This window comes from Simochromis diagramma, unplaced genomic scaffold (genome assembly GCF_900408965.1).
Source record: "Simochromis diagramma unplaced genomic scaffold, fSimDia1.1 OVJJ01000079.1, whole genome shotgun sequence".
Taxonomy (NCBI): domain Eukaryota; kingdom Metazoa; phylum Chordata; class Actinopteri; order Cichliformes; family Cichlidae; genus Simochromis; species Simochromis diagramma.
Window position 1 is genome coordinate 107,008 of NW_024387075.1, and position 72,089 is coordinate 179,096.

General features: G+C 42.2%; 1 protein-coding gene and 1 long non-coding RNA gene across 3 annotated transcripts; one reads left to right on the plus strand and one right to left on the minus strand.

Moving 5' to 3' along the window:
- Nucleotides 1-626: 626 nt before the first annotated feature.
- On the minus strand, nucleotides 627-5,610 carry LOC120742308 (immunoglobulin superfamily containing leucine-rich repeat protein 2-like). Of its 2 annotated transcripts, none has more exons than XM_040045570.1 (2): nucleotides 5,347-5,610; nucleotides 627-3,386 (listed from the first exon to the last, which is right to left on the minus strand). In XM_040045570.1, the coding sequence occupies exon 2, from the start codon at nucleotides 3,374-3,376 to the stop codon at nucleotides 1,268-1,270; it is 2,109 nt and encodes a 702-aa protein (XP_039901504.1). In that variant the 5' UTR covers nucleotides 3,377-3,386; nucleotides 5,347-5,610; the 3' UTR covers nucleotides 627-1,267. The 2 variants fall into 2 exon arrangements, with proteins under 2 accessions (XP_039901504.1, XP_039901505.1); XM_040045571.1 differs by lacking the exon at nucleotides 5,347-5,610 and adding an exon at nucleotides 4,739-5,326.
- Nucleotides 5,412-13,445, plus strand: LOC120742310. Its single transcript, XR_005697841.1, has 2 exons — nucleotides 5,412-5,518; nucleotides 12,073-13,445. It is a non-coding gene; the product is annotated as an uncharacterized LOC120742310 (long non-coding RNA).
- The last annotated feature ends 58,644 nt before the right edge of the window (nucleotides 13,446-72,089 follow it).

The window sequence follows — 72,089 nt, forward strand, 5'->3', positions numbered from 1 at the left end:
TCGATACGAGTATCGTTGCACCCCTAGTATCTAGGTGCACATTTAAAAATTTAAAAGATTTTTTTTATTCAAAGAAGAAAATCAGGAATTCTGCAGATGTGGTCACAGTGCATACTTCCTCTATGCTTTTCAGTTTGCTTTCTTTCTCCAACTTTCTCCAACTTTTTATTACAGTTTTCGTAAATTCACTGTAACCTCGAACTTCACCAGGCAGAACAGATCTCTGCATTAAATACACTTCACCCTACAAGCGTGATATTAGAAAGTCTACACACTGCGTGGTTTGCCCACGTGTGAACAGAGCAGGTGATAGTGTGCCCGGTGATGAACATCACATCCTGCCTCCTGCACGCTCCTCACAATGTGCAGGAGGAGTGTTTTTAGTAGTAAATACACATCTGTACAGACAATCCCCTATTTTCTCTTACATGTGTGAAAATAACCAAATGAACTCTTTTTACCTTTAGTTGTTTAGTGCTAAGATCAATCAATGGTCACCATGGCGATAATCATGTTCTCACCAAGAAGAGAAACTTCTTTCCAAATTTTAAAATAATAATTTTCAAGTCATCTCTTAACAAGGTAGAAGTGTACAGACAATTCCTGCTTTGATGGAGGGGATTTTATCAGCGCATTGTTATCCTATTTGCTGCACTGGAGTGTCTGGAAAATTTCCACAAGTGATCAATAGACAGGCAACCAGTTGCCCATCCAATCACTGAATGCTGCAGCATGGATTGTTGTTTCAAGCGAGTATAGTAAAGTCATATTTCTATGAAACTGAATGGCACCAACAAATGAAGCAACATAACAATTAATAAACAAATGATAAACAATCCTGGATCCAAGATAATTAAATTCATAATTTAATTATCTTGGATTAACTGATTAACTGATGTAGTTTATTATTCATAAACTAGATCAGTAGTCATATTTTAGGGGAAATATGGTTTCCAAAGGCATCATCTACGATAATTTAAACCAGGACACTGTGTTTCAGCTCCTCCGTGGAACCTTTTGATTTAAATTATCATGGTTTGGGTTAAATTCCATGGAGACTGGTCTTGCGCAGCTAATATTTACATAATTGCTAAAAAATGGAGCATCAGAGAAAGGTGAGAATATAACTGATATGTTAATTACAATCAGTATTAATGAAACAAATACAATCATTCTGGAGGATGTCGTTTAGTTGTGTGGGATTGTAATTTTGAGGTGGTGGGGATGTTACGAAAGCAAGTTACATTATATCACAGGTAGAGACAAGTTACTGACTGGGATATTTGTAATTAGTTGTAATATTCACTGCTTCAGCTCCCAGAGGCAGCCTGTCACTGTACTCAGATCCCACCTCACAGTCGTCCAAATTTCCCCTGCACTGAGACAAAGTAAAGGAGTCGGTCACCACACTCTCTTCTGTATCAGCCTCCTTGTCCCCATCTCCGCTCTCCGTCTCGTCTTCCTCTTCATCCAGCTGGCTGCTGTCAATCTTCTTCAGAGACTCGGCGTGAGGTGCGTAGATGTTGAAGTTGGTGGTGAGGTTCCTCTCTATGTGATACTGGTCTTTGGCCTTAAGGATCAGCTTGTAGGTCTTGCTGCGGTACTTGTACACCAGGTGGAAGCACGTAGCCCCGAGCAGAGGCACAGTGGACACGGTCAGGAGGCAGATGCTGACTGAGATGATGATGAAAAGGTTTGGCACCTTCCTTCTTGTGGTGAACAGCACGTGGACCTCACAGTCCTCCCCTCTGTAGGTCAGGCAGAGGGAGTAGTTGGTGCCTGGTCGCAAACCGCTGAACTGATATGAGTTGACGCCATCCCTGATCTTCGACCATTGCACGGCAGAATGTTTTAGGTCCGCGGTGACGCACAGATACAAGCCATTTGAAGGGGCTTTTTCTGAGATGTCTGGAAGGCCGTGGTGCTCTTTGTTGTCAGAGGTGGCATCAGCTGCCTGGTTGCCCTTTTGTCTGGCCATGAGAAGAGGATTGAGTCGCACTGTTGCCTGTGTTTCTGACACTCCTAATGCAATCACACCAAAGTCAAACATATATTTAATGTCATCTAGACTCCCGTTTGAGACAGGGCTTGAAATATAGCTCGTATTAGCCGTCAAGCCACATTTGCTAGACAGATATTTTGTTAAATCCTCATTAGGTTTGGAAACGCTGTCTGCAGTTGGTGGGTGAGTGGGTATGATGCTCGTAATTTTTTTTCTCTGCACGGCATTAAAAGCAGATGCTTTGACTGTTTCCTGGTGTGTAGATGGGTTTGTTTTAGTGTAAGTGGGTACTGTGGTCATTTGCTTCGTGGGTGTTGGTGTAGACAGCGCCATCACCTCAACTAAAACTGAATCCTCCGCTCTTCCAAGCTCATTTGTGGCAGAGCAGCTGTAATTGCCCCCATCTTCCTTCCTGAGGTTTGAAACGAGAAGTGTCCCGTTATTAAAGACTTTGACTGAATCCGACTCGTAGGACACCGAGGAGTCCTCGCTGGATTCTGCAGAGCCCTCCTCAGTGAACAACAAAGCCAGCTCCTGTTTTCGGCTTTTGCTGTGAATGCTCCACAGGACTAGTGGTTTTGGGTTTCCTTTGAAATCACAAGTCAAGACCAGTTTGCTGCCCTCATAGAATTGTGCATTATCTGACTCAGTCCATACTGTGACATTGGGGCTTGTACATTTTGTCTCAGGCAGTTTCCTGATCTCCATTCCTTTAAATTTCTCTGGTGTTGCACAAGTGATGGGGCTGTGCTCAGTGAGTGATATCGTGGTTGTTGAAATCCAAACTCTGAACCATTCCAGGGAGCAGGTGCAAGCGAATGGATTATTATAAATCTGCAAATGTGACAAAGACAGCAAACCTTCAAATGTTCCTTCAGCTATGGTCACAAATCTGTTATTGTTGAGCCGAAGAGACTTCAGATCTTTCAGGTTGGAGAAGGCGTCCATTGGCAGGCTGACCATCTCATTGTGATTCATCTTCAGCATATACAGTCCTGTGAGGTTCTGTAGATCCTCCCAAGGAAAGTCTACTATTTTATTGTGGCTGATGTCTAAGTTTTGCAGATGAACCAAAGGCACAAGCGCCCCCTGTTCAATGGACACAATCTCATTGTGTGACATCCACAAGGAAATCAACCTGGTGACATTGTCAAATGTCCCCAGAAGTAGTACACTGATTTTATTAGCAGAGAGACTAATGGTCGCAACACTGGGAGGAAAACCCTCTGGGACTTTATCTAGCTCCTTGTAGGAGCAATCTGCAAAGAGACGGCTGTATTTAACCGAGCAGGTGCAGAGCTGAGGGCAGATCAGTCCTGTGGTGAAGGCTGTAGAGACCCACAAAGTGAAGAGGAGGATGTATGTAGCTGCCATTCTTCTGTTCCTGTAAAATGGAGTCACAGTCCATCTGTTAGTGAGTGCATTAAATCAGATAAAAAGTGCTGCGAAATAGTATCTGCCCCTTCCTGATTTTTAAAAAAATAAAACCATCATTTAAAAACTGGATTTTGTATTAACTCTGGTTATCTTTGTTTAACCTGAACATTTGTCTGATGATGTGAAATATGTAAGTGTGACAAATATGCAAAAAACTAAAAAACAGGCAAATACTTTTTCACAGTGCTGTAAAAGACAATATTAAAAAGAAGAAACATTGGCATATAAGCAACATGAAAATGGAGCGTGTTTATATAATCCAAGACAGATTTGTAAATCATTCAGAGAGTCTCCAAATGAGTTCAAAAAGCTGGAGAGAGTCCTGACTGCATTAACGAGCGTGCACACTGCTCTCTCTGTCAGTCTGCAGCCCGACAGAAGCTACACAAAAAATCTAATTTTCCCAACATTTACACCATTGATACAATGAGCTTACAGATCACCTTACTTTTAGCCAAACTGTGTATTTGTGCTTGAGACTTTACATGGAAAGGAAATGCACACAAAACATCATTTAAATAATTTGCTTCATAACTTGAAAGGACTGATAATCTTTAGAATTCATGTAATTAAAATAAAATGAAGCTTTTTCTGTTAAAACAGCACAGAGGTGGTTCCAGCTGGAATACTGCTCTATGACTTCAAAGTGTTCTTAATTAAAAGCCAAAAGCAGTGAAGTTTGAATGTTTAATATCCTGGCCAGCAAACAAAATTAAACCAAAAATATAAAGTCTCAAATAGTTACAGAGTGTCTCTGGCTCAGTAAATGTTACTGATGCTCTAACTGAGCCCATCTCCTGCAGATACAAGACTAATTATGGAGAAATTTCACTTAGGCATTGGAATTCCTGCAGATACAAAAGCAAAACTGTCACTTTTTTTCACAGTTTTTATAATTTTAACAGTGACAGACAGATTGACCATACCATCATCTAAAGAAACAACTTAGAAACAAAACAAAGCCACTGACATCTATCAGTCTGGAAAGTGTTACAAAGCAATTCCTAGCCCTTTGGGACTCCCCGCGAACAACTTTGAGAGCCATTATCCACAAATGGAGAAATTTTTAACAGTGGTAAAGTCCGGTCCAGCAAAATGTTAATTTCTCAGTTATTTCTCTGGCTTAGTAAATGTCACTGTTGAACGCTTAAAGTTGATCCATCTCCTGCAGGCACACGAAAAGCTGTGGAGAAATCTCACTACAGTTCCTGCAGAGACACAGACACTGTTCCATGCAGAGAACATGAAATAATATTTAGCAAGCATGAGTTATTAATCCATTTACAATACAATGCTAACCTGTTTTACACCGTGCCGTCTCACTTTTGTTCTTTCTGCGATTCACATAAAACAATATCTAACTGTACTGGAGAAAGAATGCCCCACCGCTGATATTCCTCAAGTTTCTTCTCTATTTCTCTTTAAATATTTTCACGCATTCGTGGCTTTCTCTCATGCCAGCTCTGTACTCTGACTAAACACGTTTCTATCGGAAATGGCAAACAAGGAGGAGCCTGTAGCGTCTGGAAAATCAGGAAAGAAAAGAAAACAGTGATAACGATGTAATTTTCGAAGCTTCGAAGGTATGCGCTGACAAACTACAGTGAGTCAGTGTATCCTTCAAAGCAGCAGCGGTGGAGCTGAGTGCTGGGCCGCTGGGGAAAGCCTCTGGTTTCAAACTACGCAGCAGCCTCTGTCCTTGGTTCTGAAAGATGAGCAGCGCGTCTGCGTCCACGCACCCTGTAATGTCGCTGTGAAAGAAACTGTGAAGCTCGCCACCCGCTGTTGGTCGACCAAAACACCAAAGTTTTCCTGTGCGCAGAGACTTCGACGTTGGGTCAGCATGTAAAAATAATGAGCACACCTATTCTCTGCGTTAGCGGCCCTAAACCCGGTGACGTGCTTACCTGCGTGTAATTTGTTTTGCTTGTTTCTGCAGAGAAGCCGCTGTTTGCAGTCACGGCAGCGTGAGCTTCAGGCCGGATGGAAGTTTAAAGCTGAATGTGACTTAGCTCGGCTCTCTGGCTGCCTCTACATGATGAAAACACGCGTGTCTCCTGGGATATATGTCAAACTGAGGTATCCCCCCTCCACACAGACACATACACATCTCCCCTACTCACCCTCAGCCCCGGACAGAACTGCACCAGTGTCTCCCCCCCCCCAAAAAAAAAAAAAAAAATTTAAAGGGGAATTGACCGGCTTGGTTTGAAAGACATGGCGACTGATGTGAGAGCTCTTTAAATGTGGCAGAGCTGCTTAATCATGACAGCAGCAGCCAGCGATTATCCTGCTGATCAGCCAGATTCATCAAGTCTTCATGTGTATTTCAAAGCTGGCTTACTTATCGTACTTAGTTAGTTACAGTTAGTTAGTTGTAGTTAGCATCTGTAAATGCGTATTTGTGCTTCTGATGGTTTCCCCAGAAATTGTGTGAAATAGTCGTTAAACCTTAATCTGAAGCAGGAAAGAGGTTTTGAACACACATCATCACGTTTTCTGATATCAAACAAAACCAAGTTCCTCTCATGCCCACTTAAACCTGGCTCCAAAACAAAACATTTCAATCAGACTTCAATGTTAAAATATCTGAAATATCAAAGGAAAAAGCATTAAAAGATTTTAAACCTTCGAAAATAGAATAGAATAGAATAGAATTCAACTTTATTGTCATTGCACATGCACAGGTACAGGGCAACGAAATGCAGTTTGCATCCATCCAGAAGTGCTTGGTCCAGAAAATGACCTAGACCTGAAAAACAGAGAACCAGTATATGATCATAGCGAAGAGGTCTGTGCATTTCTACCAAGTTGAAACAGGGCCGGCTTTAATCTTATCTAGTACCACTCTGAAACACAGGATGGGGAGCTGAGTGAGTGTATACAGTTCAACAAGAGAGGTCTTTCAGCTGCCTTGGGATCTGGAGCTGTGAGGGATACACTCCTGTGTTCAGTCTAGCACAGCAACAAATTCAGAAAAATTTAGATTAGGAAGCACTGCTCAGGCATCACTAACAATTCAGCAAGTAGAACCTAGACCCTTGCTTTTGGCAGGGGTATCAAACATAAGGCACATGGGCCAGAATTGGACCAGCAAAGACTCCAATCTGGCCCAGCTTCATGGCTTTGGAAAATGTGAAGGAGGACATCAGTTCTGGACGTTTGACAAAATTTTCTGTCAAACATTACAGCTTTTGCTATACTCATCGTCAGTGTTGGGACTAACGTGTTATTAAGTAACGCGTTACAGTAACTAATTATTGTGGTAACGAGCACGGTAACTAGTTATTATGCCAAAACCAGGAATGCATTACTCGTTACTGGGATTTAGATAGGCTCGTTATTCGTTACTTCGTGTGGTGGCTATCGCAGAGCTTCCACAGATTCAAAAACATTAGCAAGTGGTGGAAGCCAGCAGGTGGATGAAGGAAAAGGGAGGCAAGAGGAGAGACCCGAAGCGGCGCTGGTCCGAGAGTGTGTAACAAACCTTTTGGGTTATAGCACCACTAGTGGGGGAGTCTCCTAGGGGGTGTGTGAGTATAGCGTGGCAGCCATTACATGCTGCTCGTGTTCTGTTCTCAGGATAGACCTCACCATTGTAACGGCCTGGCACCGGCGACTACCGATCCCCGCACATGTATGTACGGACAGTGTAGAGCCGTGGAGACCTGGCTTGTATGGTCTTATGTTGCTGACAAGGAATAAAGGTCTGTTGTTTAATTTAACTGACTGGCTCCGTGTTATCCGGCTAACCTCCACACCACATGCCCGCTGGACCGGCTAGCCGCTCCTTCCTCGCCAGACTGCTGTTACAAAGTGGCGCCCGAACATTGTTCTCTGGATCTTCATCGTCATCCGGACTGACAGACGGTGGGCTCGGATGTTTTTTCCGTGTTTTTCAACGATCGACACTTCGGCTGAGGTGGCTTGTTTTTTTTTTCTCTTCGTCTGGCTGTATTGGCCGGGCCGATAGGACCCCGTGAAGGAGCCGACCCCCCCGGGATTTCAACGATATTTGCAGGCATGGAAGAGCGCCGACCCATCGCTTGACACGCTCGCCTGCGAGGGGGAGTACTCCGTGAGTAACTGTACGGTCCGTCGGACCGCCAACTCAGTGCTGTTGGACCGTTACGACATCGGCGACGCTAAAGCTAAGGCTAATGCTGCAGTGACTTTGACTCAGTGTTTATTCAGAGGGACGTGTTGTTTTGTGTAAAGCATTGAAGCATCAGAGTGTGCATGGACGCTCTCGGTCTGACTGATATATGCGCTTAGGTACTGTGTGTGAACGCTCTTTTCACTTCGCCATAACTTTTGTGGGAGCGAGTTGTTTCCACACTTTTAAAATGGCGTCCCACGCAGACACGAGGAGTGAGGAAGATGGCTGCGACCCGGATGCTGAGGCGCCTGGCCTGACAAAGTACATCATCCCTCACTCTACACCTCTTTACCTCAACCTTGAAGTGGTAAACTTGAAAGGGGAGGTTGAGAAGCCACGAGTTTGCTTACAGGCTTCGCTGGAGCTGCAGAAGAGCCTGCTGAAGTGTTTGGATCATGGAGCTACGGGAGAGCCAGGAGAGCGGCCATCTCCCCAACGAACCCCGCCGGTGCCCCGTAATGACCGCTGGTTGGACGGGTACCAGGTGGACTAACTGTTATCATACGGACAATCTTGATGTTGACTGAGGGTTGGTTTCATGCAAGATGTATGTGATGCAATTATTCTGTTCGCAAGGGATGATTACTTGTTCTGTTCCACTGAACCCTCATCACCGCAGCCCGTGAGAGGCTTTTGGTTTGGTTTTCTGTTGTACTGATTTGAGCAACGGGATGTGTTGTACTTTTGACTGTTTTTCCCTTGTCTAGGACCATCTCCAGAGGATGACTAGCCAGTAACACTGCATGTTCTGTATTGTTTGCTTCAATCACTAATTGTGTTTATTGACTGTACCAATGCCGTAAGGGTGTACCTCCACAACCTGCTTACTACCTAAAGTAGCTTTGTATAGTGAAAGGGGGTAGTGGGAGGAGGGTCACCTGGGGTCCGGCTGAGGACAGCCTCCCAATTGCCGGCAAATACTACTTTTGTTTATTGATTGTATTGACTGTACCGATGCTGTATAACAATTCCTCCGCAGCCTGCTTACTACCTAATGTAGCTATGTATAGTGAAAGGGGGTAGCGGGAGGAGGGTCACCTGGGTCCGGCTGAGGACAGCCTGCGAATTGCCGGGGGGGTGATGTAACAAACCTTTTGGGTTATAGCACCACTAGGGGGGGAGTCTCCTAGGGGGTGTGTGAGTATAGCGTGGCAGCCATTACATGCTGCTCGTGTTCTGTTCTCAGGATAGACCTCACCATTGTAACGGCCTGGCACCGGCAACTACCGATCCCCGCACATGTATGTACGGACAGTGTAGAGCCGTGGAGACCTGGCTTGTATGGTCTTATGTTGCTGACAAGGAATAAAGGTCTGTTGTTTAATTTAACTGACTGGCTCCGTGTTATCCGGCTAACCTCCACACCACATGCCCGCTGGACCGGCTAGCCGCTCCTTCCTCGCCAGACTGCTGTTACAAGTGTCAGGTGAACTGAACTTCAGGTAAGAAGATATAACCTGCAGTCCATCTGGGTCAGATATGAACCAAGTTTAGGTGGAGTTTATTTTCGTTATGCTGACTTTTTCGTACTGCGTGCTAGCTAGCATGACGGAGTTTCTATACAGCTGGGTGGGTGCTATGTTACTGATGTTGAACTTTATTTTGTTCATAAGGTTAATTATTAGAGTTGCCAACCGTCCCGTAAAAAACGGAATCGTCTTGTATTCAGAGAAAATATTGCGTGTTCATATTGAGGTGAAAAGGAACAGTTTGTCCCGGACTTCAGCTACAATGAAAAAGCCACAAAGCTGGAGTTATTCTGTGTTTACGCTGCACAGCTGCCTCTTCTTCTCTCATCCTCTCACCCTCCCTCTCCTGTTTCTACTTCAATCATGAAACTGATCAATGATCAGCTGATCGGCTTTTCTCTCTTGTTTGTTTATCGCCCACTTTGCACCAGAAAGAGGAAACCAGCGGATGTCGCGGTAAACAACAGCAGCACTTTTAAGCTTGATCAACTGTTGTTAGAATTTATTTAATATTAATTTCTAGTATCAGCTGATGTTTGCTGGAGCCACAGCTGTAAACCTGCTGGTCATGATATCGGTTTGAATATGTGGTGAGAGGGAAACATGAAGATGAAACCAGGAGATGTCCTTACTGAATCATCAGAGCTGTGATGGAGAAACAGGTTTACCTTTTAGTTAACATGACTGAGTTGAAGAGAAGTTATGAACTGTTTCTGAGAGACAAATAATACCAGGATCCTTTTCTAAGCAGCTGACAGCTGGTAACTGTGCAGGGGCGGGTCTAGCAAAGTGTTGCCAGGGGTCCATGTAGGGAATTAAAAGGGAAAGGGGGGCACAAGGAAATACTTTCTTATTCTCATTTAAAATGTCTCACTTTTAAAAAAATAATTATCTAAATCTTACAACAAACAATTGATACATATATACCATCAGAACAGTGTACATCACTGTCACAACAGTGTTTATTTTCATTCAAAGGCTTTATGATTTTTCCTATAATGGTGGTCAAAATGCCCGGGACGATTTTTTTGTCCCAGTCCAGCTCTGTATGCAGCTCATCTGCAGTCTGGTGTTACCTACATCTTCCTATTCAGAAGGCAGAATTTCCGAGTTCTGAGTACAATCGAAAGCACCACAACTGCAGTTTTTGTGTTGGATGTAAAAAGCAGGCTAGGATAGAATCAGGCGTGGGATTTCTCTCGTGGAAATGTGTACATTATTTTTTCCTTTCTTATTGGTAGGTGGCTAAGTGCACTTGTGGCAAGTAAGCAAGCTAGAAGACTGGCAATCTTGCTGGGTATCCAGTTACGGAAGCAACACATTAACAAGAGAATTCTGAGTAAAACCAAAGTTACTTTCCCTAGTAACTAGTTACTTTGAAAGTAACGAGTAACTTGAAGTAACTGAGTTACTTTTGATAGAAGTAACTAGTAATGTAATTAAGTTACTAATTTAAAGTAACTTACCCAACACTGCTCATCGTACACCAGAACTCAGTGACTTTCTGTGTCATAATTACAAGACAGTCTGAGCTATGAGCTACCAGAACTTTTTCTGTAACTGCACACGCTTATTTCTTCCAATTTAAGAAGAAAAAGTCGCACTGACAGATTATTTACTTTTTAAATTTCTTCAGCAGCATTTCTTTATCATGTAGGTTTTAAATATGTAGTTAAACTCCTTTACGCTGACAGAAAGGGGACTTCGGCTGGTTGTGCCTTGAGGCGACAGTTGTTGGGAACTGGCCCAGCTTATTATACACAGCAGTTGCAGTACAGATTACAAGGTTGACAGTTTTACTGCTGTTTATGTGCACTGCTGCTATCTTGGATTGTGAACACAGAGTTATTGGGAAAGCTCCAACTTTCCGAGTTGGAAATATGACTTAAAGGTCCATTTGAAAATTCTGACTGGGAACTCAAGAATATCAGCTTCTGACTTGAAATGGAGTGGACTGATACCAACGTTATTCAAGATAATGTTAAACATATGTGATTCATGTTATTCACCAATTTACTTTGGTACCTATGAAAGCACAGATTAAAACACAAAAACAAACAACCAGATATTTGTTTCAAAGTCATTTTTCAAAATAAAAATAAAAGGTATTTGGATGCTCCTTATTCCCCTCACAGTACATCCGTATATTTGATTTACCACTGACTTTATGCTGGATGTTGATCCTGATGCTCTCATTTACCCAGGCTTGAGACCAATATGAGGCACATATTAGCTTATGCCCCCTGAGATATAAACATCTGAAATTAGGGATCTTTTTCATGAAGGGCAAATGTCTTAACCAATTGTTACGTCCCCAAACAAGGGCTAGAAGATGAAATGAGAAGTAAGAGCCAGGAAAGACAGAAGTCAAACTGAGTGGTGTACATAAAGAGTAAGCTTTCATTATTTATTTATATTTTTATTTAAAAAGGACAGTGCATATTGATGAACATATACCAATGTAAATATGCCAGATTTATCCAGAAGGCTATTTTGCATCTGTAGTCCCTGACAGGTCAGACAAAAATGATATATAAAGAACATAGCACACCATCAGACAACAAATCCAACATGAAGAGATGGCTGTGTCACTGTATCAGCTAAAAACAAACCTAAATATCCTAAAAGAAAAAAGAAATGGTTAAACAAAAGAGAAACAAACCCAAGCTCCTCACTAGCAGCACTAAAACAACATTAGGCTCAAACAAATCACATCAGCTCTAAACTCTCAGGGCTGCTTCACACACTAACTGACCAAGTAGCTCTTAACCAGGTTATTACTGAGTGAGGCCCCGTGCACGCTGGCTTCTCAAGAGCAAGACCACACACACACACACACACACACACACACACACACGCAACACCAGTACTGTCACGGGCTGCGACGGCAGACCGTGGGGGAATGTGGGAAAGGAGGACCCAGGCGCGGAGCTCAAAGTTCAAGCAGTGCGTTTATTTACAGAGGGTGATATCAAACAACAATAAATCCCCGTGTTTTTCCCCAGACTCCCGTGTCGTGTCCTCCAAGTGCTCTCTGCTCCCGTGTCAGCACCCCCCGGTGCTCGCTGCTCTCCAAGCCTTCCACGCTCCTCCTGCGGGAAACAATAGCGGCAGGGCCACACCCCCCAGGCCTGACGGCGCCTATAAACAAGTACTCAGACACACAGCCACCCACACACACACACACACACACACACACACACACACATGTACAAGCACAGAGAAGGGGAAGCAACACTAACAATACATAATAATAACACAGGTCCACGACTGCCCAGGGGTCCTGGGTCGCCCAGTCCCAGGGCCCTGACAAGTACACAATGGAATAATTTCTTATGAAATATTCTTCTTACATAGAAGAAAAGATTGAATCATGTTGTGCTAGACTTAAAATTTCTGGTAAAAGTCTGCCACCTTATGGTTAAAAAAAAAACCTTTTGAAAAGAATGTTTTGAGTCTCTGGTTTTGCTAATTCTGGCAAAGTTACTCCAAAACTGAAAGGATTCAGTTTAAATGTACTTTTTCTAAGACCATGGCATAATGAATGCTAATTCTTTCTCATAGTTTAATAAGACATTGATCTGAACTTTGACGAGGTTTGTTTGGCTTTTTGTCACACCTAAGAGGACAAAACAATATCAATATGTATGCGATGCATTCAGGGTCTGTTAGGATGCCTTACCATTTCATTTAATATTTGTGTTATAAAGTCTGTATTTGAGATGACATGTGCTCTTGTGAACACTCAGTATGGCCTAAATCAGGGGCTTCAAACTTGTAGCCCGGTGGCCACTTGCAGTCCATGTCACCCCCTACAGCAGGTATATTGACGTGAAAAAATATAATGCAATTTGGCCCTTAAAGTTAGGGAGGATTTGTTTGTTGTTGATGTTTGTTGTTGATGTTAAAACAAGTTCTTTGAAAGGCTAAAAATTATTTAATATGAAGATAATATGAGCAAACAGTACAAACATGTTGAGGGACTGGCAGTAAGAGAGTTATTTGTAAAGAAAACAATTTTCAGCAGCAGTCGAAAACTAATTTGTACACTTATGTCTGCATTTTTATTTTGTTAAATACAAACAAAATTAAAGCAGAAGTGCTGCCACATCTGACCAGAAAGAGAGTACCAGTGTGTAAAAAGCTTCAGTTAGTAAGGAGTGATGAGAAAACAAAAAATAGGTTCACATTTGCAGTTTTGTCTTGTTATACAATATTTGAAATATAAAAAAACAATTTTTGGAAATATTGGAGGGCGTTTTCTTGTTTGTTTTGTACTATTTGAACACTAAAGTGGCCCTCTAATGAGATGACAGTGCCAGCAGTGGTGTCATGGCTACTGAACGGACTCACGCGCAGACAGTTCTTTCTAAGAGAACAAAAGGAGATTTATTCACAACAGGGATCACGTCAGTGCTATATATATGTACAGTGAGTTGGGAGGGGGGTTTCCCTGGGTCTTTTCCCAGGTTGTAGTTGTGTGTCTTATTTTGAAATAAATTTTTGTGCATTACCATACCGACCAGAGAGCATTGAGCGGCAGAGAGGAGGATGTTACTCTCAATGTTGTTGGTGCATTTCAGGAGGACACTGCTAATAAAGTTACACAATTACACAGTGAATTCGGGTTTATTATTATATTTACAAAATACCACAGTTTTTGTCTTGGTCGTATCATTTTATTTTGTTGTATTTACTCCCGACACTGTGAAAATACATTAAACTGGTCAATGGTGCAAAAAAGGTTGGGGACCGCTGATCTAAAGGATATAACTTGTAAGCTAGAGAGGAAATGGCACCTCACTAATTTAGAAGATCATTTAGCCTGGAAAGATAGTTTACTGCTTTGTTTTGTTTTTTTTAAAGCCCACTGTAAAGCTTATTATTCATCACTGATTAAAAAAACAAGAACAACCCTAACTTTTTCTCCAGCACTGTGGCCAGGCTGACAAAATGTCCGAGCTCTGTTTAGCCAGGCACTTTAACATGAACAACAATGACTTCATGAATTTCTCTAAAAATTTCTCTAAAAATAAAAATTTTACCATTAGAGAAAAAATGACTCATAAATGACTCATATAGGCTTATAACACACAAGCCATCTCACAGACATAGCATTATGGACAGCTATTTTCAGTACCATTGATATTTATCTAGACTTTTTTTCTTCCTTTTTCTTTCTTCCTGAGTTAACTTAAGTGAGTTAACACACACCAAATAGTTAAACTGCATGAATGTCTTAAAGACATAAAGACCTGGATGACTTCCAATTGTCTCTTTCTAAATCCAAAGGTTATTGTACTCGGCCCTAAAAATTTAGAAATATGGTACCTAACCAGATTGTTACTCTGGATGGCATTACCTTGGCCTCCAGTAACACTGAGAGGAAGCTTGGAGTTGTTTTTGACCAGGATATGTCCTCCAGTATACAGATATTAAACATATATGTAGGACTTTCTTCCATCTGCACAATATCTCTAAAATTTGTAATATCCTGTTTTAGACTGACTCTGTAAAAATAATTAATAATTAATGCATTTATTACTAGGCTGCACCACCATTATTATCAAGTTGTCCTAAAAAGTCTTTGAAAAGCCTTCAGCTGATCCAAAATGCTGCAGTGAGAGCACTGACAATGTGCTCTAGTAACACAGAGCACATTTCGCCCATACTCTTCATTGGCTTAAATTCTTCTCATCACGTACAAAGTCGTGAATAATCAGGCCCCATCTTATCTTAATAACCTTATAAAACCATATCACCCCAATAGAGCACTTTGCTCTCAGACTGCTGGTTTACTTTTGTTTATTAGGATATCTAAAAGTAAAATGGGAGGCAGAGCCTTGAGCTTTCAGGCCCCTCATCTGTTGGACCAGCTCCCAGTTTGGATTTGTTTCATGTGTGGCATCATTAGACCAGTTTAATAACATCAAATGAGTGAATAGTAGAATAATCTACTAGAATAGCTCAGTGAATTAAACATACAGTACCAGAAGTCATAATGAACTTTAAATGGTGCACAGTTTGTTCTATTTGAATCTGTCTTACAGCTGTACACTGTGTAATCCATCCTTCTGAGGCAACAGTGCAATGTTCAACATGAGGTCAGTTTTATCATGTTTAGATGTGATCTGCCATTTCCTGAGCACAAAAGCCTGGTTTCAAATCTAATGAGGCATATGAAATCAAAGAGAAGTCATGTTTTCAATTAGCAGGCAGCAACTGTAGCATCACTGGGCCAGATGCAGGGAGGACTACAGTATCACCTCCTGTCAGGTTTTCTGTTGTCTCTGTGAAATGATCTGGTAGTATGGAAAGCTATTTCTTGTAAAAATTCAGGAAAACATGGCCCACACTGTGTCATGAAACAATACAATCAAATAAGTGTGAAGAAAAACATGGTAAATATTTCATTTCAGCTTAACGTAGTCTGTAAATCACAAAATCAAATAAATTCATTTTTAAAAACATGTTTTTCGTAATGCAACTGGGTTTGATCATCAGTGAATTTTAACTGATCACCAACATGTTTGAGTTACCAGCAGAACTACTGTGGTCACCCGTAGTTAAAGGGGTTATGTATGTTGTAGAAAAGAGGCATAAATCAGTGTCAGGCTTCTTTCTTCTTTCACTCTTTACTCTCTGTGATTAGCTCTATGGCTCTATCGTCAACAAAATGAAACCAAAAGCCCAGAAATCATTCCTCCTGAGTAAGTGTTTCATAGTTTATTTTACAGTGGCTGTAGAGCTTGTGCTAAAATAAATTTGAATTTTGCAGTATTACCATGGACTCAATGTTACCTGGCTTGTGTATTGAGAATCATCATTGCTGGGTCTCATCTGGAACTCTTCCACTGAAATTCCTGGTTGTTGTTTAAGGTCTTCACATCCCACCTGGTCACAGCCAGTGACAGCCAAGACCTGAAGCTGGGTCTGTCAGAAGTCTCTTCCTGTTCATCTCATCACATTGGGTTTTTCTTTCTCTAATATTGTGTATTACTGGATTGAATATCCTGAGAGGATATTATCTTCATACCACAGCATTTTCATAGTTATATTTAGTTATATTGTCATTCCATTGTAATGCAAATGTGTACATGGCTAAAAAGACAGTAAGTACATAACAATAATGTGTCTTTGAAATTTGACGTGATATTCTTTGTGATGGTTTTTGAAAGAGAGGTATGTTTTAAGAGCCGTTTAGCTTAAATGCGATCTCATAATCTTCATTTTCAGTAAAGAAAAGCAACACAGTCTTTATTTTAATGATTTTGACACTGTACAGTTTTATTAATTTCAAGTTCCTGTTTGTTTATTTAAATACTAAAGACATGGAAACAGGGTGACTAAAAGAGATTCAAAGGCACACTGGCAATGTGTCTGGGGTTTGTTGTTTAAAGCAGATAAAGAGAAAAAGAGACCTTTTTTTACATTGTTATTTACTCTCTTTTTTGGTTTACATTTTTGTTGCAAAGAGGTGAATTTACCAGCAGATGGCACCACAGTCCTTTTATGCATACTCCTCCCTTTACAAGTGCATGATGGCAAATATGTCGCAAAACGTGAAGGAGCATCTCTTCTAGTCTAAACAAAATTAAATCACAATTTGCTTTCACATCAAGTAATAGTTTGCATCGAAGTGAAAAAAGAGCAAACTTGTCTTTCTGCTGTTATCTCAAGTTTATTGTTTTTATCAAGTCTCAGTGGAGAGTTCTAATTGACCATTTCTTTATAAACAATATTTTAGTAAATACTTAAAGCAGTCATTTTCTGTTTTTTGAAGTTGTTTATTGAATTCAATGCTTCCTGTGCAAGTCGCAGCCAAACAACAAAAAAGCAAAGTGTTGCTGCCATCAGGCTTGTTGTTAAGGTTTTCTTTACATTTAATTGAACTGCTTCTTTTCTAATCCAGTATTTTTTGATTTTGGCCAGAAAACCTGACCACTCATTTAAAAAAAGGTCTTGCTTTTCCAGATGCTTTTCAGGGTTACTGGTACAGTTAGCTTCTGATAACACACTGACCCTGTTTATGCATTAAAACACAAAGGTGTACTACAAAGTGTGATTAATGGCTCAGTGACCCATATTGAGCTCAAATACTGAGTTTTCTGTGTGGTGAAAGTATATCTGTTTTTACCTGGCCCAATGTCCACGGTAATTTTTGCTGAACATGGGAAAGATTTGATTTGTGAACATTTGTGAATAAAATATGAGCTTATGAGATTTGAAGATCATAGCATTCTGTTTTTATTTGCATTTGTGACCCAGCTTTTGTGGAATTGGGGCTGTAAAGTGAAGATTCCTCATAAATGAAGAGACAACTACTGTAAACAGAAACAGAAACAATTAATCATATCTATCATAAATACTTAGTGGGGCACTTTCACGTGTTAGTTACCAGAAAACACACATGTAACTGTTTATACAGGTGGCTGTAATTACTTAAATGTTGTTACACTGGAAGAAAACAAGTCAATAAAGGAATATTCTAGAGGTCAGCAAATAAAATATATAAAAGTAAAACATTAAATATGGTAGAATGAGATCATGCAAACTGATCCATATATGTACATGTAAATATATACCTACATTCACATATCAAGGATTGAGATCAAACCATGTCACATCAGATTTGAGCTCATTCTGCTGTAGCACCTCTGCACCAAAGTTAGCAGGGTTTACAGTTTATGGCATCTACCATAAAGGTATCTGTGCTCTATCTAAATACACTCAAAATGCAGGCTTATTGGAATGGTGTTAGTTTTGCAGCTATTTGGTATTCAAATATTGTACAAATTTAAAACTTAAATTTAATTATGACACTAAATCAGTGGTCAGAGATGAAAGTAGTAGTAGTACACTTTAGGGTTAGTTTGGAATCCTGCTAAAGGTGTTTCATGCACAAGTGATTAAAAAATATAAATCAGTTGCATTATGTATTATTGATTCCTAAACTAATTAAACTACACTCAGTTTAGTGACTGGATTAATTGTTTGTTTGTTTTTAATATTCTGTAACATGTTTCACTGTAATTATAAGCTGGTGTATAGTGTGTCAAATGCTATGAAACCTACAGAAAAAGTAACTGACAAACACAGTCATGTTCAGAAAATTAATAGATGATAAATATAAATAAATAAATGACCAAGAAAGACTAATCTAGCCTGTAAAAGAGTTTCGTCAGTGCAGCTGCTTCCCTGCCACTGAAAAATGACAGAGAAAATGACAAAAGACTCAGTTCAATTTAACTTCATCATCTTAGGGTCAGTGCATGGCGACGAAAACTAAGTGAAGTGATAGTTTTCAATCTACATTATGGTGCAGTGTTGTATTATTTTTAAGATGGTATTTGGCTGGAGAAACATTTACTGAATGAATTATTGATAAAAGTTTTGAGCAACAACACCCTAGATGAAAAACTAGAAAATCCTGAAGGTGAATTTAATGAATACTAAATTTAACGGCAGTTAATTTGATAGTTCTTGAGACATTTCACTCCAAACCACAAATGTCAACCACACGGTAAGGTCAGCAGAGCTGCCGAGTCATTACAGTCATTACAATGTGTCCACTGGGGACTATAACTGTCTGAAGAAATGCTGGTGTAAATTTGTAGACTTGGAAATACAGGGAGTGCAGAATTATTAGGCAAGTTGTATTTTTGAGGAATAATTTTATTATTGAACAACAACCATGTTCTCAATGAACCCAAAAAACTCATTAATATCAAAGCTGAATGTTTTTGGAAGTAGTTTTTAGTTTGTTTTTAGTTTTAGCTATTTTAGGGGGATATCTGTGTGTGCAGGTGACTATTACTGTGCATAATTATTAGGCAACTTAACAAAAAACAAATATATACCCATTTCAATTATTTATTTTTACCAGTGAAACCAATATAACATCTCCACATTCACAAATATACATTTCTGACATTCAAAAACAAAACAAAAACAAATCAGCGACCAATATAGCCACCTTTCTTTGCAAGGACACTCAAAAGCCTGCCATCCATGGATTCTGTCAGTGTTTTGATCTGTTCACCATCAACATTGCGTGCAGCAGCAACCACAGCCTCCCAGACACTGTTCAGAGAGGTGTACTGTTTTCCCTCCTTGTAAATCTCACATTTGATGATGGACCACAGGTTCTCAATGGGGTTCAGATCAGGTGAACAAGGTGGCCATGTCATTAGTTTTTCTTCTTTTATACCCTTTCTTGCCAGCCACGCTGTGGAGTACTTGGACGCGTATGATGGAGCATTGTCCTGCATGAAAATCATGTTTTTCTTGAAGGATGCAGACTTCTTCCTGTACCACTGCTTGAAGAAGGTGTCTTCCAGAAACTGGCAGTAGGACTGGGAGTTGAGCTTGACTCCATCCTCAACCCGAAAAGGCCCCACAAGCTCATCTTTGTTGATACCAGCCCAAACCAGTACTCCACCTCCACCTTGCTGGCATCTTGAGTCGGACTGAAGCTCTCTGCCCTTTACCAATCCAGCCACGGGCCCATCCATCTGGCCCATCAAGACTAACTCTCATTTCATCAGTCCATAAAACCTTAGAAAAATCAGTCTCGAGATATTTCTTGGCCCAGTCTTGACGTTTCAGCTTGTGTGTCTTGTTCAGTGGTGGTCGTCTTTCAGCCTTTCTTACCTTGGCCATGTCTCTGAGTATTGCACACCTTGTGCTTTTGGGCACTCCAGTGATGTTGCAGCTCTGAAATATGGCCAAACTGGTGGCAAGTGGCATCTTGGCAGCTGCACGCTTGACTTTTCTCAGTTCATGGGCAGTTATTTTGCGCCTTGGTTTTTCCACACACTTCTTGCGACCCTGTTGACTATTTTGAATGAAACGCTTGATTGTTCAATGATCACGCTTCAGAAGCTTTGCAATTTTGAGACTGCTGCATCCCTCTGCAAGATATCGCACTATTTTTGACTTTTCTGAGCCTGTCAAGTCCTTCTTTTGACCCATTTTGCCAAAGGAAAGGACGTTGCCTAATAATTATGCACACCTGATATAGGGTGTTGATGTCATTAGACCACACCCCTTCTCATTACAGAGATGCACATCACCTAATATGCTTAATTGGTAGTAGGCTTTTGAGCCTATACAGCTTGGAGTAAGACAACATGCATGAAGAGGATGATGTGGACAAAATACTCATTTGTCTAATAATTCTGCACTCCCTGTATTTAATAGGATAAGGGAAACCTTTGACCTAGCACTGGTTAAAATACACTCATATAAAGTTTTCATGTGACTCTATGAAGTCCTGTTAAAAAATGCTTCCAGATGACTTAGCAGTGAGGTGCTGTTAATCAAATGCACTTGATGAAGTGATCAAAAAGCGTGAAATAAAAGGAGAAGTTTTGGTAGTTGGTTTTTTTGTTTTGTTTTGTTTTTTTACATCTGGAGCATTCAGCTGTGCATTAATACATCCATCCATCTTCATCCTCATTCCCGCTGCTTCAGACTCGGCTGTGAACTGTTCCAGTGCGAGCTGGAGGCCCTCACCCGATGAAGCCAACAGAACCACATCATCCGCAAAAATCAGAGATGAGATTCTGAGGCCACCAAAGCGAAAGCCCTCCGCCACTTGGCTGCGCCTAGAAATCCTGTCCATAAAAATTATGAACAGAACCGGTGACAAAGGGCAGGCCTGGCGAAGCCCATCACCCACTGGGAACGAGTCCGACTTATTGCCGGCAATGCGAACCAAGCTCTTGCAACGGTTGTATAGGGATCGAATGGCCCGTAGCAATGGGCCAGACACCCCATACTCCCGCAACACCTCCCACAGGACACCCCAAGGAACACGGTCGAATGCCTTCTCCAAGTCCACAAAACACATGTAGACTGGTTGGGCAAACTCCCATGCACCCTCAAGTATCCTTGAGAGGATAAAGAGCTGGTCCAGTGTTCCGCGACCAGGACGAAAATCGCATTGTTCCTCCTGTATCCGAGGTTCGACTAGCGGACGAACTCTCCTTTCCAGCACCCTGGCATAGACTTTCCCAGGGAGGCTAAGGAGTGTGATCCCCCTGTAGTTGGAACACACCCTCCCCTTCTTAAAGATGGGGACCACCACCCCGGTCTGCCAGTCCACGGGTACTGCCCCTGATCTCCACGCAACATTGCAGAGGCGTGTCAACCAGGACAGCCTTACAACGTCCAGAGCCTTCAGGAACTCGGGGCGGACCTCATCAACACCAGGGGCTCTGCCACCAAGGAGTTGTTTAACTGCCTCAGTGACCTCGCCCCCGGAAATTGGCGGGTCATTCCCCTCATCCCCAGACTCTGCTTCCTCCTCGGAAGACGTGTCAGTGGGATTAAGGAGGTCCTCGAAGTATTCCTTCCACCGCCTGACAATTTTCTCAGTCGACGTCAGCAGCGCTCCGCCAGCACTATACACAGCGCAGGTAGAGCACCGCTTTCCCCTCCTGAGACGCCTGACGGTTTGCCAGAATCTCTTCGAGGCAGTCCGAAAGTCTTTTTCCATGGCCTCTCCGAACTCCTCCCACACCCGAGTTTTTGCTTCAGCCACTGCCCGAGCCGCATTCCGCTTGGACTGCCTCCGGAGTCCCACAGGCTAACCAAGCCCGATAGGACTCCTTCTTCAGCCTGGTGGCTCCCTTCACCTCTGGTGTCCACCATTTGGTTCGGGGATTACCACCACGGCAGGCACCAACCACCTTGCGGCTGCAGCTCAATGCAGCAGCTTCGGCAATGGAGACACTGAACATGGTCCATTCGGACTCAATGTCCCCAGTCTCCCTCGGAATGCTGTTGAAGCTCTGCAGGAGGTGTCCGTTGAAGATCTCGCAGACTGGGGCCTCTGCTAGACGTTCCCAGCGTTAATACAATGCTGTAAAATTCCCTGCAAATTCACCCCAAAGTAAACTTGTAATGCTCAGAGATCTTGCAAGAGATCCAAGAGCTACTTCTCAGACTCTACAGGCCTCACTTAGCATGCCAAAGGCTAAAAGTGATAACGGCACAATTAAAAAAAGTCTTTAAAAAGTATGGCTCATTTGGAAGGTTGCTGGGAGACAGCCTCTATCTAAACCTCTATCTAAAATTGCACCTGAAGAAACCACAAAACTTCCCGAACAATGACAAGATCAATGCACAGTGTCACATTTAAACGCCTCATACCAATTATCAAGCACGGCCGAGGAGGGGTGATGATTTGGGTATCTTGCGGTCATTGAGTCGACAATGAACTGAGTAAACCGTGACTCAGTTGCGAATTAACTTTGAGTTAATTGTGTGCCAACTAGAGTCAAATGTGAGTCCATCAGATGTACAACTAAAGCTTGGCTGCATGGTGGTCCTCGTACAAGAGGACAATGACCCCAAGCACGCCAGCAACTACAACAAAAGAATTACGGTGTTGCAATGACCCACCCGACTGAAATCCAGCGGAAGGACTTTAAGAGAGTTGTGTCTACATGAATGCGCACAAACCCAATTAAACTGAGGTCACTTTGGAAAGAAGAGTGGGCCTCCACATCATTCTCAGAGTCTTACATACACATAGAAAATTAGGACTTCAAGTTATTGTTGTTCTACAAGCTGCTGAATCATGTGGTGTACTCATTTTTGAGCATCTTTTCAGTATTTTGTACCAATTCATGAAGGTAATGTTGTTTTCTTACTTATGCAGGGTTTGGTAGTTTATGGCCACCTCCTCCTATGTGTGTGTTTAAATGTGAAATGGTAAAGTGCTTGGTAAAACCCCATTTACCATTTAAATTTTTTTACTTCTTCCACTAAAAGTAAAAAATATCTACTTCATGATGTTGTTACAGGCAGTGTTGGTCAAGTTACTTGAAAAAAGTAATCAGTAACTAATTACTGATTACTCCCCCAAAAAAGTAATCCCGCTACTTTACTGATTACTTATTTTCAAAAGTAATTAATTACTTAGTTACTTAGTTACTTTTTAAAAACACGATTTACAACCTGAAGAGGTGATAAAGCTTTCAGCCCAATTCTACTTTTTCTGCATAATCCATCATACAAAATGTAATCAAATGGAAAAGTCTCTTTTTTTTAACTTGTTTTATCAGTTTTAATCTTTTAACTTTATGCATCAAGCAAAAATTTAATTATATGCAACATTCTCTGACTTGAATAAATTAGTTTAACATTTAAACCTATTTTCTGCACATTCCAGCACATAAAATAAAATATTTTTTGTGTTTACACTCAGTCTTTCAAATAGATGCAAGTAAAACACAGCAGACAATAAATAAAGTCACAGACTAGCGGTCCTGTTGCTCTATTTTCACCTGTAAAGCAGGACTGGGGGTAGGCGGAGGTTTACCCTGGTGCAGGTGTGCTGCGGTCAGTTGAAGAATCCGTGAGTTTCTCTGTGAGTTTCCCATTACGTCGTTGTGCACTCTGTGCTTGCTTGGAAGTTTAGGGGTTTTTTCGGTGTAAAAAGTTTTCTTTCCACGCACAACGGACGCTAATGGTTTTGTCACTTTTTATGGAATCAAACTCAAAATAAGGTCAGTACTTCCACGCTTTAAACGCTGCATGCTCATACTCTCTCCCACAATCGATATATTATCCATTGTTGATCTGCACACAGCTGTTGTCACCAACGGCGCACTTGCTTACGTCACTGTCATGAGACATTCTCGCAAAAAAATCACGGTTTTAGTAACGCAGTAACGCAGCGTTCCTACGGGAAAGTAACGGTAATCTAATTACCGTTTTTGCAATAGCAATCCCTTACTTTACTCGTTACTTGAAAAAAGTAATCAGATTACAGTAACACGTTACTTGTAACGCGTTACTGCCCATCTCTGGTTACAGGAAGATGAATCCATCTGCAATATCAGGCTGTTATGACTGTCTGCAGATAATGTTATGACAACAGTTGAGTTTGGGCCAACGTGTTGGTGCAACCAGCAAACCAATATTACCATTGCCAGAGCCAAGCTGCCAGCATTGCTAAAAGTGATAACATCTAATCACTCCTGCACTTCACTGAAAGCCACAAATCGATGCTACAAAACTGTGTCATAGGGTCTGAAGGAGCATTTCTCCCGTTAACACACTTGAATTTCCAAATGCACCAGAGGTGGGTGTGCAGCCAGTCAGTCAGTACACGCGCTGCTTTGCATCTGAATCCAGCCGAGACACAATCTAATCAAGTCATCATCCATATTTCACACTGCCAGGGAAATTAAAAAGAGATCATACGTGTCAGTGCAAATTGTGGAGAGGCCGCACCTCTCCCCCACCTTCATCGCCCTCGCCTCCTCCTGCGAGCTTCATCCATTTCCCCAGTAACTTACACCCCTCAGTGGAGGAGAGCAATGTGATTTCAGCAGTAATGCGTTTCTATTGCTCCTCCTGTGATGCCCTGCGGTATCACTGACTATCACACCGCTGTATGGAGAGCTTGGAGGGGCTGTAGAGAGCCTCATTTACCTCGATAATCTTTCACATTCATCGACACGCAAGTACAGTGTAATGCACTCATGCACACACTCTAGACAGAGTAAGAGAGAATGAGCCTAAACACAAAAGAGTCCTCTTTACATGGCTGAGTTGAGGGAGGATTAACATAGTGAAGACTCTGCATTATGCAAATATGTTATGGTTCCTCTCTGACAGTGCTGGTAAATTGGATGATGTTTTATGATGATGTAAGAGTGAGTTAAGGCAAGGCAGATCAGTGCATTTAAAACCTTCTTTGATATGTGTCTTCCTCCTCAACCGATCCCCTCCGCGGCTCAGCCTACTCGGAGATGCGTTTGGCGTCTTGGCTTCACAACGCTTCCCACAAGCTGTTACGAGCCTTGGCGTTCAGGCCCAGAGAGTTAATAAGACAATAAAACAACATTGGATTAGCCTGCGGATGAACAGGGGGAAGATGCTGGCTGTATCAGCTGACTGTGTTAAAGCTTACTACTGGCATAAAGGGATTGGAAATGTGTTCAGGCCTGCCATGGCTCACCTGGCGGTCATTTTTACTGAGTTAAAAGTAAAAAAAAAAAAAAAAAGATGCGCGTTTTTGGTGAGGTTTGCAGTCTTGAGGACAAATAAGGATAAACGGATCATCAGGAAGGTCAGACGCTTAAAAATAAACAGGAATTAATCCTGTTACAGTGGCTAAGGTTGGGTGAAATAAGGGAGCGTTGCAGTAACACACACAAACACACACATACACAGCAGCACACTCGGGACGCAGCCTTGGCTTTGTTCTAAAGCTCTTAGCCGTTTGTCTAGTGTTACACAGGCTCCATTTACTCCTGATTGCCTGTGACTGGTGACCTCTGAACCCAATCCACACAGGTGCTGCAGGAGGAACCATCAATACTGGCAGCAGGTTGTTTTTGCCTCTGGGCTGGTGGATAAATGATGCCCTTGGTGGACACACACACAACCAAAAGAGAGACACAAGCACATTTGAACAAAGACATGCAGGAAGGGCTGCACCAGTGTGTTTGCATGTTTCAGCCATTTAATACAAATTGATTACCCTTTACACAACTTAACGTTTCCCTGCTGTGTTTTAGAAATGTGGATGTACTTTGTCTTCTGTTCCAGGCAGCTGTTTATTCATCTTCATTCTATCTGATATAAAAGTCATTAGCAATTGCAACTAGCAATTTGTAAGGACCCAATATGCTTTATCTAATTTTTAGATAGGCTTTTAAACGTAAACTCCACTAAACTGCTCTGGACATAGCTAATCTCATAGTGTGGACAAACCTGTGTGATGTGGAATGCCATGCAAGGAGCTGAAAGTGCACTAATGCACTACTAATTAGAGGAATAAGGACCCTCATTATTTGCGAATGTGTGTAAATCCACATAGCTGGTCCACTGACACACAGGTGACACAGGTGGGTCCTCCTTCTGTTTTCCAGGAGATGAATATACATATTGATCTCCTACAAAACTAAATAAAATAACTCTGTGGGTTTTTCATTTATACCCGTTCGGTCATCAACAGTGACCACTCTGCCTCCTTACTTCTGGTGCTCTTGTCTGCAAGGTAGCCCACTGACCTTGCTTTGCTCAAAGCCATGAAAGACAAAGTAACAATGCCTCTTTCCTTAAAGTATTTTTACTGTTGTGAACAGTTGATGTAAGAACTCTCCTTTTTTTCTAGGAAACACCACATATTACTTTTTCAGTTTGTCAGGAAAAACAGGAAACATTATCCGATATTGGTTTAGACAGAACTTTAGTCAGACTTGAAAGCCAATATATATAATATACACTAACTGACCAGCTCATTTCTAAATTAAGTTAAATTCCAGGTAAAGTCACAGAAACTTTATCGATCCCACAAATTGTTGTTAAATAGCCAGATACAGAGTAAAAATAGTACAGTCTGCAATAATTTAACAACAAAGTTAAAGTAACAGTGCCAGAGAGGGATAGTGCAACAGTTTTGCATATCTATATTTAATATTTTCACAGACACATTTTAGATCTACAAAATCAGATAAGAAGCTATTTTAATTCACCTTTTTTATGGCATGCTAATGTACTGCAGGCAGAAGAAAAACGCAGTAAAATATTATACTATACAGTGCGCTGTGCATGTAGAAAACACACACACACGCATTCGCAAATCTATTCAGGGTGATGAATAGTGGCCTCGTGGCCAGGAGGCCTTGATTTTGGGACATCATCCAATATCAGGCCTTGGGGAAAAAGGAGAGACGATACACACTCATATATATATTTATCCCCCCCACCCCACCCCACCCCACCTCCCCACCCCCACTTCCACACACACACCCATGAACACGCATATACCCATCCCCCACATCCGCCCGCCTTTGTGCCGTCTTGCTTCAGATAGAGCAGATATATTTGGGGGGGCAAGCACCCAGGGACGGCACACTCCACACCTCCTCTCCCTCTTTGCCTCATCCCGGTTTCCCATCACAGAGGGAGCAAATGCATTCATCTCATCCTCTCTGGCCAGAGAGGTCGCAACCTTATCTCGCCCTCTGCTGTAGTGCTGTCAGCTCACAAGCCACAAACCATAACTTCTAACTGCTAGCAACAGCGCCGTGTGGTCGGAGGCTGGCAAAGAAGGCAGGGAGGAAGACAAGGAAAGGAGGGGAAAAGGCACGACGAGGGAAAGGACAGTGGTGATCATAAAGATTGGAAAACCTGCAGAAAAGTTTGTTCTCACTTTTAAAACAGCTTTTAAATAATCTAACATTATTTTCTTCACATTGTACAGGGGTCGGTGCATATGCCAGTTTTTTATGTAACCATAATATGCCACTGAAGTTTAATCTAGTAAAGTCGATCTCTGTAACCTCCAAAGAATTCAGACTAAAACAGGGTGTTTACAGAGACAGGTCCACTTTTCCAAGTTAACAGAATTCTACATGGGCTTAGTGTATTTTCTGGGTAACCTCAATGTTTCTCACACTCCATAAACAACACTTTGGCACTTTAATTTTGGCATCCTGTACACTCTCCACTGGTTTTACGCATTATGCTTGTCTGGAATCCTCAAAAACATTTAAAATTAAAAACTTTGTTCATGTTAGATGGTTAGATTAAAAATGGACCTGTATAGTAAATAGTAGCATGATTGAGATACAGAATAAAAATACAGAATGAATGCAAAATTCTACAAAAAAAAAAAAAACAGGTTTATTCAGGTGGACATGCATTTTATTAATTTGGTTTTCTACAGCTGCCAGTAGATGTTACTAAAGAGCCATTTCCTCCTGATCAAAGCAAAGATGTTTGGTTGTGCACTCTTTATTTACCTTAAACTGAGACTGAAAACGTCTGCATGCATTGTGAGGACTGATGAGTGTTTCCATGAACCGAAGACAAATAAGCATCATGTTGGAGAAGAGAGCGAGTGCGGCAGTGGTGGACTGTGGCCCTGGTATTATATGTAGCACCCTTTCCCTCAGCAGGAAGTGTTCTACAATGCAGCCGTCAGATGTAGGGGAAGGCACTTCCACTAGAGTCCAGTTAATTAACCACATCAGTTTCTTAATGTGATCAGTTTTAATTAAAACAGAATTTAATCGGGAGTAGTAACAGGAGGGTAGCGGCACTGACAGTCGGAGGAGGGGAGTGTGAGGGGTGTGAGGGGGATACGCCACACTAGGCAGGTTGCTTGAGTGTGCATGCGTGTGTGTGTGTGTGTGTGTGCGTGTGTGCCCGTGTGTGTGTTTGCGCCAGGAGCTGCAGCAAGGCCAGTTTCCCTCACTTCAGATTTGTGGGTGTCTAATTAATATGGATGGAGCATTAAGCCTTTTGGACTCTGGTGCCTCTCATTTCATGACTATTAATGATTTTAATGAACTGGGCTAATAAGGCCGTTTTTCTCCACTGAGCTCTGGAAGGGCTGTCTGACACACGCCAGGGTCAGGAGGACGGGCTCCCCTGGCCTCCACATGGGAAATTAAAACAGCACTCACAAACCCATTAATGCTACATTGTCCATGCGCTCATCAGACACTCAAACACTAAGAGCGCCATGTGAAGCTCTGTTTATCATAGAGGCAGCCGTTAGTAAAGGCAGGGTACACGGTGCTGTGTGGAATAAAAATGAACGGTGAATCAGACCAAGCCCCTTTTAGACATCAAATACATAACAGGGCTGGCTTCATCTGTCAAACTAATGGCTCTTAGTCTTTCAGACACATAAATGTTCCGTAATGACTGATTGAGGCAACGGTTGTGAAGTTCACTACTTCTACCAACCATCTTGAAATAAAGTGATTCCTGTTCTCTCAGGCTAATGCATAAAAATTATTCATCAGGTGTGTATCAAATCAAGCAACAACAAAAAAGTATGACAAGATAGTCAGGAACTTTTTGGGTGTCTTAGATTTATTCACATTTGGCATAGATTCTTTTCCTCCTCGCTTCTGTGATCCCCACACTGGTGTTGAAATCTGGGGATATGTGTAATATCCAATTAATCTCCCAGCAGACCACCATGTCAAATTTATTTAGAACAAAATGCCTGCAGAATTCATTTCATTCACATTAGCGACAAACACAAATTCCAGCGTAGACGGTATAAAAGATGGATTTATCCACCACCAAGTTAGGAAAATCTAGTTTTGAAACCTGGAGCTAAATGCTTAAATGGTTGCCAACTTGGTGTTTGGAAGCATGAAACCAAGCTAATCATTAGCATGCTGGCATTAGCTTTTAGCTCAAAGCTTTCTGTGCATGCTATGAATGCTATGTGGAATAAAACTGAATGGTGACACTGTAGTATCTGTAACCAAAATAAGTGGCCAATGTTGTTATTAGCTTTTTCTTTTCTTTTCTTTTTGGAGGCAAACTGTTTGCCCCTCAAGCTTTGTCTTTGTACTAGACAGACCTGATTCCTCCTGTGCGTTTCCAGCTAGTTTTTGAATTGATCAGTGAGAAAATAACAGCCATTGTTTCAATACAAGTAAAACAGTATTGAGACAATGGCTGTTGTCTCAATACTGTTGAGACAACAGCCAATACTGATGATGACATCATTATAAGGACTGTAAAATGTCAACAAATGCCAGGATGGAGCCTGCTGAATCTATGGAAATGACGTGAGGGGATGTGTGAAGACTTGGAAAAACCTGAGGGGCAAACATATTTGCCCATTAAAAAATTGAGAGATTTGAGGGTGTGTCAATTTGGACCGGCTTGACTGACACTTGGTGAATGTGGTCACACTGAAACTATAGGCCATGTCTGATGATAAAATAGAGACAGGACTCAGTGTCAGCACTTGGACATGGTTTCAGTGTACTTGGGCTGACTCATACAATACTGAAGCAGATGTATTTCATCTGCCCTGCTGCATGTGGGGGTGACCTATTTTGGCTACCTATACATGGAGTCCTTCTATACACATCTTACCATGGATATTACAGAAACTCAGAATTATCTTTTCCTGAAAGAGTTATGGGAACTTGGTTCAGCCTGGTGCATTTTTTAAATTTGTGATTAGTGAGACTTTTACAGAAAAGTGACTTTAAAGTCATGTCTGGAGAAGATTCAAGTAAAACTCTTCTTCAGTTTTTTAAATAAATAATGCCAGGGCTCTGCACAGAAACACAATCTGATCAGTTTAACGAATGACGAGTCATTTACCTGAGCAGGAAAACGCAACCTTGATGCATGAGGGCTTTTCTTTTTCTTTTTTCTGTTTAAGCTTCAATCAGTGATTCTCTTCTGGAGAGGTTTTGTCTTGTCCTGCGGGAATGAATGTGTCTCATCTCATTTTAGTTCATTGAATCAACTTAGAAACAGCGAAACATAATAAAGTGCTGCAGAGCCGAGACGCATTTGGATGAAATAAGAAACAGCACGTTGAGGGACTGAAGGGTGTGTTCTTTTTGCAGGAAATAACAAGGTGAATTCTTTTGTTTTGTTTTTTTCCCCTTCTTTCATGTCCATAATTATGATGTGAAAGACTGCACTTACTTTCATCGCTAAGTTCAAGGTCTGGGTTTAAAAGGAAGCAACTGTGGCCTGTTTGTCATGCATGAAAGCCCATGACCTCTGCCGCCATTTCACACTGAGCACTATCCCTGACCACTGCTCTTCATACTTTCTCCTCTCAGGCCTCAGACAGTCGTTCTCATGCTGATAGAAAGGCACTGATTATTGCTTCGCTACAGCAACAAAGCTGTAGAACTCTAGCCCACCAATTACAGCCTGGCCGAAACTGAGCGTGGAGCACACTCATCCTTGACTTCACCCTCCTCCATTTCGCCTCTCCCCATTCTCCTCACAGACTGGGTCACATCACGGTAGAGTCGCTGGCCTTGTGTGAGGAAATTTACAGCCCGATGTAACCATCTGTTATATAGCAAATGCACGATGCTCGAGCTCCTTCACCTTCTTGAGCGCACTGCTTTGTATTGTAAATGTGCTATTAGCATTCATGAAGGTATTTACATGCATTTCCAAGCCGATATTTTTTATCACACCTTGCGCACAGCAGAACTTATGGCATTCCAAGTTATAATGGCTCTCGCTAAAGGGAGAATTTAACAAATAACTCACAATGTTGAAAAGATGAACTGTGGCTTTCCCACCTTTTTGTGTTAAGTATGACTGGCTAAATTAAAGCACGCCAAATCAAGTCCCCACACCTAAACCTCTGTAAATTATTTCAAATCACGGAGACATGTGGCTTTTGCAGCATGATGTCTTACAGTAAGCACATCTGCCATCAGTAACAATGAATGGACGTGTTCAAAGTTAATGCATATTTGAGATTTTAAATGGTGAGTTTGCTGAAAAGTGTGTGTGTGTGTGTGTGTGTGTGTGTGTGTGTGTGTGTGTGTGTGTGTGTGTGTGTGTGTGTGTGTGTGTGTGTGTGTGTGTGTGTGTGTCATCTTGACAAATTGAGGTCGGATATTTAATTTTGATGCAGCTGACATAAAAAATAAAAAATGTTCAAAAAGGGCACCCACTTTCCCAGATGCACTTGACGATTTCACAGTGGAACGACCCTGAGCCCACACAGTCTTAGTGAGCAGCACAGACTTCAAGGTATGTAAGCTTTTTTCTAGCAATGAAAAACAAATTATTATCCATAAGTTGAAATTTCAAGTAAAATATTTCAAAATTTCGAGTTAGGTCTGCCAGTCAGGAAGCTCTGTGAAGGTCCGGAGTTTCTTTGTTATCCAGAAGCTGAAGGCATCAGCTGTCCAACAGTTTACCATGAACACACTGATTCTATACCTTTTATTCCATTATCATTCACTGGTGCCAGTGTGCTATACATGGGTAGCTCACTGATGCTGTCACTACCTGGTTTTGAGCGTGCATGCATCTGCTGAATTTTCTTCTGGGTAACAAGGAAGTGCAGTCCTTCACAGACCTGTCTGAATCCTAAAACTAACTCGTAATTTCAACTTACTCAAATTTGTAAAATTTCAAGTTATCCAAACTTTGAATTATTTTCTCAAAACTTGACTTATTCACTTGAAATGTTAAGATATCTAACCCAAAATTAAATCAAAGACCTTCAAGGACCAAATATCAGAATGGGCATAAGTTCATACAAGAGTAAAACTCAGCTGAACAAAATTAAGCTTAAGCTCAGAAGTATTCACATGAAAAAGCTTGAAACAACTTTTCAAATATGGCCTACTTTTAAAAGAGTTTGATTCAAAATGTCTTAATGGTTTGATCAGTTGTGTCAACATGTTGACACAGAAAAATAAGCACATCAGTGATGCTACTACTTAACTGTCTCAGGGAACCCAGGAGGAGTGCCTTTGAGCCTGTATGCGCTCCAACCAGGACTTTGAAACTGAAGCTGAAAAATGGAGTTCATTACCTAGTGTTTAGAAACTGTGTATACGAGTTTATCTTAGTTTTCCTTATCCTCACCATGTCACCACCCTTCATGATCATCACCCATTTGAACATTTCCCTGATCAGCTGAGCAGTGCGTGGACCAACCAAGCAGCTGTGTCAGCTGCAGTGCTCCAGTTATCTAAACCTGTTACCTTTTATCTGATTTGATGCCATCACCACTTTAAGTACATTATCAAATATTTTTGTCACCAAACTATAAATCAATCATGGGTTGATTCATAGTGATAGGCTTGATTTGGCTTGATGACTGATTTTTCTCAATTGTAATTAGTCTGTGCATATAGCATAGCATATATCGCGGAGCAATATATGTTATCTTGCAGTTGGTCTTATTTCAGTTTGCAATAGCAAATGTGCAGATGATCATATCCTTTCAGAGTTTTACAAAATCAGATGACTGTGATCTCCACAAACACAGTCATTAAACATGCAAGCTATTTTCACTAGATTTTAATGTCTGGGTCCCCCCTCCCCCAGATTCAGGGGTGCAGGGTCAAATGCTTGACAATTAACATGAAAAAAACCCAACAACTGGCAATATTAGACCCATTTGACACCACTGAACTCTCCACTCTGTACATCACAGTGTATGAATGGGCATAATAATAGTCACAAAACATTATGGTGAGATAAATGACTGCGGCCCGCTGGCATTTAGCTGGATGCTCCTCTGTATGCTGGACATGTGCCTCCTCTCCTCAAGGCCTTTAGTGGCTGAGATATTCGGCTCCGCTCTTGATGGCAGAGAGAGCAGAGCTAATACAGCCATGCCAGCTTTTACAGCCACATCTATTACAGTCACTAACTGTCTCATTTTTCCTCCTGACCAAACAACGACGGCAGCGGGCTGAAGAATTCTGGAGGACCCGTCTGTGGTGGAGGAGGACAGTGGTTGGATGTATGGAGGACTAGCCATGTTTACACAGACGCCTTCCACCGCATTAGTATTTCATTTAGTCATTATTGGTTCCCTCACTGACATAATCATTATTTTTAGTCACCATTAAGGGCTTATTGCCTCTTTTTTAATTAAGCAAGTTTCTTAATTAGATGTGCAGCATTCAGGACTACAAACGGCTTGTCGAGGTAATGAAGTAAAGGCCCAGGTTTATGGAGGGAGAGTGGATAAAGAGAGGACAAATGTGTGTGTGTGTGTGTGTGTGTGTGTGTGTGTGTGTGTGTGTGTGTGTGTGTGTGTGTGTGTGTGTGTGTGTAAGTGTGTAGAGGGATGGTGGGTTTCATAGAGTGAGTAGAGAGTGATGGTGTTTCTTCGCTTATTGTGTTGCTCGGTGATGAATGTGTTTGCAAGGCGAACAGAGCGAAACTGAGAAAGAGAGAGAGAAAAAAAGCGTCGCCACGAGGCAAATAGTTTCTTCATATTAGTCACCATTGACATCCTATTTTAGAGCAGCCTGATCTGGTTAGTGCTGCCGCAGTCAGAGGCTGCCAAACATTAGCCTCATCTCTGCGAGACATCACACGCTGCCTCACAATGAGGACGTGCCCTGAACGGCAACAACCAGCCATCAGAAATGGAAGGACAGGACCTATCCGTTTCGGCGAGATGTTTTGTGCGCTTGCATCTTTTAGCAGAGTAATTCACAGTACGTGCATCAATACATCATAGGCCTCTCTAAATTGAGCTCTGAAACACAAAAGGGAAGGGCAAACAAGATGGACACAGAAATCAATCTCCCGCCTGATAACACAGAGCGAACGAATACGCTGCCGCTCCGAGAATTGACAAGGAGTCGGCACGTGGCAGTATCTGTCCATCTGCTTGTGATGTCCTCTGAAAACAATCATCTCTGACATGCCGTACACAAGGCACGAGGCGGGCACAGATAAGGCTGTTTAGTCCTGGCCAAAGCTTGAAGAATGCTGCACATGAATCAGCATTGCAGAATTGAAAAGAAGAAAGGAAAATCATTGCGGACACGGTGAGTGAAAATATCAAGTGCACCAGTAGTCCAGGGTTGTTTATGCAGTCATGCTGAACTTTTTCTTCTTTTAATTTAAAAGTTTGGAATGTCAGAAACCTCAGATCAAGCAGAAGAAGTCTGAAATTAAGCCCAGCCTGCATTTGTCTCTGTTAAAAGAGAGAGAGGGAGCACAGTGGCCGTGTTCCTGTTGCTGTAGTGCAGACTTCATCTCAGCCCTGCCTCTGAGCTACTATTGATCTGAAGCACATTAGTTCTGCACTAGGGGACTAAACAAGGCCTACAGAGCTCTGCCACAATCACGCAGCAGGCTAAAGATAGGCTTTTGACTGGAGACCTCTGCAGAGAAGACTGCAAACACATGCCCAGTGTGCTTAGAGCGTTTTAAACTAAACGTTTTCTTTCCATTTTGCTCGCTTTACTGTTGATTCTGATAATATGTGATTTTACAGATGAAGCTCTCCTCTTGAGTTTCTTTTTGTTTTAAAGTTCATTTTAACTGCAGCTACCTTACACATTTTAACTGGAAAACAGAATTAACAACAACTTACATTATCAAGGTAATGGGCCGGTGTGTTTTCCAGATTAAGGTACCAACAAATTCTAAAGTGGTCTCTGAGTGGTGATGGATAGGGTCACCGCAGTGAAAGTAAATCAAATGCGATTAATGTGGGTAAAGCGAACAAGAGCCTTCATTCCACAAAGATCAGCTGTGGATGCTTTTTCATTGTTTATGAATGTCGAAAAAGGACGTGAAATAATGTGTACCCCAGGAATGGCACAAACTCTGACATTTGAGGATGGAGTCAGAGTTGGGATTTCTCCTTAATGGTTTAGCCATCTCCTGACCCTCATATATTTTCTATTTATATACCCCTTGTTTAATCAAATGGGACTGTGCCTACAAATGGCACAAATATGTTTATCAGCAGTGACTGGTAAAGTGACCGGCCTCAGTGATTTTTGACTCTGTCTCCTACTTTATCTGCTAGTCTCACGTTTAATCTCACAATTAAAATCATTTCAAAAGAGCTGTGTAGAATTATTAGGAGACAAGTCTGTGACTTGTACATGTTTATACTTTTACTTGTTTCAGGAGTTTAAAAATAAGGGCACAAATTCATGTTTTCTTTCATTTTGCATGATGTTGTGAGATGATTGGATTACATATCAAATCCTATTCTAAATCCTAAAGATGAATATATAGTCCAAGTGAATTTTGACTGTTAGAGACACTTAAACTATATGCAAATACTAAACGTATTTGCTTTGTACTGGTGTTATTTTCAACTTCTGATTTCCAGGATAAAGTTAATTCACTGTTTCAGCTCAGTTTCGGTCCGAATAAACACTCGAGGATAAAACTTGGCTGAATAATCTTTTTCTGTTTGATGATTGGCAAATCACAGATACAGTTTTTTCTTCTGTAAACTGTTGCTGCTTGTTAAGGCTGAAAATAAGGCAAAAGAAATGCTAAAGAATGTCTTTATGCATGCTCAATAATCCACATAAACAAGTCCCTAAAAGTTGATTGAGTTCATCCAGACCCAATCTTTTTTCAGTGGGAGAAATGTTTTATCCAAATGACATCCACTTCATCACTTGGATGAGTTATGAAATACGTGTTCTACTGAAAACCACAGCATAATATATAAAAAAAAAAAAAAAAAAAATCTTTTAACAAAGTGAAAAACATGTTTTAGCATAATGATGTATAAAGTGCAGAAAAGTCCCAATTTAAAATGGACTGATGGTGTAAGGAAGTTAAAAATTGCCATTTACTCGACCCTTTTCTGGCAGACAGATCATACCTGCTCCAGCATTTTTCAAAGTATGTAAACTGTCTTATTTTAAGTCGCTGTTGTTTCTGGAAATTGTAAAGTTAGATTTATGAGCTCTGGCACAGGGCAGCTCAGGGATGTGAACTCTGCCTGCCACAGGTCCCTATTCATCATCTACCTGAAATTGAGGTATTTATTATTTTGCCTGTTCCCATATCTTTCAAACAAAGCTGTAGAAAGGGAACGATTTCTTGCTGATGAGTGGTCGTTGCTCTCTCTCTCTCTCTCTCGATCTCTGAAATTGTTGCACAGATATAATATCTATAGTATCTCACAAAAGTGAGTACACCCCTTAAATCTTTGTAAATATTTTGTTATACCTTTTAATGTGACAACACTGAATATATACCATATGGAAAAGAAATAGTAAAAACATATATGATTTACTCATGAAAGTGGCCACTTTCATGAGTAAATCATATATAAATCATATAAGGCTTACATGATTTACTCATGAAAGTGGCCACTTTCTCATTACTTTCATATATTTTTTTAGTAAGTATCCAAAACATACAAGTTTCATTATATAATTTTTCAAGGGATCTTATATGTGTTTTCACTCTTGTATGCTTTTCATACAAGTTTCATACAAGACAGATACAAACTTTATAAGATTTATATATATCTTTTCCATATGGGATGACTCTTTGATACAATGTAAAGTAGTCAGTGTACAGCATGTACAACAGTGTAAATCTGCTGTCACCTCTAAATAACTCAACACACAGCCATTATTGCCTAAACCGCTAGCAACAAAAGTGAGTAGCCCCTAAGCGAAAATGTCCAAACTGTGCCCAATTAGCCATTTTCCCTCCCTGGTGACATGTGACACATTAGTTTTACAAGTTCTCAGGTGCAAATGGGGAACAGATGTGTTGAATTTGGTGTTATTGCTCTCGCACTCTCTCATACTGGTCACTGGAATTTTAACACGGCACATCATGGCAAGTAATTCTCTGAGGAACTGAAAAAGAGAATTGTTACTCTAAATAAAGATGGCCTAGGCTATACAAATATTATCGACACCCTGAAACTGAGCTGCAGCATGGCCAAGACCACACAGCAGTTTAACAGGACAGGTTCCACTCAGAACAAACCTCGCCATGGTCAACCAAAGAAGGTGAATGCACGTGCTCTGCGTCATATCCAGAGGTTGCCTTTAGAAAATAGATGTATGAGTGCTGCCAGCATTGTTGCAGAGGTTGAAGATGTTGAGGGTCAGCCTGATAGTGCTCAGACCATATGCCATACACTGCATCACATGGCTGTCATCCCAGAAGGAAGCCTCTTCTAAAGATAATGCACAAGAAAGCCTGCAGACAGTTTGCTAAAGACAGGCAGAGTAAGGACATGGATTACCTGTGGCCTGATAAGACCAAGATAAAATATTTTGTTCAGATGGTGTCAGGGGTGTGTGGCAGCAACCAGGTGAGGAGTACAAAGACAAGTGTTTCTTGCCTAAAGTCACACATGGTGGTAGGATGTCATTGTTTAGGGCTGCATGAGTTCTGCTGGCACTGGGGAGCTACAGTTAATTAAGGGGAGCCATGAATGCCAACATGTACTGTGAAATACTGAAGTAGACCATGATCCCCTCCCTTCAGAAACTGGGCCAGAGGACAGTACTCCAACATGATAACAACCCTGAACACACCTCCAAAAAGACCAGTGCCTTGCTAAACAAACTGAGGGTAAAGGTATTTGACTGGCCAAGCATGTCTCCAGACATAAACCCTATTGAGCATCTGTGGGGCATCCTCAAATGGAAGGTGGAGGAGCACAAGGGCTCTAACATCCACCAGCTCCATGATGTCATCATGAAGGAGTGGAAGAGGATTGCAGTGTCACCCTGTAAAGCTCTAGTGAACTCCTTGGCCAAAAGACTTAAGGCAGTGTTGTAAAATTATTTCTGCCACACAAAATATTGACATTTCGGGGAGAGTTTGGACATTTTTACTTGGGGGGTACTCACTTTTGTTGACAGCGGTTTAGACAGTAATGGCTGTATGTTGAGTTATTTAGAGGTGACAGACTGTCATACAAGCTGTACACTGACTACTTTACATTGTATCAAAGTGTCATATGTTTAACGTTGTCCCATGAAAAGATATAACAAAATATGTACAAAAATGTGAGGGGTGTACTCACTTTTGTGAAATACTGTATGTAAAACACAGACGTTTTACATACAGTATTTCACAATCCTTGCCAGGATTAACCACTTTTGCACAATTCATAATAAATGTGTTATTTCAGTGTGTGTGACTCTCCAATCCTTCATAAACATCAGCTCACTTGACTTGGCTGTTGAAGAATATCCCATTTCTTTTCACTTTATGTTTGCATTTTGCATTAGGGAGAAAGATTTTGGCCCAATAGATTTTTTTCTTCCAGAACTGCTTAGGCTCTTTTAGATGTAACCGTGTCTGTTCCTCATTGTAAATCCTTTGTATTTCTGTTCATGAAAGCACCTCTGGATTATAGACTTTGAAAATGAAATGCCTACCACCTCAGGAGTGTTCTTGACTTGGTTAGATTTTGTTCACCTTATCTTATTTCTGTGGTCCTAGGTTGGCAATAACAGAGGTCAAACATTTCCTGTAGGTCTTCACCAGGTTTTCACACACTGTAGCTGGTATTTTGGCCCAATCTTACATGCAGATCTGCTCAAGAACTGATGCTTTGAGGCTCTCACTGGGCAACAGACTTTCAACTCCCTCCACAGAATCTCTGTTGGATTGAGGTCTGGAGACTGGCTAGGCCTTGAAACCTTGAAATGCTTTTTACATAGCCACTGCTTTGTTGTCCAGGTGTTGTGTTTGGGATCATTGTCATGCTGGAAAATCCAGCCACGTTTCATCTTCAATGCTCCCACTGATGGAAGGCGGTTATTGCCCAAAATCTCACGATACATGGCCTCATTCATCCTTTCCTTAATACAGATCAGTCTTCCTGTCCCTTATGCAGAAAAGCAGTCCCAAAGCATAATGTTTCCAACCCCATGCTCCACAGTGGGTATAGTGTTCTTGGGATGCAACTCAGCATTCTTCCCCCTCCAAACACAGCGAGTAGCGTTTATACCAAAGACTTCTATTTTGGTCTCATCTGACCACATGACATTCTTCCACTTCTCCTCTGGATCATCCAGATGGTCTCTGGCAAACTTTAGACGGGCCTGGACATGTGCTAGCTTAAGCAGGGGGACCTTTCGAGCGCTGCAGGATTTTAATCCATGACGTAATGTAGTGTGTTACTAATAGCAACCTTTGTTACTGTAGTTCCAGCTCTCTTCAGGTCATTGACCAGTTCCCTCCGTGTAGTTCTGGGCTGTTTCCTCACCGTTCTCAACATCATTTGTACCTCACAAGGTAACATCTTACCTGGAGCCCCAGGTCGTGGGAGATTTTTTGTGGTTTTGTATTTATTCAATTTTCTAATAAAATTGAATATTCAATTTTCTAATAAAATTGAATAAATAAATACATATTGTAGCGGGTCAGGGCTGTTCGGGGTTCTGTTTGTCCAGTTATGTTTTGTGTATGTTGCCATAGTGACGGGTGACACCCTCTCGCTGCAACGGTGTGTCTTTCCGGGGTCAGAGGGCGCCCTGTGTGTTGTTGTTGTTGCCGCGCTGAGCAGTTAGCTAGCGGCAGTGTTCTGCTGCAAATGTTAATAAATGGCTGTGCTCCCTGGCTAGCTCACTGGCTAGCAAGACCAAACGATACCTCCGTCTCCTCCTTGTCTGAGCTCGCCACATTGGTGTCAGAAGTGGGATAGCTCACCCTCGCCGTAATGGAGCAAGCTGTCGAGGAGATGCACTGCAGATACTCCTTGACCTAGCCCCGGCAGAGCAGCATGAGCTCCAGGCCCTCACCGCGGCACTCGAGAGGCGATTCGGGCAGCGGCACTCCACTGATCAGAGCAGAGAGCAGAGAGCAGCTAACCAACCGGAACCGTCGACCGGAGGAGAGCCTGGGCACCTTTGCAGCAGACGTGTTGCTGTATGCTCGTCGTGGCTACCTGGAGTTTCCAGCAGCAGCCCGTGAGGAGCTTAGCCTGCATGTTTTTCTGCAAGGACTTTTCCCAGAGCGACTACGCCAACAAGTCCGCCTGGCCATGCCTCAGACCCTCCGTGAGGCGCTCCTTGAGGCTGAAAGGGCCGAGCCGGTGCTCACCTTGCGACCTAACCAGCAGGCGCCCCCCCCCCAAATTACCCCCAAATCAGAGCCGCAGACTGCGACGGGGAGGGGGGGGTCGCCGAGATGTCCCAGCTGCAACCCTCCGTGCCCCGGAGGCGTCCTCGTCGACCGACCGACCGCTGCTACTGGTGCAATGGGCCTGACCACGTGGCGCGTGACTGCCCAGCACCAGCCCCGAAGACCAGAACTACGCAGCCTCAGGGAAACAAGGAGGGAGCGGTGTAGCAAGGGGACCACCGCTCCAGCTTCCTGCCCCCTCCAAGGACGATGCACAGTGGTGGGTCGAGTTGGGCACCTCAAGGGACTCTACCTGAGCTGCTGTGTTGAGGACCAGCCATGCCAGGCCCTGGTGGACACGGGGCCTACCATTTCCCTGATACGACCTGGCGTGCTCCCTGAAACATCCGGGCCACTGGTGAAGGGTTGGTTGCCCACAGACACCCAGCTGATGACAGTGACGGGGGAGAAAACTGTTATGCGGGGGAAGAAACCGTTGCGGATCCGAGTGAAGGATCTAGAGCTGGTGCACGACTTCTGGCTCGCCGACATTCAAGACCAGTGCATCATTGGCTTGGATCTGCTGAGCCGCTGGGGGGCCTGCGTCGACACCGCGAAGCTGGCTATCACTCTTGGCGCAGAGACTTTTGCTCTCCAGCGCGGCCAAAAGCAGGGAGCGGGGACCAGACGAGACACGCGTCAGGCAGCTGCCGCTCAGCAGATTTCGGATGCCGGTGGCTCCGGGTCATCTCCACTCGCCTCAGCCTCAGCCTCTCAGCCTGACAAACCTCCTTCGACCGAGACCATCGAGGCTGTTGATGACCTTTGGCAGCGCAGCAGCGTAGGCCTCAACGTCGACCATCGTCAGCGGTTGAGGTGCCTCCTGGACGAGAATGTGGACATCTTTGCCGCCAGTGACAAAGACTGTAGGCAGACGAGTCTGGTCCAGCACACCATCGACACCGGCTCTGCTCAGCCCATCCGTCTGCGCCCACACCGGCTGCCCCTCTCAAAACGGCAGGTAGCGGAAGAGAAGATCCGTGAGATGGCTGCGGCTCGGGTGATCGAGCCGTCCAATAGCCCATGGGCGGCACCCGTGGTTCTGGTGGGGAAGAAGGATGGCAGCCCGAGGTTCTGCGTGGACTTTCGCCGTCTCAATGCAGTCACCAAGAAGGACTCGTACTCGCTGCCGCGGATCGACGAGGCCCTAGATTACGTTACCGGCTCCAGTTGGTTCAGCTCCCTCGACCTACGCAGCGGTTACTGGCAGGTGGAGCTAGCCCCCAACACAAGGCCTAAGACTGCATTCACCATTGGACAGGGGCTGTGGCAGTTCAGGGTCATGCCATTTGGGCTCTGCAATGCGCCAGCGACGTTTGAGAGGCTGATGGAGAGGGTGCTCGTGGATATCCCTCGTAGCCGCTGCGTTGTCTACCTGGATGACCTGTTGGTGCACGGTGGCGACTTTGACAGTGTACTGTCTCACCTGAGCGAGGTCTTGAGTGCCATCCGACGAGCTGGGCTGTGGCTCAACCCCGCGAAATGCCGGCTGTTGGCAAGAGAGACCACGTTCTTTGGCCATGTGATCAGCGCTCGAGGTGTCGCCACTGACCCCGCAAAAGTGGCTGCGGTCCGGGACTGGCCGACTCCCTCGAACGTCCAAGAACTGCGGAGCTTCCTGGGCCTAGCCTCCTACTACCGTCGGTTCATAAAAGGGTTCACGACAATGGCCAGCCCCCTCCACCGCCTGACTGACAAGGGACAGCTGTTTGGCTGGGGGGATGCCTGTGCTGCGGCTTTTGCACAGCTGAAGGAGGCCCTCACCAAAGCCCCAGTCCTGGCCTACCCCGACACCCGGCAACCTTTCATTGTGGACACTGATGCTAGCAATGTAGGGGTCGGGGCGGTCCTTTCCCAGCAGGACGAGGCTGGAGAACGGGTGGTGGCGTACTTCAGTCGTGCCTTGGGGCGAGCCGAGAGGAACTACTGCGTGACCCGGCGGGAGCTGCTGGCCGTAGTGCTAGCGGTGCGGCACTTTCAGCCATATCTGCACGGCTGCCGGTTCCTCCTGCGCACTGACCATGCATCTCTGACCATGCGTTCCTGAATTTCAAACACCCAGAAGGGCAGGTGGCCCGCTGGCTGGAGGTCCTTCAGGGCTATGACTTCGAGATCCAGCATCGGACATGTCGACAGCATGGCAACGCTGATGCCCTCTCCTGCCCTCTCTAGCCGTCGAGTGCCGCTACTGCCTGCGACAGGAGGAGTGGGCCCAGGAGGTGCTGGGGGTGGCTACTGCTCAGGCCACAGCTGGCGGAGGGGGGTGGCTCCCATTGACAACGCAGCAGCTGAAGCGGGGGCAGGAGGCCGACGCGACGTTGGTTCAGGTGGGGGCCTGGCTGGAGGCGGCGCAACGCCCCGCCTGGACGGGGGTGTCAGGACAGGAGCCCGAGGTGAAGGCCTACTACTCCCAGCACAACAATCTGGAGACCCACGACGGCCTCCTGTACCGGAGATGGCGGGCCCCCGGTCAGGGCAGAGATCTCCTGCTAGTTTACAATATCTTTAATAACAATATTTGATGTTTTAAGTTGGTGGATATACAAACCAAGTTAGTGCAGCACTTAACAGGAGGAGCGGGCCCAGGAGGTGCTGGGGGTGGCTACTGCTCAGGCCACAGCTGGCGGAGGGGGATGGCTCCCATTGACAACGCAGCAGCTGAAGCGGGAGCAGGAGGCCGACGCGATGTTGGTTCAGGTGGGGGCCTGGCTGGAGGGCGCCCTGTGTGTTGTTGTTGTTGCCGCGCTGAGCAGTTAGCTAGCGGCAGTGTTCTGCTGCAAATGTTAATAAACGGCTGTGCTCCCTGGCTAGCTCATGGGAAGCAAGACCAAACGATACCTCCGTCTCCTCCTTGTCTGAGCTCGCCACAATATATACATACATACATACTGCTAAAAATGTAACCGTTAAACAGTTACATCTATTTTAAAAAAAAACTATTTGAAAGTCTGTAATTTAAAAAGAAATCACACCCCAACCCCAATAATTTTTATCAATCACAAACAATAAAAAAGGATCGAAGTTTGAATTTTATTTACACAAAGGTCAGTGAAATGGCATCAGAAAAAACCTGCTGGCTTGATATTCCACAGCTGGTTTCTGTGCCAGGCCAGTTTGAGTAAAAATATTTTAAAATATGGTCAAAATGTTTAAAAACTTTGTCAGAATGACTGTGCACTATAGAAGTGTGCTCATCATCTTCTTATTCCCTAACCATCATTTCCTACATGTTTTCACTGACATTGAATGCCTGAGGATCACTGGCTGTTATTGTGTATCAAAGCAAACACTCTTGAGATGCTGATTTAAGAACGGAAGGTTCTACATTCTACTTTGTAAAGAAAAAGAGCAGTAATGTTTGCAGGTATTGTGATGGGAAAAACATTTTTCCTCCAGTAAGTCTGCCATAATTTACAATTTCACAAAAAAAAAAAAAAAAATCTAAAAATGAAAATAACAGTTAGGCAGCATCACATGTCATGGAAATCAAACTTACGCCTACTATTTGTACTAACAAAACAATGTTGGCAATTACTAGACATCCTGTCACTCCCTTTTGGCCACAGATTCTCACACCTCACACCTAAAGCTCTTCCTTCCAACATAACAGACGGAGATTTGGAGTGTATGCTAAATGCATGCGTCTGCACTCTTCTGGAACTTCGTGGGTTCTGTTTTCTTCCCCTCCCTACACCTCCACACATCCTCACTCCTATTACTCAGACAGGCTGCTGATGCTCCTTCACATTCACAATTTGTATTTCTGTTGCATTCAAGTTCTATAATTGTATGTTTGTTTGTTTGTTTACAATGCTCATATTAGATACTAACATCTTTGTGCTCAGCAGTCAATTTGATTTAATTTTCTGTAAAACACATTTTTGAGAGTAAAACTATTTAACTGACAACACAAATGTGCAAACTAAACATATTAAACTGTGTACCTTATGTTTTTCTTGTTGAGTTCTTTGAAAAAAGGCAAAGACCTTTTTTCCAAAGGCAACGAAATGATAAATGGATTTTCTAATGTGTACAATCAACTGTTTTGAAAGACTTCAACTTTGTTCAAGAAGCGAGGCAAAGAAAACTGCTACCAGACCTGCGTCAGATTATAAATTAGTTTAACTTTCATCTACTGTCTAATAAAAAACTGAAAAAAACTGAAATAACATTTCCAGGAAGGCCAGCAAAGCAGCAGCAGTCATCATGAAAACATACATTTTGCGGATGTATAGCTGGGTTTAGTGATCTCCCTGTCAGCAGAATTTCTACAGCAGATAAAAAGGTAAAAATTGAAAGTGTCAGTGGATGACGTTTGCTCCCTGAAGTTATCTTGGACCAAAATGTTCCATCAGTAAAGTCTTTTGGGAGCCTGCAAAATCCAGTGTGTGGACGAGTTTTGCTTTTCCTTTTTTGTCATGTTTTGTTTGCCCTGCACCTGTACCCAGCAGCAGGCGCACACCATATTTATTCCTACCACAGACAACATAGATTTTTACTTTAGCCATACAGTGCATTGCTTCAATTCATGCGGGGGGGGGAGGGGGGGGGGGGGTGTCAAATGTCACAGGTTATATTGTGACTGCGGAGACATTCTGGATTGGATGCTTGAACTCACCTTCGGATTTTGAGAGTACGGATGCCTTCCACGGCCAGATTCCCTAAGTGTCCCTGGAGAGAAACACATGACAGGGAAAAGCCATAAGACAAGCTTCAGAGGACACACAGAGATTGCCTGCCTTTTCTCTGCCACATCACATCACCCCCCACCCACTCCCGTTCGCCTTCATTCATACATCAAATGGACGAGATGGAGCCACGCAAGTAGGGAATGGGTACATTTGCAAGCCATTCCCTTGAGGGGTGTAAAATTGCCTCCATTTGGATGGACTGTCAGTGGCCAGGGGGCTCTTCTCCCCAGATAGCCCCATCGCTGTGTGTACATCCCTCTGATTTTCGTCACCAGCTCATGCCTGGGGCCTTCAGCCTTGCATTGTGCCATCTGTGCCCAGCAGAAACACAGGCTGGAGTGCTCTGTCAGTGTTTCTGGGTAATCTCCTGCCAAAGCCCCTTTGATCTGAGAAGGGTTAGGCATGACCAGGGGGAGGTGTGCTGTGATGAACAGCCACCATGAAGATCCACTGAGTGTAGGAGAGAGTAAAAAAGCTGAATTAACATTAAGCTACAATTAAACTACTAATTAATGTCAACAAGTTTCATTCTTTGGAAAAAAAACCATATTGCCATGACTGAGACATCCTTTAATTTATGATTAATGTTCCAACTTTGTCATGTGAGCTTTCTGTTTCTGCTCTTCTTGCACATGCTTGTAGACATAATGTGAACTACCAGTCGAGAACAAGTTATCACGAGCTTTGAGTTTATGTCTCGGCCTCTGACCCAACACACATTTTCTGGCTTCTTTATGAGTTTTCTGACACTATTTTGTTGGTACAAGGCTCGCAACAAGGAGGATATGAGGATTAGATATCCCCTGGCAAAATTGCAACACTGACGATGATTTTCGCACAGCTGACACACTGGCTACATTGTTCTTCTTTCAGGGTTTTGGTTTTTTGCAGGTTACAGATAATGGGACTTTATCTTGCAATAGTTACACCTGTGCCTTAAGCAACGACTTGTATGAATGGATCTTTCCACATGACATTATCTGAGAGCATTCAGTTTTCTTCATAAGCTAATGATCCATTTTAGGGTATGATGGTTGTTTTATAAAGGCCTTAGCTCATTTGAAAGTCAGTTAGTTTAGGTGTCACATGGCAGTTATGCAAGAATGCTAAATATCTTTAGAAAGCATGCCTACGTACTGTCATCGAAACCCACCTTAGGTGTGTCTCCCTGTGCTTGACAAAGTCAAATGCAGGCTTGCCCTTGATGTTGCCAGAGGTCAGAGGAGAATGGCCAGACTGCTGCAAGCAAGGAAGACAACAGTAACATATGACGATTCATTACAATCGAGGTATGCAGAAACAGTTGGGTTACACCAGCACGAAGCCACACCAGGTGCCACTCCTGTCAGCTAACAACAGGAAACTGGAGCTAGCAAAATAAAACAGTAGAAGATTAAAAAATGTCGCGTGGTCTGAGGAGTCTTGATTTCTGCTGTCGCATTTGGATGGTTGGTCAGAATTTGGTGTAAAGAACATCATAGTGTGGGGGATATTTTTTGGCACACCCTTAAGATCAACTAAGAGTTGTTTAAGCACCACAACCTACCCAAATATTGTTGTTAACCATGTCCACTCTTTTATGACCAGAGTGTACCCATTTCCTGACCTGACACACCATGTGACAAAGCACAAACCATCTCAAACTGGTTTCTTTAACATGACAGTGAGTGCGAGTTCACAATCACTAGATCTAAATCCAATAGAGAGCCTTTGTGATGTGGTACATGTCCAATTCAGTGTCCTGAACACAGAGACAGACAACCATTCACACACAGAGATGTTCATTTTAAAAAATACTTATTAATCTAACCCACTGATTGCATTTCTGATTGTCCCACCCAGACACAGGATTCAAAGCCAGGACCTTCTTGCTGTGAGATAACAGTGCTAACCACCACACAGCATGCTGCAACGTGATGCTATCGTGTCAATATGAACAAATCTTGTTGGATCTGTGCCATATCTCAAGTAGGCAGTGAATGTACAAACTAAGATGGTTAAACTTGGTCTAACAGTCACATTTTATTTGATTCCAAAAAAAGGAAAAACAAAAAGGTTGGTGTTTTGATAACAAACTCTATAAAGTCTCACAGTTTTCAGGCTGCTCAAGGCCAGCGTCTTCACCCAGCGAGATAAACACTTCTTTTGTTTCCACTGGATGTTTTCATCATCAAACGGCTATTTCTCGCTGTGGCTGTGCTGTCTCTCACATCAGCCTCAATCCTGGTCTCAGCCATCAGTGTTTGCCATGTTGTTGGAGATGATCAGAGGACTGGAGAGGATTTGGTGAAAGGGGGAGGCAGTGCACATGCCAAAATGCTGCATGTGCTTCTCTCTCACCCCCTTTTTAATGCATCTCACATTCTCCCTCCAAGGAAAGACGCAAAGGGAAAGAAGCTCCAGACTTGTGTTTATTTTACACTCCCTCACTCAAAGGGAAATATTCATTAGGTCTTCCTCAGAAACGGGCTAGCTGAGAGGCACGGGGAGAGGGGAGAGACGGGAGAACCGCAGATAGTCAGGAGCAGAGGAAACACAGTTTGTGTGTTTCCATATGTAAGTGTTTATTTTCATGCGCATCCCTCTGTTACCAAACATGATGAGAGGACATCAGTATACTGGCAAATAATGGCTGTATAATGGAGCGCCAGCCAACATTAGAGCATGGCAATAGTGTATCTAGGCTGGGTTGGTACATTAGTTTGTAAGTAATGCACGCCTTGAGCACTGGCAAGCTTTCCAATGATGTAATATGAGAAGCAAATGAGAGTTATAATCACTGTGCGGACACTGGGAGAGGAAATGCATCACTATCACCGATGGATGGATGTCTCTGATTTACAATCACTCATTTTGACAAATGAAGAATAATTTATAAGTCTCACTGCTGTTCTTTGTCCAAAGGGGTCCACGTGACTTACTTTGCCTCAATATGTATAGACTAGAAGGGGAGTATTTGTCGCTACTGTGGCCATTTAGGTGGTGCCGCTACGGTTCAGTGTATAAAAGTGATCAGTTTTGATTTCTCCCTCGGGAGTCCAATTTGTCTTCTATTGATGATGCTAGTTTGTCATGTCAAAGTCTGAACCCCTAATTACTCTTGATGGTCAAGCCAGCACCTTGCACGTAGCTGGCTGCAGTGACTGTGTGTGTCTTTGTGTGAGACTCAGTTCATTTAAAACTTTTACATTTTCAGGATAGACACAAAATGTAAACGCTTGCTTGTGAAAGAAGAAGACTGCACAACTTACCGCCTTGACAAAGAATTCCTTTTATTGTAATAATCATTCAGATTTCCTAAATTATGCCTCAGAAAAATACCCGGGTGCAAGTAAATACAATAAAAATTAAAAAGAATACAACCAAAACTGAAATGAATGAAAACTAAACTAAAAAAGTAAATATAAAAAAAAATGAAACTAAAGTAAACTGAACTGAAAACGAAAATTCAGAATGAAATAAAAAACTAATTACAAAGTACTCAAGTGTCTCAAGGACCTGGTGTTTAGATTTTGAACCCTTGTTTTGATTGTTTCCTGGCCACACAGCTGCTCCAAGCCCCTGCAGCTGCGGTGCTGCAGTATGTGATGCAGTTTAGGTTGTTTGCACTGGATGTTCTTACCTGAGACACCACCAACAGATTTCTGTGCTGACAGTCTGCCAAAGGAAAGACACATCTAAGACAGATAGACAGTTTTACTTTATTAATCCCCAAAGGGAATTTTCATTCTCCGTCAGGCCGCATGTGTCTGTTATTAGAGCAACCTGTGCAACCGCAAACCAAGAGATCCAACTGATTTGATCTCTTATCTTGTTGATTATTAAACAAATATTTAGGACTGGGTTTTTTTTTTTTTTGCATTTTGCACTTTTTTTGCTGGTTTACTTGTAGTTACTTGGGTATCTTCTTTGGAACCAACTCACAGTTTTGATTCAGGAAAAAGACACCCTCTCTACTTTTAATATTAGGCTTAAAACTTTCCTGTTTCATAAAGAATATAGTTAGGGCTAGATCAGGTGACCCTCAGTCCTCCCTTAGTTATGCTCCAATAACTAAACCACTCAGCATTTAATGATTACTCATTATTAATCTCTGGCTCTCTTCTAAAGCCTGGTTCTGTTGGAGGTTTCTTCCTGTCACAAGGGAGTTTTTCCTTCCTACGGTTGCCAAGAGCTTGCTCATAGGGGTTGTCTCACTGTTGGGGTTTTCTCTGTATTATTGTAGGGTCTTTACCTTACAATACAAAGTTGGTTGTTCATGAGCTTTGATTCTACATGAGTAAAAGTGAATTGAATTGGATTTAGTTTAAAGTTCAGGCCAACTGAGAGCCAGAATTTGTGGCTGGCAAGTTGGTTGTTGCAGTTTGCTAATCTTTTCTTGGTTAGAAAAAAAAAGCGCAAAATCTTCAAGGGCATTTTCTTTTACATGTGTCCTTTTTCTTTTAAAGTTAAAGCTGAAGGACAAACAAAACATCAAATGGCTTGAATGGTTGGAGTGGTGTAGCCTTGGTGAAAAAACTGTGCTCAGCTGTAGTATAAGTGATTGCTTATTGCTTTTCTGTATGGGTATCTGAACTAAAATAAAACCAAGATTGTTTGCTGATGTTCATTGCTATATTTTGTTTGAAAGGATCTCTCCCTGTAAATGAAATCAATAAATGCTTGCTTTTAGGATAAATTGCTTTTTTCTGGCCTGTTTGGGGGAAATTACTAAAAAAGTAATCAATGGTTGGACTCTGGACTGAACGACTAACTTATTTTCTTTGTCTCTTGAAAAAAAAAAATCACTGACAAAGTGAATGTCCTCCTCTTTGTGGTGCACAATCAGGAACATGTAGTTGTTGTTTGTTTTCGAGACACAATTTCAGATCAGGGGAAAGACAAAGTGGACAGGTCTCAATAACAGAAAGCAACTCAGTTTGAGTCTCAGGTAAAATCAGAGACCCCACGAACCCTCCGAGCGCCTCTGGAGACTAGATGGTCACCTCGGGGAGCTGCTTCCTTGTCCTGGCGTCTCCTTCATCACCCCGTTTTCAGCGATGGCCATCACTGTCAGAGCTCAAGCTACTCTGCAATCTCTCTTAAATGCCACCTCCTCCCCAGCCCCCAAATCCCATCCACATCATCCTTCAATCTTCATCCTCCTGCTCTGCCGGCCTATCGATTTTCTATTTTCCCCTTTCTCCCCCTCCTCTCTCCTGTCCTCCAGCTCTCCCCATCTTCTCAAACACTTCCTACAGTTCAGCCTGTCTCTCTCAGATTTTTCTATTCCACCTTTTCTCTCCTCTCCCTCTTTCACTTTCTTACTTGATCTAGTCAGAGTTTCTCCTCTTTGACAAGGTCGGAGCCCCAGCCGTGCTCTGCGCTGCTTAAGGTTCGTAAATGGAGATGTAATGTAATAGAGTGGTGGAGTAATAGAATCTATAAGGGCTGGGTCTGATCTTGTTAGAGAGGGCCGGGCTGGAAAGGCTCCATCGGGATCCAGAGGGTCTGGAAGGAGGATTTTGTTTAAGAATTTCACTTCGAGATGTATATTGAAACAATTTTAAGGATCACAGATTATTCACCTGTGATCTATAGCTATAGCTATATTTTTTTTTATCAGAACCAGCCTACACATACAAATCCAACAGATGCACCAAGTTCCTGCTTATTTGTGCAGTGCAGTTACCCACGTAGCCAACTGGCTTTTCCATATAGTCAAGAGTTTCACTTAATGATCACTTAAAAAAAAAGAGGTAAATGTGATGTTAATTGTTTGCACTTTGTTGCTGATTTGGACTGGTTTGTGTATTTCTGGAATAGCTGATGGGATTTTCTAGACAGTAATAAGAATGATGAAAAACAAAAATTATACAGTAAGCAAGGTTGTTCAGATGACGAGAGGTTAGAGGAGAATAATTTGAGAAATGATGGCCACAGAGATGGACACTCTTTACAGGGAAGCACCCAGCACATGAAGCAACTTTGGAATGGAAAATAACTCTTTGGTTCCCATGTGCATCTGCCAAAAACAACAATTTGAGTCTCTGGTGGCCCCACACTCACCAAAAAAGGACAGCTGAAGACTGGAAAAAGGTAAACGTGTCTGATGAATCAACATTTCTGCTGAGTCCGCAGGATCGTTTCCATGGACCGCCGTTGTGTCAACAGTCCAAACTGCTGCTGCCAATGGTGCACTGACGGCTTTCTTGGGCACACTGAGATCCTTAATGCCATCCAGTCTTGAGTTGAATGTACAATTGCTGGCCATGTGCAATCCTTTATACAGTTTACCATGATCCAGTGAAATCTCCAGCATATTACTACACCATGTTGTAAAGCTAAAGGTGTCATAAAATGACCTTGAACACACCAGTTAGTTTAGAGGGCTTCTGAATATGACTGGGCTGAATATTGAAAACATTAATGTATTTGAATCCATAGGATCCAAAACTACTAGAAATGACCATTGCCTGTAATTGACTCAAAGATCAGACAAAACAGGCAGAGCACAGAGTTAATGGTTTAAAAAAACTAAATTTGATTTCATTAATGAACCTCATGAAAACGTGGAATGGCTGCAGTGGTGTGATGAATGAATGGATGCAAGTATGTTGAAATATGTGCAGGAATAGAATTGGATACAAACAAAACCAATTCTAAGCCAAGCTCCCCTCAACCAGGGGAGAAATGCAAATGGAAAAGGTTAAATAACAGTTGATTAGCCTGAAAGCGTGTTGCTATTTGGTACCTGACTCTCACATTCTGCCTAACAACTACACAAAACTAGGAAGAGGAAGTTTTCATAATAAATTAATATGAATGCCTTCTACATGCTTTAAACAGTAAATTAATGAAAAAAGTACTTTTTTTTTTTAAATCTATCTACAGTGCAGTTTAGAAGTACTTGCCTGCTAGTTTTTGCATATTTGTCACACTTAAATGTTTCAAGTATTCAAACATTTTGATTTGAATATTAGTTGACAATAACCCGTCATGTAGAGGTGGGCAGATCCATATCAATACCAACACTGGTTTCAGTATCAGATTGACACCAACACAATTGGATCAGTCTAATATGTATCCCACTAAACTGTGTTAAATGCATTTTATTGTCCTTTTTTTAAATAAAAAAAAACACACATCAAACATGCACTATGATGCAACATGTCTGAACCTTTTTCTGTCGACTGTCACGTCAATTCTTTATAGCCTCTAGCACATTTAAATAACAGAAGCTGTCCCAAAGTCTTTTAGGTTAAATGTATCGGTATCTGCAAGAACTGCACTCAAGTGATGGTGATAAGCTGCAGTGAGTCTTTCACATCACATGTGGAGTTTTGTCCGACTCTTCTTTGCAGAGCTATTTCCATTCAGCTTCACTGGAAGTTGTCCATCGTTAGAAGAAGAGAAGGCAGGTAACTGACAGAAGCTGAGCAGGTAAGCTTAAGCTGCCTGCATCATCAGGTAGAAGAGTGAGAAACAAAGTAAAAAGAGGCAAAGAAAGAGAGAAGGCAGGTCCACCCCTGGAGACAAGGGAAAACCTGATGTGTGTAATTAAAAAAAAACAAAACCCATAAACCTTTGGTCAAGTGAGGCAAAGATTAAGAGGAGGTGTCTCCTCGTAGAAGCTTTGCTGGGGCAGGATTCTCTTAAACATTCATGGAGACAGACAAACATGCAGTTAAGATTGCGTGGCTCTTTATTATGAAACAGCTTAACACAGGTGAATCCCCATAACAGCAGAAGAACTTTAGCGCTGATCTCTTTTGTGTTTTTCTATAAAAGATGTTTATCATTATATCTGGATTTTGTTCCATAAGAGCTGCACTCAGTTGCTTCTCCTGTTGTGCTTCATGTTGTTTATAAAACCTGTGATCAGACTGGCCCTGTAAAAATGGCAAGGTTAACATAAATATGAGAGATATTGATCATGTGCTATTCATGTTTCAGATTTTCATAGGTGCTGCATACCAACATTTAGTACTCAGAAAGCTGCTAGTTTAAAGGACAGGCTAAATATTTTTCACAGTTTCATTATTGTCTACACTACAGCATAGTTGTCTGTCAGTTTAAGGTTAAGTGTAACAAATAGAAACCCATCACAATCACTACATAAATACAAAAATCACTGAAGAAGAATGATTATTTTAAAAATGTATGTCATCAAAAGAAATTCTTGTGCCTGACAAGAATTCCTTGGGGGAAGTTCTCAAGGCTGTTTTTCATCAAAGCAACTTGTTTAAAATGGGGGGAAAATAAAGCCACAAGAAAATTCTACATCATTCTGTCCGTACAAAATAAAGCATTCCCTTATAAATTGTTCCACGTCTCCCCTCCCCAGTCCAGTAGTCTTGTTAAGCCTCTGTCCTATCCCAGGATGGATCGCTTCTGGTTCCTTTGTCCCATCAGTGGTGACCTTCAGCGGGGGCTCTGATGCAGTGGGATATCACCCAGCTTGGCAGCACCAGACGGGCCACCGCTAAGGCAAGGACGCAACCGCTGCGGATCTATCACGTAAACGAACGGCCACTTCGTCGCGGAGCGATGCAAGAATACATCAAACTCAAGCACAACAGCAGGTCACTGCTGCAGGTGTTCTTCCCACAGACCCTCTGCTCATACAGAACAATGGTTTGGCAAGCTACAGTCTCTATGATTTTTTTTTCTCTTTTTGTGTCTCTTTCCGAAGATTTCATTCAGCTGAGATAATTAAGTAGAGGTGATGTGACTATGAAACAATAAACAAAAGAAAGCGAGAGCATTGTGGGCGCATGCTGTCATCCTCAACTCTGACAAACACCTTGAACAACCAGCATGTATCCCAAATGCTGAAGGAAATGTGCAATACAAGCCTTTCCAAATGATCAAAACCTAAAACAGAATTGTTCTACTTGTTCTACTTTTTACATTTCAAACATGTGAAACTCTGAGCATGATGGGATTTGCATGACTGGGGGTGTAGAAGGTCTGGAAACCCATAATGTAGTAGAACTATCAGCTTGAATCCACTTTATTATGTAACAGTAGAGTTAAAGCTGCAATGATTGTGTTTTTGACCACTTGGGGGCAGTCACACAACCTATACTGACCATGACAAATCATGTTTACCATTATCACTCATTATCACAAAGGAATTTATTTTAAGGAATTTTTTTTCAGCACATGTTTTTCTCATAAAGAAGCATCTTAAATAAACATCTCAGAAAAATAAGAATACTGTGAAAACATTATCATTGTCTACCCATTATTTCAGGAAGTGAAAAGTTAATATTTCCAAGACTCATTAAGTTTTAAGCATTTTTTTAAATTTAAATTTTGATAATTATGGGCTCAATTTATTAGAATATTTCATTTCAACTTTGAGTAAATTAGTATTTAAAGTGTATAAATACCATGTATCTCTTGGCCACCTTATATACAGTACATGAGGAAGACTGCTGACTTCACAGTTGCCCAGATGACAATCACTGACACCCACCACAACAAGGGTAAACGCAGAAGGTCGTTGCTGAAAAGGCTGGCTGTTCACAGATTAATGCGTCAAACCGTATTAATGGTCAAGAGAAGTCGATTCAAGAACTTGGGAGAACTTCACAAGAGCCATCACTTGCAAAAGTCTTCAGGAAAGTTGATACAGCTGTCACATTCCTGAGAGCAAACCTGAACCAGAGACAACATCAGAAGCCTCTTACATGGACTGAGAACAAAAAGAGCTGGACTGTTGCTCTCAGGTCCAAAGTCCTCTTTTCAGATGAAATCACATTTTGCATTTTATTTGGAAATGAAGGTTTCTTAGGTCTGAAAGAGGAGAGAAGAGGTAGAGAAGCAAATGTCTCTGAAGTTCAGCATGACGTTGCTGCAGACTGTGATGATTTGGGGCGTCACATTGGACCGTTGTGTTTTATCAAGATGTACAGGAAGTGCAGAATTATTAGACAAATGAGTATTTTGTCCACATCATCCTCTTCATGCATGTTGTCTTACTCCAAACTGTATAGGCTCGAAAGCCTACTACCAATTAAGCATATTAGGTGATGTGCATCTCTGTAATGAGAAGGGGTGTGGTCTAATGACATCAACACCCTATATCAGGTGTGCATAATTATTAGGCAACGTCCTTTCCTTTGGCAAAATGGGTCAAAAGAAGGACTTGACAGGCTCAGAAAAGTCAAAAATAGTGCGATATCTTGCAGAGGGATGCAGCAGTCTCAAAATTGCAAAGCTTCTGAAGTGTGATCATCGAACAATCAAGTGTTTCATTCAAAATAGTCAACAGGGTCGCAAGAAGCGTGTGGAAAAACCAAGGCGCAAAATAACTGCCCATGAACTGAGAAAAGTCAAGCGTGCAGCTGCCAAGATGCCACTTGCCACCAGTTTGGCCACATTTCAGAGCTGCAACATCACTGGAGTGCCCAAAAGCACAAGGTGTGCAATACTCAGAGACATGGCCAAGGTAAGACAGGCTGAAAGACGACCACCACTGAACAAGACACACAAGCTGAAACGTCAAGACTGGGCCAAGAAATATCTCAAGACTGATTTTTCTAAGGTTTTATGGACTGATGAAATGAGAGTGAGTCTTGATGGGCCAGATGGATGGGCCCGTGGCTGGATTGGTAAAGGGCAGAGAGCTCCAGTCCGACTCAGACGCCAGCAAGGTGGAGGTGGAGTACTGGTTTGGGCTGGTATCATCAAAGATGAGCTTGTGGGGCCTTTTCGGGTTGAGGATGGAGTCAAGCTCAACTCCCGGTCCTACTGCCAGTTTCTGGAAGACACCTTCTTCAAGCAGTGGTACAGGAAGAAGCCTGCATCCTTCAAGAAAAACATGATTTTCATGCAGGACAATGCTCCATCACACGCGTCCAAGTACTCCACAGCGTGGCTGGCAAGAAAGGGTATAAAAGAAGAAAAACTAATGACATGGCCACCTTGTTCACCTGATCTGAACCCCATTGAGAACCTGTGGTCCATCATCAAATGTGAGATTTACAAGGAGGGAAAACAGTACACCTCTCTGAACAGTGTCTGGGAAGCTGTGGTTGCTGCTGCAAGCAATGTTGATGGTGAACAGATCAAAACACTGACAGAATCCATGGATGGCAGGCTTTTGAATGTCCTTGCAAAGAAATGTGGCTATATTGGTCGCTGATTTGTTTTTGTTTTGTTTTTGAATGTCAGAAATGTAAATTTCTGAATGTGGAGATGTTATATTGGTTTCACTGGTAAAAATAAATAATTGAAATGGGTATATATGTTTTTTGTTAAGTTGCCTAATAATTATGCACAGTAATAGTCACCTGCACACACAGATATCCCCCTAAAATAGCTAAAACTAAAAACAAACTAAAAACTACTTCCAAAAACATTCAGCTTTGATATTAATGAGTTTTTTGGGTTCATTGAGAACATGGTTGTTGTTCAATAATAAAATTATTCCTCAAAAATACAACTTGCCTAATAATTCTGCACTCCCTGTAGAAAATCTCTGCAGTATGAACAAGTGGACGATGAGAAGCACATCATCTTAAAACAAAAACAAAAAGAGCTTGAAAATCTTAACTTTACATGCAGTGAGTATAGAATATATGAAGGTTTACCTTTTTACATTAAATTCTCGGATGTGCACTTGTACAGTTACAGAACTCTATAATAAAATAGACCGCAGTGGGTATGGCTTGTATGGAGCACCTACCTGCACTCGTCTTGAAGAGAACAAAACAAAAAGAGTAAATGTCCCCTCTTATCCAACAGTGAAAACACATCAGCACCTTCTTAAGAGATTATTTTTGCACCTTTACAACTTATTCTGACGTTTTAAGTCCTCTTAATTTTGTAATTTTATTAAGCTAAACATCTGTTAGCCTGTGTGGTAAGTGTGGTTAAGGGAAGATAATATAAACCTCGAGTGCACACACATTCAGCTAAAAACAGGACGGGATCCCTGACATTTCTGCAAACACAGCCCTTGTGGTCCCTCAGTTAGCCTCTCGGCCTCTCAGCTGGCTGATAAACTTCCCGTGACGCCTCGTATGATTAATGACGGTTAACCGAACTGAATTAAGGTTAAGAAAGACGTGGCTGCGGTAGGAGGGGCGGTCAGAGGGGAGGGAGGGGGCAGAGCTGGGTTGAAGGTAGCAAGTGCGGTAAATAACTTCTTTAGAGGAAATATACGACGGCCCCTCCTTTGCGCCCTCGCCGCCATGCCAAGTAATTACTCGCCCCGGCCTCCTGTAATAATTCCTATTACAAGCAGAACGGAAGAGTCGGTAACTCAGCGCGCAGGACAAGGTGAAGGCAAGGCCACGGAGCAGCGGATCAATATTTCATTTACTCACCCCGCTTCACCATCCCGGCCCTGGATCAAATCTCACGACCACGGGCTGACGTAGGGAGAGAGAGGGAGAGAACAGGCGAAGGAGGGAAGGAAGAAGAAAAGAAAAGAAACAAGGTCCACTGAGAACAACGACACAAGGCCTCTAATTTCCTCTGGGTTTTGGGGCGGTGGGGGGAAGCAAGCACGGGCTCTGAAGAGAATGCTTGCGGAGGTCAGGTGTGCGCATGTGAGCGTGAGTGCACAAATAGTATAGAGATGGTCCCACAAGCGTGCCAATCAAACACAATGATCGGAGAAAAGAAAAGGAGGCAATTCCTTCTTTTTTCTTTTTGTCCTCTCATATGAAACAGGTTGTATTTCCAACTATTTCCAAACATCTAACCTTATAATATTGAAAATATGTTTTTTTCTAAAGCAATCAAAATGATGTAGATGTTCATCTTTTCTTCCCAACTCCTTATCTAGGTAGATATCCAAGACATCCACTCCAAGTGTTTTCATCATGCCGCTTGCTCCAGACTTCAGTTTAGACTCACTGAAGCAGAGTGTGTGTTTGATACTCCTGGATCAGCCGTTTGCTCTGCGCTGATTGTACCGAATCAAGGGTCATTACAGTGGCAAGCAGTGCCTCAGTCAGATTAACCTGCTTTTAAGGTGTGCGTTCCACACCTGAAGCCTTCCTGAAAAAAAATAAAAATAAATCAAAGCCAACTCTTTTTTTCTTTGCATATACTGGAATAATCAATATTTTTGTATTAACCCTTTTCACCTTACACATATCTGTAGCAGGACAAGCCACATCTATTTAGACCGTTTAGACATCTGCCAAGTGTGGCATATTTAGTGAAGATATCTGATTGGAAGTGGGAGTGTCCTGCTTTATTTCTCTTTCTGCATTAAATCTGGGATTGTGTTTGACGGCTGGTTTATTCGTAACTAAATTATGTGAATAATGTTTTTACTCACTCTCCAATTAGGAGTTTCCATGAGATTTTTAGTGTTTCAAATTCCCTTTCAGCCTGGTCACTGGAGCAAAAAGCTTTCTTGTATTTAAAAACCTCCTAATTGATGCCATATGAAAGTTGTTTGCAGTTTTGAATCCACATACTTTTATCTATGTTACTATTTTTTACCTAAAAACCTCAAAGTGCTTTATTATCTTTTGGGTTGCTAGCAAGCACCAATAAAATGAGTGGTTCAGATTGTAAGTGACTAAGTTGGTCATTTTTTCACCTAATGATCAAGAGGGATATACTACAAATGAAGTTCAACAAGGAAATTTCAACACAGTCAGAGAACACGAGCATCCCAATGGTGGTCATCAAAATCATCTTTCTCTGGTAAGTCGGGTTTTCTGCTTCAGGCTCTGTGTGAGCTCACATGAAAAAAGGAGGTGGTGCAGCCCTAACTATGTATTTTATCAAAAAAGGAAAATTTTAAAGTTTGAAAGTAGATACAGTCTGTCTTCCAACTCCAAACTGGGAACTGGTCCCATAAAAGAGGCGTCTGACAACTGAAGGATCTGCCTCCCATTCAAAATCAATTCCAATAATTTTCATTTTATTGATTAAGTCTGTGTTCTTGGTCCTAAATAGCCCAATCAGTTTCCTAATCTGTGTTCTACAATATAATAGATTAGCAACATATTAGAATCAAGTCTGAAATCATTTGTGCTTTTTTTGCATCAGCAACTTAATGCATGCAATGCATTACCACATTTGTACTATTGTGACTTTACAGCTGGACTTCATCATACGGTAGTGCGTTTCTTGCTCCCAACCAGGTACTGTGTTCAGCATAATTTCTTTATGCATGCTCAATTATCCAGGTAAGTAAGTCCCAAGAGGTTGATTCTGTTCATCTGGACGTAGAAGTCACTTGGATGAGTGACGAAACGTTTCTATCACTGAAAACGCTACATTGAGATGAACGGAATCAACCTTTTGGGAGCATAAGTTACAGCGTGGTGATTTAGTCAGGTAAAAAGAGAGCCACTTTTGTGAAACAGAAAACTCTGAGTATGGGCTCAGAAAAGCTCCCAAACCCATTAATCTTCAGATTATTTTCTCAGGAGCTAGCGGAGAACAAAGCAAACCCTAAAAGGAGAGTGAACACTTGACTTATCTGGCTCGCCTAAACTGCAAACACACTGAGAGGCTGGTATACAGTCAGTAGTAAAATTTTGAATTCAAACTACTTCATAATTATTATATTAAGTGTCAAAAAGACTGACTCTAGTTGGTGAGCTGAAAAGTATTACTGTTGTGGGTAAGAGTCCAACATATGATATCAGGAATTTGTAAAATGTGGGTGTTCAGGTCTAAATGCTAATCAGAGGGTTTGAAAAAAGAAAAACAAGAAGTAAAAAGACTCCAAAGCCAGAAACCATTACATAACCACACCAAATTTATCATCTGTTTGCAAGCAAGACACCACTGGATGTTCACCAAAGGAAATTTTAATTAAAGTCTTGCCCAAATATTTATCTCTGAGATTTCCAGCTTCCTATCTGTGTGTGCAGACACAAGAAGAATTTAATGAGAAAATACTGTGTAATGCGTTTTGCAGTTTGGGTTGAACTAATGCTTTTAGTTCCCCGAAAAATAAGGACACAAAAACATTGTTGATTCTGGTGTTTGTTTCTGCATGTGGGTGTGACAGAAAACAAATCAGAACTGCACTTTGTGCCCTGCAGTGTGACCACCGTGGCGTAAAAATATTCCAGGCCGACTCGCTCCTACCAAATCAAAGCAACTCGTCGTCTGCTGCAAAGCTGACGGGGGTTTGGATCAATAAGTGAGAACACTCCTGACTTCCCTGGTCTTCTCTCGCAATCGTTTCAACCCAGTCCGAACTGCAAAGGTCAGATTACCTGAAGAGAGGACAGGAGAAGAGAGGGCCAGCTCATGCATTAAAGACTGAAGGGAGTTATGGGCTTTCGGGAGAAGGAGGTAGAGGAGTGAGTTTAATAAATAACAAATTCCCCTCAGCTCCACAGAGCCTTGCTTTGTGTTTAATTGCACTATATTGATTTTTCTCTCTCTTTTTCTTTTCGTTCCTGGGTCGGGCATTGCTCTCATTTTGGAACAATCAGGTGGCCAAGGTGGTCCTCAGAGTCGAATGTCATTTGTTCTCCACCTCCTCCTTTTTCACTCTTCTGTTCTCCTCCTCCTTTTCCTCCTCCGTCCACCTCTCAGCATCCTCGTGATTTCTTTGTGCCTCACTTTCAAGGTAATCTCAGAGCACTTTCTGGCTTTTTTCTGAGGTATTTTGATTGCATCAACAGGCATAAGAGGTCTTTTCACCCACAGGCATTTTGTATTCCTCATACTTGTGAAAATGGACGGAAAAGCGAACAAATAAGGGGCTGACTACAGGAGCTAAAAATCTAAGAGCACATGTGAGTTGTGCTCTATGAAAAGGGAACATCCTGCTGTTCTTTACAAAAAGCGAGCCCCATTAAGATAGGAACTCAAACCTTTATCGCATGTGAGTCACTCAAAATTCAGCCACAAAGAGAGCAGTCTTTAATTACATCTTTTACAATACTTGAGGTCAGGTTTTTCACGTATTTATTATCATAATTTATTTGTCCTTTCTTTTCTTCAGCATCATTGCTCATGTTAATCAAAGTGTCAGAAAGTTTGAAAAATACTTAGGAGGTGACACATTGCTTAGCGGGAGCACCATACACAAAATAACATGAAAATCCATCATCAAAAATAATAAAACTCAGTGGTTCTAACGGTGTGTCAGCAGCCCTAACCTTTAAATAAGAGTGTGTGGGAAATTATGTGTTTCCAGCTGACAGGGGGGTGCAAGTTAAATGCCATGAATAAAACTACAGTAGCCCAACCTCTGGTCTGATGAATCAGGTAGAAAATCACACGTGTCAACAGTGCCATCACACAGCCCAAAGCCTTGTCCGTGGACAGAGGTGTATATTTTCATCTAAAAGGAAAGCAATTTGCAGAGATCCTCCCCTTTAAAAGCTGACTTGACATTTCCTGCCATTATGAGCACAATGCGCTCTATTATGAAATGAATGGCAATTAAGCACATAAGAAAATGTCAGATGAATTAGACGAACCTGGTGACACGAGGTCACCGTCACCCACTTCGATCCTCCTCTACCCAGCAGCATCGCACCCCCTCATCTCCTCAGACAACCTGATTGGGGGAAGTTCTTTTAGGTGCACAATAAACTTTTATGGCTCGCTCCCAAGAGACAAAGACAGAGGCAACAGATCCAGCACTCAGTGTTCCTTTTAACCACCTCAGCATCGCAGTTTGAGTGCTTTGCTTACAAGTGGCTTTAATATGCATTTCCTCTTTTTCTGTCATATACATACATGCATATATATATATGATCAAGTATAATATTATGAGCACTGACAGTGGAAGTGAATAACACATTATCTCTTCATCATGGCACATGTTAGTGGGTGTGATATGTTAAGGAGCAAGTGAACATTTTGTCATCAAAGTTGATTCATTAGCAGGATGAAAAGTGTAGGGATTTGAGAGAGTCTGACAAGAACTAAATTGTGATTGGGTCAAAGCATCTCCAAAACTGACAGACTTTTGGGGTGTGCCCGGTCTACAGTGGTCAGTATCTAACAAAAGTGGTACAAGGAAGGAACAGTGCGGAACCAGTGACAGGGTCATGATGCCTGTGAGGAGTAAGGACTGGCCAATGTTATCCAATCAAACAGATGAGCTACTGTGGCTAGACTGCTCAAACAGTAAATGCTGGTTCTGATAGAAAGGTGTCAGAATGCACATATGTCACAGTTTGTTACGTATGGGGCTGCTGCATAACCACAGACCAGTCTGGGTGCCCATAATGACCCCTGTTCACAGCACAAAAAGCCAAACAAAGGGCACATATCAGAACTGGACCATGGAGCAATTGAAGGGGGTGGCGTAGTCTGATTATGTTTTCTTTAACATCACGTGGATGGAGGCAGTGTGACGCTTTGAGCAACCGAGCAACTAGGAAACCTTGGGTCCTGTCATGCACGTTGATGCACGGAACCAAAGCATTGTTGGAGACCATGTATACCCTTTCATGGAAAGGCTATTCCCTGATGGCTGTGGCCTTTTTCATCAGTTTATGTGCTGTGCCTCTAAACAGTTTGGGTTTAGGAATGGAACAATGAGTTTGAGGTGTTGACTTGGCCTCCAAATTTCCCTGATCTCAATCCAATCTGTGGGAGATTTTGGAGAAACAAGTCAGATCCATGGAGGCCCCACCCCACAACTTACAGGACTTAAAGAATCTGTTACTAACTTAGTGGTGGCTATCTTGGTGCCAGAGACAACAGTACACCTTCAGCGGTCTATGCCTCGATGGATCAGGGCTGTTTTGGCAGCAAAAGGGGGACCAGCATAATATTAAGCAGGTGGTCATAATGTTATGCTTGATCTGTGTATATACACTGTTACAGTAGTGGATGCTGATATTAAATATGGCTTTGGATGCCCCTGAATATGCTGTTTCTGATAGATTTTCCATTCTTGGCTCTAGATAATAGCTAAAAGCAGACAACTCAAAACTTGTTCATGAGGGGCAGCCAATCAAAGTTGGCTTAACAGCAAGGAAGGGAGCTTGCTAATTTTAGATTAATTTTAGTGTATGAGTTGAAGGCAGGGGTGTTTTTAGCCCATTTTTGGGGGTGCTTCAGCACCCCCAAAATGAATCAAAGCACGCCCAAAGATTTCTTACTTTTTTTTGACAATATTCTGGTGCCCTTTGTGCCAGAGCGATGGTGGCTGAGACGCAGCGGAGCAGAGGTGGAAGTGCCTGGCTTAAAACAGGACATGTTAGCTGCATTTAACCTTCAGTTACTCTTTATATAGTTAGGGTTTCTTTTTAGCTGAAAATGTTTGCTACCCTACAATCCGTCCTACTCTGTAGTAAAATCAGCGACATTTGACCGTCCTGTTGCTCCCATTGAAATGTATACAGCCTATTTAAAATCTAAAACTTAAAATTGTCCGTAGCCTGCTGTTGTTGCCACTGTCCTGTTTGAAATGGAATGAGAGAAGCTGGTACTTTTGTCATATGTGCTTGTGCCAATATTGAACCCAGGAGCAGCATTCAGGTAAAAGTGTAAGAACAAATGATCCGTCAATAAAGGATAATGTTGGATCAGTGTTTCAATATTAATATCTTTTATTAGATGTTCATGTGGTTTGGTTATTTGCCTTTTGGTTGAAAGTACACTGAGAGAGGACTTTTTTTTACTAGTGATCTTACTAATATGTTTTTTTCACATTAATGGAATTTTTTCATCTAATTAAATACAACCTATTTGTGTATGATTGTCAATCCAAAGGGGGAGAGAGGTATAGGGGGAACGTGAGGAGAGAGTACAAGGTCAGGAAGAACCAGGTATGAAAACAGACAGGGAACAGTGACAGGCAAAACAGAAACCGTTTAACTGCTTGAGAGAGTTGACCACCAAAAAGTGATAGACAGATTTGCCAACCTCAAGGTGAGGTGACATAGTTTAAAATAAAGTAAAAAATCTGCAGCGCCATATTAGTATCTGCAGTAAAGATATTTTCATACATTGTAACACAGGCAAAGTTGCCTCCATTTTTATATAGATTTTTTATCAATATTTTGTACATTTGTACATTTCAAGGACTCTATTTTTGGAGTGTATTTTTATATATCTGTATTTTATTATACATACACATTAAAAGTGAATCTCTGTCCAAAAAATGCACTCAGTTTACTTCTTACTCACTATGAGCATCATTCATCATTTTCCCCCAGTAATTAAGGTTAGGATATGTATTTTTTTTTATTCCAATCCATTCTTCTTTTGCAGCATTTAAATAACCTTTATCAGATTTGATGGTTTTGTTACAGACTTTAAAAAAAGTGTTTTGCTTTTCTTTCACAAATATGGGGATTAAATTGTGTTAAAATGTACAAAACAGTGATGTCATGTTTTGAGACGAGGGCCCAGGCACAGAGAGACTTGATGAATTTAAGAATCTTATGATTTAATAAAGAAATTTACAGACTTGCACAGAGATGGTAAAATTATGATGACTGATATGGAGATGAAGACAACAGTCGATGAGGACAGGGAAGAACAGGGGTTTAAATGCACCAAGGAGACAGTTAGAGAGAACTCGGGACAACTGGAGACATTTAAGGATGCAGGGACTGACAGAGACAGGGAAGAAGTCTCATCGCGACGAGTAAAGTTTATCTTGCCTGGCTGGGCAGCTCTCTGGGTGCTCAGCACCCCCAAAGCTCTGATCCTAGAATCGCCCCTGGTTGAAGGTCTACGGTGTTAGAGGAATCATACAAAGCTCTCCTAGCTTGACATTACAATACTGAAAATAAGCACAAGGTCAGCTTCAAGCAAAAATAAAGAAACTAAACCTAATCATTTTACTGACATGTTTATCAGTCAGTGTTGCTGAAGGTTTCAACAAAAAGCTATTTGTCAGTCTTTCTGCCCTCAGGTGGGAATATGTCTCAAGGATTAACATTCAAAAATATCAAACAACATCCTTAATGTTTTTTTTAAGGTTCTTATTTAAGCCTGCTGTATTTTGGTGAAAGTAAAAACCTCTGAGATGTATCGCACAACCTGGTCATTAAAAGCTTCAAAGCCCATATGTAGAAATACAAAGATACAAGCGGCAACGCTTCTGTGAACTCAAGGTGAATTATTACTGAGATGAAACCTCAAGCATTTGACTGTTTCTGTCCTTACAGTGACTCAAAACCTGTGTTGTCCCCAAAATTTGAAACTGAACAACTGGTTCCCTGCTTTCATTTTCTCTCTCGGAATCTACTGGAACTGAGAGGGAAAATCACATTGACACGGACGTCCCTCTGCCGCTGTTATTACTGGATAAAGTTTTCTAGCCTTAGCAACAGTAACCACGTTGAGCGGAGAAGTGTGGAATGTCATTTGATTGTACAGGAGAGATTCACTGCTGTTCGTCTGCTCAGACGGTCGTTCCGCTCTATGTCTGCCGAAGATTCCTTTGTTAAGCAGTAATTTTGGCCACCTTGAGAGAAGCAAGATAATGTGACAAATACTTGTGGTCTTTTAAATGTCTGATGGATGTTTGTCATGTTACAGCATGACAACTGCTCTAACAAAAGCACAGACAGAGTGTTAATCTCTGCAAGTAGTGCACATTTTTTGAAATGTATCTTAATAACTGAAAATATGACCATGTGAACAAAATGAAAACTAAATCTCTCAAATTAAATAAAAGCAGCATCGCTATTAAACGCAGTGTTTCCTCTGTTTAATGTGTTAGCATGTTAAGCATTGCATAGTATAATTAAGATGGCAAAAAAAATGAGCACAAGACAGAGGCAATTACATGCAAACTGTATAGTGATAAATCAGCAAAAATTGTCTTTTGCAAATATGTTGCTGTATACAAACACAGAAATATACACTTCTTACATCCAGAGTCAATCCAAAACCTCAAAAGAAAGAACAAAAATATAAAAATTCCTCCACAAATAATGATTTAGTTGCTACAGGAAGGTGATTTAACTGCAAAATTACTTCCAGTTAAATCAGTAACCTTGTTTTCATGTGGAAATATAACTTAAAGCAACCAGTTAAAACCAGCTGCTACTGAAGGGTTGCACTCATTGGTGGAGATTTACTCAGACTGATTTTAACATGTTGGCGTTTTGTCTGTGTTAATAAATCAAACGATAATTATTTAGAATACATTTCCTGTCTGCAGTCAGCCTGAGGCAGATCATAATTGTTTGGAGACAAGTTGCTTCCTATTAACATGTCACCTGAAGTGGTTGCCCAGAGACTGAGGGTGTTACATGCTCACTGGAGCATGTCACTGGAAGTACTGCCATTTCCGACACTCTTATGCACAATCTCATTCTTTTGGTCACTACCCAAGCCTCATGACCATAGGTGAGGGTAGGGACATAGATTGACTGGTAAATTGAAAGCTTCACTTTAACGCTCAGCTCTCTTCACCACTTCACCCTCAGATTCTAAGCCTACAAGTTCTGTCCATAAAAAATATGAACAGAATCAGTGACTGGCAGAGTGCAACTCCTTGCAAACGGTTTTATAAGGATCGAAGGGCTCGTACCAATGGACCAGACACCTCATACTGCCGAAGCGCTTCACACAGAGCACTCTCAGGGACATGGTCAAATGCCTTCTGCTTGGACAGATGGACTCTCCTTTCCAGCAAGCACCCTGACACAGACATTCCCAGGACGTGATTCCGCTATAGTTGGAGCACGCACTCTAGTCCCTCTTCTTGAAGATGGGAAAAAATCTCCTGGCTCTGCCAGTCCAGAGGAACCCCATCCAGGAGACTGGTTCCAGCGCCCAAGCCATTTGTTGAGGTTAGCCCGACTATATCTAGCCGGTATTTCTCAACCTCACGCACTAGCTCAGGCTCCTTTCCCACCAGAGAGGTGATATTCCAACTCCCAATCACTAGTCTTGGTCAGTCCGCCAGGATCTCAGCCCCTAGCTGCCGCCAGCAGATATTACACTCGACCGCCACTGCGCCTTCTGTGGGTGGTGGGCTTACAGGAGGGTGGGCCCATGTCCTTTTTTAGGGCCGTGTCTGGCTGGGCTCCATGGACTGAGGACAGGCCACCACCAGGTGCCCGTCCTCGGGCACCCTCCCTGGGGCTGGTTCCAGGTCGGGGCGTTTAACTCACAGGATGACATGCAAGGAAAAATACAGGAAGACCCACAGAGGAAACACAGGGTGACTCAGGGAGACAACACAGGCGGACCAGCAACAAGCAGAAGAAAACACAGGGTTTATATACACACAGGAGCAATCAGGGAATGGGAGACAGGAGGGAAACACAGCTGGGAGAAATCAGAGCTGATGAGACAAGGGGAAGCAAAACCAGCAGTGTTGGGAAGGTTACTTTTAAAATGTATTCCACTACAGATTACAGAATACATGCCCCAAAATGTATTTTGTAACGTATTCCGTTACTCAATGAGAGTAACATGTTCTGAATACTTTGGATTACTTAATATATTATCATGCTTTTTACAACTACATGAATGTACTATTGCTGTGTGATTTATTACTATTACTAAAGGTCCGCGGCGCCGAATCGTAGTAAAGTAGTGATGGGATTTCCGGCTCTTTCGGTTCGGCTCACTAAAAAGAGCCGGCTCTTTCGGCTCCGAACCAGCTCTTCAGGTTGTTTTGTTGCTTTAATTAATTTATTATTAACAATAATATAAAATTATGCACAAAAGGAATTACTAATGTAAAAAAAAAAAAGTGGTTTTATTTATATATGTTTATATATAAATATATGTGGTGGCCCCTAGAGACAAAACACGTACAAACTCTAAAAAGCACGTACAAACTCCAAAACACATTTCTAGCATGAACTGCACTTCCAAAACAGAGCTACCTAGATCACTTAAATTACACAATTGAAAGCATGAAAGCATATGTGTATTGTTTGTGTATTTATACACAAGCATTCATATATAGTCAAATTTTAAAAAAAAAAAGTTCATTTACCTGTTATTACCACCCACCAAATCCGGTCGTTGGTACTTGCTGGCTTGTGTAGCCACTAGGTAACAAAAGTTCAACATTGCCCTAGCATCCTGGAGCACTTCTGTTGTCTTTTGTATGTGTTTTGGAGTTTGTATGTGCTTCGGAGTTTGTACGTGTTTTTTACGTGTTTTGGAGTTTTTACGTGTTTTGGAGTTTGTATGTGTTTTTACATGTTTTGGAGTTTTTACATGTTTTGGAGTTTTTAAGTGTTTTGGAGTTTGTACGTGCTTCAGGGTTTGTACTTGCTTCAGGGTTTGTACGTGCTTTAGGGTGTGTACGTGCTTCAGGGTTTGTACGTGCTTCAGGGTTCGTACGTGATTTGAAGTTTGTATGTGCTTTGTCTGTAGGGGCCACCGTAAACATACTTTTATTTATCCACTCCACATAAAATGTAATAAATAAATCATATAATACAAAAATCAACTATTCACATTTCAACTTTTAACTATTTAAATTTTCAGCTTTTTCCTTTTACAAATTTAAAGTGAAACAACACAAAACACTGCAAACCACAACACAATTAAATATAAATTATAATATGAAAACAAAAAGAACATGCATATTCTCTGTCATATGGACCTGCATGAATAAACTTTCTGAATCCTTTATCATCCGCAACTGAAAATAGTTGTGGATGATTACTATACCTTTCTAATGTGACGTTGTTGTCCCTGGCTCTCTTTCTCTGTCTCTCCCTCCTGCTCTGTTCCTGTGCTACTGAGTGTAACTACGGCCCCTCCCCCCTCTTCCCAGCTTAAAGCACAAGGCTCGCATGCTGAGTGAAGCGGGAAAAAAGTGCGAGAGAGGGTGAGAGAAAGAAAAAGAAAAAAACACAGCTCGCGATAAGGAGCCAGCTCGCGTCGTTCACGTCAAAGACCCGGGGTGTGTTCACACCGAACGCGATGGACGCGAACAAAACGCCCCTAATTTGACGCGTGCACATTCTTGCTTCAACGCGTGTCCAAGAAAAATCCATAGCGCGTCGATATTTTCACGCGCGTGAACCAGGAATGTGGGAGGAAGTTGTGCCAGACGGTATCTTTGCAAGATGGCAGCTGTCGAGCTAGCGCTTGAAGAGAGAGTCTCCCTTCTCTATGTACTGTGGAGAGCAGAGCAGCGGCGTAAAAGACTTCCTCGCCGTACCTGGGTCCATCAGGTCCTCCAGAGGCGTGAGCAGTTTGGTGAGTTTCACCATTTGCTCCAGGAGCTGCGCCTGGATGACGGCCGATTCCAGCGATATCACCGTCTTTCACTCGGCCAGTTTGAGGACCTGCTTTCCCGCGTCGGTCCCAGAATCGCACGCCTAGACACCAACTACAGGCGCTCAATCCCACCTGCAGAGCGCCGGTCCATCTGCCTGAGGTTAGTAAAAGTATTTAATACGGTAGTCCTTTATTGATACCTGTGCTAATATATGCTAAAACATCCATTTATACACTGCTAACATGGATGTGCTATGCTAACAGTGAATGCTCACGGTGTTTACTGATAGCAAACTGTGGTACGGAGACGACTGTTTATAATATTTCTAGTGATACTCAGAAGGTCTCATCAAGTCCTGATTTAATTCGATTTATGCTGTTATCAGTGTTTGCAATGATAGCATGGCTGTGGTGTCATATCAATGTATGCGCTCGGTGTTTGCTGATATCAAACTGTAGCATTAGGACCACTGAGTTAACCTTTGTAGTGATACTCACTCCTAGTTGAATATTTGTATATAATCACCGCAGACTGTTTTAGATTATATCTAATATATATCATGTAATTATCCTTATAATTACAAAATGTTTTATGTAAGATTTATGTTTTGTAATTTGTAATTTTGGAATTTCAATAATGTATTTTGTACCTGCAGTACACATAATACTCATTTTAAACAATTTTGTCCAGGTTCCTTGCCACGAGGACTCCTTCAGGACCATCGCGTTCAGTTTTTGAGTTGGTGTGTCCACGGTGAGCCAGATCATCCCCCAGGTAGCGACGGCCATCTGGGACTGTCTAGTGGACGATTTCATGGCTGTGCCTTCAACTGAAGACTGGCGGTCCATCGCAGAGGGATTCCAGGAGCGCTGGAACTTCCCTCTCTGCTGTGGAGCTCTGGATGGGAAGCACGTCCAGACGAAGGCACCCCCCAACTCAGGATCCATGTTCCACAACTACAAGGGAACTTTTTCCATTGTTCTCCTTGCGGTTGTGGATGCAGAGCATCGCTTCTGCGTCAGTGATGTTGGGGGGTACGGGAGGACCAGCGACGGTGGTATTTTGGCCAACTCCACCTTTGGTCAGGCTCTTCGGGCTGGGACTCTCCATCTGCCTCCTGACCAGCCTCTACCTGGTGGAGAACACCGTGGAGCCCAGCCCCATGTCTTTGTGGCTGATGAAGCGTTCCCGCTGCGGCGTGAGCTCATGAGGCCTTTCCCTGGACGCCTCCTCCCTTTAGAGAAGAGGATCTTTAACTATCGCCTTTCCAGGGCCAGGATGATAGCCTTCGGTATTGTTTCTGCCCTGGAGAGCCTGCTGCCTCATCAGAAAACTACTGATCATTAGGGTCCAATGTTTCCAAATTTAACACAGCTGTGCTGTTTTCAAAAGCTAATTTATAAATTTGAAATTTCACGAATTCTCGTGTCTGAGGCGGCATGCTCTCCAGAGCAGGAACAAGGCTGAGGAGAAAATATTCTGTTGGAGACGGGCGTGGCCTCTTTAGGGACTCCAGGATGGCCAGCTCCACCGCCGATGGACCGTCCTGGGACCCGTTCCTCGCCCACCTTCGAGCTGTCCTCCTCTGTGGGCCTGTAAAACACTGCACAAAACAACACAAAGTAATAAGAAGGCTGCTACTAGATTTTCATTTTCAAAATTGAAAAAAAACAGGATATGAACAGATTGGTTGTAGATATTTAGTAAAGGTGATCACAAGGGGATTCAAGCAAGTAAAAAGCTATCAGTGCTTGATGTTCATACCTGTGGGTGCAGCAACAGGAGCTCAGGGACCAGTGTTGCCAACTTACCGACTTTGTCTCTATATTTAGCGAGTTTTCAGACCCCTTAGCAAAAAGACGCGAAAGCGCGTATCGCTTTTACTCTCAACAAGCAGTGGGTGCTGTAACGCAGTCAGTTCTTCTTTTACTCTTTTACTCTTATGCTGTTTTGTGGATCACAAGGTTTAAAACTACTACACACACACACAAAGTAACTCCACCAGAGTGCCTATTTCGGGTCACTTTTGCCGGTCCAAGCCCAGGTAAAGGAGCAGGGTTGGAATTGTGACATTAAAAAAAACAATAATTGCTAAAAGAAATTTAATTTGTAGTTCTAAATAAACTCTAAATGCATTTAGGATGTTTTTTAGGATGTTTTTTACTCACTTTATGTCTCTTCCACGATGTTATTTCTCTCTCCAACAACATAGGTTACAATTAGATTAGCATGACCAATTATGCAAATTAGGCGATGACATCATTTAGCGACTTCTAGCGACTTTTAGGACAACCAATAGCGATTTTCCTTACTGGGGAGTTGGCAACACTGCCAGGGACTGGGGAGCCAGGAGAAGCAACAGGGGAGGACTGCTGCATGATTACTTGACTCTATCAAGACAATATTAAATGTTAACAGGTTGAAGACAATAGTCATAGAGAATATTATATTATTATATACTTATATATACTTATTATTATATACAGTGGTCTCTCATTTATTGCAGCACATGAACAGTAGTCACAGTTCTCACAAGTTGATTCTCAAAGTGCAAACCTTTGTCGATTTTAAAACGTAAAAGTATCATGCCGCGGTTTTTCTCCGTCTGCGGCGCCACTTTTGTGCGCCTTTTTCCCTCCCGGTGCAGGTGTCTATTTCCGAATGAGAGTCATAGTTAAGAGTGTTTTTGTGCTGTTTTTTTCTATTGGACGTGATGGTTATCAAAACCAAACATGATAAGTTTGGCAAGCGCAGGAGACACGACACGGGGGAGATTTGTCATTTGGGCTACAGAATGCAATGCGCATTGTTGAAAGCTGTACGGTGCAATAAA

Bases quoted from the DNA above. Each gene is read 5' to 3' on its own strand.
- LOC120742308 (XM_040045570.1), bottom strand. From the start codon at position 3,376: ATGGCAGCTACATACATCCTCCTCTTCACTTTGTGGGTCTCTACAGCC.